The 72,089-nt window shown below is 36.6% G+C and overlaps 3 protein-coding genes across 3 annotated transcripts; 1 reads left to right on the top strand and 2 right to left on the bottom strand.

Annotated features, from left to right (window-relative positions):
- Positions 1-14,982: 14,982 nt before the first annotated feature.
- Positions 14,983-17,220, top strand: LOC107773045 (patatin-like protein 7). The gene is made up of 2 exons (XM_016592493.2): positions 14,983-16,176; positions 16,526-17,220. The coding sequence occupies exons 1-2, from the start codon at positions 15,253-15,255 to the stop codon at positions 16,898-16,900; spliced, it is 1,299 nt and encodes a 432-aa protein (XP_016447979.1). The 5' UTR covers positions 14,983-15,252; the 3' UTR covers positions 16,901-17,220.
- Positions 17,221-20,452: 3,232 nt separating this feature from the next.
- On the bottom strand, positions 20,453-25,384 carry LOC107773046 (PHD finger protein ING2). Its single transcript, XM_016592494.2, has 7 exons — positions 25,193-25,384; positions 25,004-25,075; positions 23,688-23,881; positions 22,481-22,544; positions 21,757-22,013; positions 21,584-21,622; positions 20,453-20,861 (listed from the first exon to the last, which is right to left on the bottom strand). The coding sequence occupies exons 1-7, from the start codon at positions 25,236-25,238 to the stop codon at positions 20,757-20,759; spliced, it is 777 nt and encodes a 258-aa protein (XP_016447980.1). The 5' UTR covers positions 25,239-25,384; the 3' UTR covers positions 20,453-20,756.
- A 39,590-nt stretch (positions 25,385-64,974) lies between these two features.
- Positions 64,975-68,082, bottom strand: LOC107773047 (glucan endo-1,3-beta-glucosidase 8). Its single transcript, XM_016592496.2, has 2 exons — positions 67,342-68,082; positions 64,975-66,192 (listed from the first exon to the last, which is right to left on the bottom strand). The coding sequence occupies exons 1-2, from the start codon at positions 67,680-67,682 to the stop codon at positions 65,091-65,093; spliced, it is 1,443 nt and encodes a 480-aa protein (XP_016447982.2). The 5' UTR covers positions 67,683-68,082; the 3' UTR covers positions 64,975-65,090.
- Positions 68,083-72,089: the final 4,007 nt, after the last annotated feature.

Here is a 72,089-nt window from a genome sequence, read left to right as displayed (position 1 = left end):
GGACAAAAGCCACCGATTTTTCTCATTACAAAAGAAGAAGAATGGCTTCTCTTGGACCCTAGGATGTCAATAGGCTTTAGAAGAACTCAAACAATATCTATCAAGTCCTCCTTTGTTGCACACTCCGAAGGCGAACGAGCAGTTATACCTCTGCTTGGAAGTCTCCAAAGTCGCGGTAAGGGGTCTTCTGTTCCGGAAAGAAGAAGGTAGGCAATTTCCTATTATTATGTTAGTAGAACCTTAGGTGATGCCGAAACAAGGTATACACACTTAGAAAATTAGCTCAAAATTAGCGCTCGCATTATTAAGCGCATCTAGGAAATTAAAACCGTACTTTCAATGTCACCCCATATGTGTCGTGACCTCGTACCCGCTAAGGAATGTTATGCATAAATCCGAGCTCTTGGGTCGACTAGCAAAATGGGTTGTAGAATTTAGCGGGTACGATATTGAGTACAAACCCGAACTGCTATAAAGTATTAGATTTTGGTAGACTTTGTGGCCGACTTTACGCCGGCCTTGATCCCCGAGGTCGAGAAAGAATTATTGCTTTCCTAGGGGACTAGCTCGGGGGTCTGGACCCTATTCCTGGACGTTGCTTCTAACGTGAAAGGGTCCGGGTTGGGAATCGTATTAAAACCACCTACGAGTAGAGCCGTCAAAATAGACTTGGCCCGTGAGGTCAACCCAACCTATACCGCTAATTGGGTAGGGCTGGGTTGACATTTTTTAGCCTATTTAAAACTGAGGCTTATAAGCCCGACCCAAGTCAGCTCGCGGGCACTTGAGGCTTGATCGAGGCTGGGCCTGGGCCGGCCCGTGGGCCAAAAATTAATTAAATTCAAATTTAAATATTTTAAAAAAGTAAAAACTAAAAAATTATTAACTATAATCCTCATTTTCCAACCTTGGATTGCTCATTTACCCTACCATATCAACTAGAATTCATATTTTTGATATGCATATAGTATGACGAGATTAATTTTTCTTTTGCTTAATTAACAACTAGGAAAGTTTTAAGTGGCCAATGATTTTTTTTTTAAAGAAAATATTATTTTAACTGGCCAGTGATCAATTTGGTTACTTTATTATATTATTAATTATTAAATTTCTCTTCAGCATAGAAAAAACTCAAGTTTTAATACCCAAAGAAAATTGACAACACTAGCAATTTCATGAATTTTAAAATTTTTATGGATTATAATGACGAAATCAACAAATAAAGTTAAACCTAAATTAAAAAATCTTAACGTATAAACTTATTGAAGCAATTCCTGAACCTAAGGAAAGTGAAAGAAACTAAAAAAATATTTATGTAACATTAACAAAAGAAGAGCTAGTGATATAGAGAATTTACATTTCAATTACGAGATTCTTTTTCAAATATCAAGATTATTGTACACTCTAAATAAACATAAGTCGTTCATATGATTAAGATATTATGTCACGAAAAAATATCTAAAGATTCGAAGAAATATTTTTTTCAAAAAATATTAAAGGGTCGGCCTGCCCGTGGCCCTCTTAGGGCTGGGCTGGCCTGGCCATTTTAAGGCCCATATAGATGGAGGGTCGGGCCGCCCTAGCACATCATATTTAAAAGCCCATAAGTCTAGGGCTAGGTTGGGCTGGGCTAACATATTTTGACAGCTCTACCTACGAGTAATATAATAAGGCAGTCTGTTAGAACTATGAAATTGACTAACAACGAAGCCAAATATGAGGATATGATTGTAGGTCTAGAACAGGCTAAGAGCATGGGGACTGAGATGATCGAAGCCAAGTACAACTCCCTCCTCGTTGTTAACCAAGTTAATGGGACATTTGAAGTAAAAGAAGACCGGATGCAAAGATACTTGGATAAGTTGCAAGTGACATTACATTATTTCAAGGAATGGATACGACATCATGTACCCTGAGATCAAAATAACAAGGCAGACATGTTGGCTAATCTAGGGTCGTCAGTCGACTCCGATGAATTCAATTCCGGAGCGGTGGTGTAATTGATGAACTCGATGATAAGGGAAGGTCACGCCGAGGTAAACTCAACAAGCTTGACTTGGGATTGGAGAAACAAATACATAGACTACCTTCAGAAAGGGAAATTTCCATCAGATCCCAAAAAATCGAGGGCCCTACGAGCTAAGGTTTCCAGGTTTAGCTTGGTTGGAGGAAAACTATACCGAAGATCGTTCTTCGGACTGTTAGCAAGGTACTTGGGTCCTGGGGAGACCGACTACGTGATGAGAGGACGTCCACGAGGGTACTTGTGGAAACCATTCAAGAGCAGAATCCTTGGTTTGAAAATTTATCAGGGTCAGTTATTACTGGAACGAGATGGAAAAGGATGTGAAAGACTTTGTTCAAAAGTGTAACGAATGTCAGAGGCACGCCCCAATGATCTACCAACCGGGGGAGATGCTTCACCCGGTCCTTTACTCTTGGCCGTTTATGAAATAGGGAACGAACACTGTGGGTCCCTTGCCATGGGCACCTAGCAAAGCCTAGTACATCTTACTTATGATCGACTACTTCTCCATGTGGGTCGAAGAACAAGCGTTCGAGATCGTTAGGGAAAAAGAGGTTATCGACTTCATCTGAGATCATATAATATGCTTGTTTGGGCACCAGCCAAGATCACGTGTGACAATGGGAGACAATTCATCGACTACAAGATTAATAAGTTTTTTGAAAATCAAAAGATCAAAAAGAATTTATCAACACCTTACCACCCAAGTGGGAACGGTCAACCAGAGTCAACAAACAAAACTATACTGCAGAACCTGAAGAACAGATTGACCGACTCAAAACAAAAATGGAAAGAAATTTTGCTTGAGGTCCTATGGGCGTATCGAACAACTTCGATATCAAGAACCGGTGAAACACCATTCTCTCTAGTCTACGATGTAGAAGCTTTGATTCCGGTAGAGATAGAAAAATCGAGCCTAAGGTTCCAATATGCTACAGAGATATCAAATGATGAGGCCATGGCCACGAGCTTACATTTAGCAGATGAAAGGTGAGAAGCCACCCTAGCCCAGTTAGCGGCCCAAAAGCAATGATTGGGAAGATACTAAAATCGAAGGGCAAACCTTGACACTTCCAAGACGGGTACTTGGTACTGAGGAAAGTTACACTGCATACCAAGAATCCGAATGATGGGAAACAAGGCCCAAACTGGAAAGGACCGTACAGAGTCACCGGTATAACCGCAAAAGGGTCATACCAGCTCGAGTCCGGAAATGGGGTACGACTACCCAACAATTAGAATGTGTCACACTTGAAAGCACTACTACTGCAAAGGTATGAACACAAACTTATTTATGGTTTATTATGCTTTGAACTAATCCATGAAGGTACTCAGTCGAAGTCAAATCTAAGGATTAGGTCTAAAGCATGTGTTGCACTCTTTTTCCCTTGGACCGATTTTTTCCCAAAGTGAGTTTTACAGCAAGGTTTTTAGCGAGACAATAGTAAGCGTGCTACCCTAGTTTTCAAGACCACTCTAAGATTGGGGACTACGTATCATCCGTATCAGATCAATAGTATTCGACCCCTAAAAAATCCAGTCTTGAATAATCGGGCCATCGCACCCTAATTCAAGAATCAAAGTTCTAAGTTCGGAAATTTAGAAGGCATTTTTATTCGATATTAAAATCCAAGGCTTGAATATTAGGATAAATTGTAAGGGTAAAATGAACGGTATCCGCATAGCTCATTCTCACCATGGTAGATAACTTTTGTACTGTCGATTATTTACACAACATTCAAAGTAATAACAGAAATTTTCCTTCTATGTTTCATCGATTCATATTTGTACAAGCAATATTATCATAAAGTTACTTAGAATGAACATTGGGTTCAAAACCCTTAAGCCTACTGGCCTCCCCGAACCGAGGACTGCTACCGACAATAAGATCAGGAAATTCGGCCTAATAAATCTCGGAGGCACCAAGTCTACTAGGCAGGGCCCAAACATGAAAGGTTGCGTCCAAACCTGGTCAAGTTACTCGGTCTCGAATTACGGCCATGAAAAGATCCACCTTCGGCAAAGAATAATTGTGTCCGATTAAAACATTCAAATATTTTAACAAAGACTTCATTTTTTATCGGTTCCTCCGAAGTCAAAGCAACTCATAGTTATTACTTAATCCAGGCCTTATTCGGGCTTTGGGGGAACGAACAGTTGAAGCGAAGTCAAATTCTAGCTAAGGCATCGATGGCATATTATGAAATCCAAAACATAAGTTATAAGTCTTAAATATAAGCAAGTACAGAAAAGTAAAGGACACAATGTGTAGCCGAAGAGAAATTTTTTGTATATATTTACCAAAGATATTTACAGAGGCGCTATTAAACGGCCCCAAAATACAAAATATTTAGCTACAAGAAAAAACAAAAATAAACTAAGGCATTTCCTGCCTAGTCCTCGTCAGATCCCGACTCGCTGCCCGAACCATAAGGCTGGTACCTCGCTCTGGCCTCAACTTCGAGCCTCTTCACCTCCTCGATCTCGGACACCAGGTTAACTCCCCGAGCTTGGATCTCCTCAAGAGTCTCTCTTCGAGATAGTCACTTCATATATTCGGCCTTTGTTTTTACACGGGCCTCGGCTATCTCCATACTATTTTTGTACTAGGCCAACATGTCCTGAACTTCAGAGGCCTCATTCAAAGCCGCCTCCAATTTGGACTTCAGTGCGGTGTATTCTTGGCCAAGGGCATCCCATTCTACAATGTTCGAGTTGAGTTGTGCACAGAGCTCCTCATTTTGCTAAGACCATTTGTCAGTTTTTCTCTTACCACCCGGAGTTGTACTTTGGTCGATTCCATGTCCTCTTTGATGGCATCCTGCTCCGAGACCAGGAGATCCATTTTTTCCCTCAACTTATCAGCTAAGGCTTTGACCTCATCCATCTCATCCCTAAGCTGGTCGATCAAGGTTATCTCCTCTTGGACCTGCGAGGTTGCGGAGTTAGCATCTGCAGTAGCCTCTCGTTATTGATCTCAAATATTCTTACTTTTTCAATCCGAAGGGTGTGTTCCAATTTTGTCTTCGAGGCCTCATTTTTGGGATTTTCCAGCCCGTCTTGGAGTACGAAGTGATCCCTAAGGACTTCATCTTTTTGCTCACAAAGATCTTTGTACATGTTCTTTTACCGGACCTTCTCCTTGAGCTCGAACTCGAGGTGACTCACCTCTATTCGAGATTGGTGGAAGCTCTCATGATGAAGTACCGAGGCCTGAGGCATAAATAAGAAAAATCATTAAAATTTGCTAAGGTAAATGAACTCTTTAAAGTTATAAGGGGAAGAAAGTATACCCTGTTCAACGTCTGTTGTGCCTCGTTAAAGAGGCTTGGCCTGTCTACCTCGTTCATCTTCACTTGGTCCTTTTTAGTTACCAAGGAACGGAGATTACTGGCCACATCAACTAATTCGAATAGCATCCTAGTATCCGTTGGTACTATAAACATGATCATCTTCTTTCGCTCAGGGTCCACACCCGGGGCGAGGAATTGCTTTTCGATAAATTGAGGGCCTTGTCTGCGGTCTGTGATGCCTCAGTCAGTTCTTTTGTAAAGGCCCGAGCCTTACCTAAAAGAGGCTCCATGTGAGACGATGACTCTGGAATGTCAATAACGTCGGTGGTCTCTTTCGAAATCGGAGTAGCTTCTTAAGGAGCAGTGGCCACATGTTCCTCATCGGGCTTCCGAGCTTAGTAGGATTCAACCTTACGATCACCCCTCTCCAGGGCTGTAAGATCTTGTGCGGCATCGATTGGATCGTCGACAACAAACTCTATGTCATCATCCTCGGGGTAGTTTCTGAGCCGATAGAGAGATTCAGGGTCCGGGACCCTGGTAGGAGTACTTTTCTTGGTACTCTTTCTGACCCTGACTACAATCCTCTTCTTCTTGGCCTCGCTAGGAGCGTCCGAGAAGTCAGGGAACCTATTTTTCTTTCTTGTTTTCTCCTCCTTCTTCACAGCAACTTCGGTTGTATGTTGTACCCAAACGGAGGGCTTTTCATACGGGGATCAGGCCACGACCTCGGTAATTTTCTGAAGTCTGGTGGTCTTGGGCAAAATTGCAAAAAGAAAGGACTTAGTCAAAATGACGATGAAATGAAAATGACCTAGAAGGAAATTCAACTAGGAGAAAAAGGACACTCACCATGGAACCAAGCCTTCTATTTGCCTTTGAAAAGCTTGTGCCACTCACGCTCTAAATAGGTGAGTTGTTTGCAGATACCCTCGAACCACTCCCTAAACTGAGGGACTATATTGGGGACTCGAGCGACAACTGTATATCAGACAAAATGAGTATTGAAAAAAGATGGATAAATTCAAAGGAGTAAATTAAAAGAAAACAAACTTACGTTTTGAGTTCCACTTTTCGAGGAATGACAAGAACTTAGAGGGAATAAGGTCTTTGGTCTTTACTCGAACAAACCTCCCTTGCCAACCTCTGTCCCTATCCTCGTCAATGTAGGAGAAGAGAGCCTTCTTTGCCCGTCGGACAAGCTTATTAACCCCCTTGAGAAGATTCGGGGGATGCAGTAGAGCAGGTGGTCGATCGTGAACTGAGGCTCCTCCATATTGTTGGCAAAGTGACATGGAAGGGTCACAATCCTCCAAAAGGATGGGTGGATCTACTCGAGGCAGATCTTGTGCCTCTTACAAAAGTCAAGAGTCACTGTGTCCATCAGAGCGAGCGTAAAGGGGCGTATAAGCATTTAAGTATACCTCCATGTGCATAGTGATATCCTCATCAGGACCGGGAATGACTACGTCTTTGCCTTCCCATTTGCAATCCTCCCAGACCACTTGGAGTGTTTCCTTGGTGTTGGAGCAGATATACCTCAACGCCTCCTCACCTCGATCTCCTTGTTTGGAGGCTTTTTTACCTTAAAAACGTTATCTGCAGAGCAGCCTCCAGCGATAAACTCTTTAAGAAGAGGTTCTGGGGATGCTACCGGAATGGTCGTCTCGGTATCTGCGGTCAGGGTAGATGTTAAAGGAGTAGTGTTTTGAGGCACCAATTTTGAGGTTTCTGCCATCTTGATATGGGAATATGAGGTTTGAAGGCTGGTATGAAGGTTTGAAGATTGATAAGAAGATTTAAATATTTAGTTTGAAGATTTAAACGCAAAGTATGAAGATTTGAAGACAAAATATAAAGAAATGAAGATGTGAAGAACAATTTTTGAAGATTTGAGAGATTGATGAATAAGTAAAAAATTCGAGGGTAACTCAATATGATTCAAAATCGGAAAGTAAAAAAGTGAAAAAAGGAAACCGAAGGTTTTATAGGAACGAAGTAATGAATGTGTGACGTTTCGCATTCGGTGCCTACTGAGGATAGTCAATCAGCGGCTGACACGTGTACGAAGTCAGAACGACGCGGCTGATGGGACGTTCCAGTGACTTGCCAACTCATTTGTGGCGTATGGAGGAAGGAACCGAGGTCAATTAATTACTTCTCGCCATTTTCTATAAATATACTCTCCGAAAAGTGAGAGGACTATTTGTATATGGGTAAAATCGGGGATAAAGATACCCCCGATTTTCCGATGAAGAAACGAGAAGACAGCACAATCCGAGTAGTCTCGGGTGAAGTCGAGGGCTCCCGTAGATCAGAGCCCGGGGAGGACGAATGATGCGCCAATAATCGGATATGGCCAAACATGGGAAGAATCAAGTTCGAGCAAAGTGAAGAACCGAGGCTAAAGGAAAGATGGTTAGAAAGGACAAATGAGGGGCCGAAATATCAGCTCTCAACCGGATATTACGGGACAAATCTCGCCCGATATCAATTGCGTATCATGATTTACTATAAGAGACTACCCTACTATATAAAAGGGAGAACCTTTTTATTTTTCAACCACGGTTGGCACGCATATCAAAGCAATAATGTTTATTTTTGTTCTCTAGTTAATGTTCAAAGTGTTCTTCAGCTGCTTATTTATTTAGTTGCAACCGAGCTCCACCTCGAGGAATAAGCTTGATCAGAACCAGTTTGAGCGTTCAATTTAAAATTAGGCTTAATTGTTCCATCACGCTTGGTTTGGTCATTTTGTTTCTCTTTAATTTAATTATTTGTTGTTTTTAGATCATTCATGTTAAATTAAATGACGTATCCTTTAAATCGCGTACAAATTCAATTGTTACTCGGGTAAACAACAATATTTTAAAATAATTAAATTTTAAATCTTTATTGACATGATTATAGCCATATAAATGTCATGATATATTTAAGAGAAAATACATAAGTTACCCATCAAACTTGTCCGGAAAAATCATTTACACCTTAACTTTACGGGCGACCTTTGTCCTCCTTATTTTTGTTTGAGGTGAATTTAATACCACCCTAAATGGTGACATGGCAAAGACAGTAGTTTTACTCTCCAAAACTCGCGTGTAAGAGGGAAAGGATTAAAAATAGACATATATTTTTTTACTGTCTGCGTCCATTTTTCTTTTAATTCTTCTTTTCTTATTTTTTTCTCTCTCTACCCTTTCTTCTTCCTGTCACCATTTCCCTTTTCCCATCCAAGATACTACTCCATTTTCCGCCATTGTATCTGCCTCCATCCCCTCTACTTTTTTCTTTTTTTTCTTCTTTTTCTCTTATACTTTTTCTTTACCCGAGTAGAAATACTCTCCACCACCTTTCAGCAATAGCAATGCCATGTGTACTTTCCACACCCATATATATAAGTAGAGCATAGATACATACAACAACAACAACAACAACATCCCAGTATAATCCCACAAGTGGGGTCTGGGGAGGGTAATATGTACGCAGACCTTACCTCTACCCCGAGGGGTAGAGAGACTGTTTCCAGGAGACCCTCGACTCAACGCAGCGATAAGAGACGATATATTAGTACTATCAATAGACTCATAATAAAATAACATAAAATAACATAAAATAAAAATACCAGCAATATAAGAAATATAGGAAGTACGAAAAAGATGGAAGACATAATAATATCCAGCAGATAAAGCCCTGCATCAGTAGCTGACCAGTGGCATCCTAAGACTAACTCCTAACTGGCTAGTCTCATTCTAGTGCGCTGTAGAAATACTCACAACTTCCCCCTAGCCTACAACCTTGATGCTCGACCTCCACAATTCCCTGTCAAGTGTCATGTCTTCAGTAATCCTAAGTCGCGTCATGTCCTGCCTGATCACCTCTCCCCAATACTTCTTATGTCTCCCTTTACCTTTCCTCGTACCCACCACAGCCAGTCGTTCACACCTCCTCACCGGTGTCTCAGTGCTCCTCCTCTGAATGTACCCGAACCATCTGAGTCTTACTTCCCGCATCTTGTCCTCCATGGGGGCCACGCCCACCTTCTCTCGAATATCTTCATTCCTAATCTTATCCATCCTTGTATGCCCGCACATCCACCTTAACATCCTCATCTCTGCTACTTTCATCTTCTGGATGTGTTCTTTACCGGCCAACATTCAGTCTTGTATTTATGATTTATTTCTTGTAATATTTCGTTGAAAAAAATGAATAAATAGTGTAATCTGGCCTCTTTAAAATATTGTTGTGGTTTTTTTCTTAAAGGAGTAATAGTGCAGATAATGAAATCAGATGATACAGATTAGTTTACTTAGCGTCAAATTAAGAGCTTGAGATTTTTTGTAAAATATTTCCCACAAAAGGGTCTTTTGAAAGAGGGAAGAACATAGAATGGCCTACGGATCAATAGCTCGCCTTGACGCCATCGATAAGTTACAATTTATTGAAATTTGAAAGTGTTTTTCTGTTTGGATATAAATTTTGCCGAAGCTTGAGAGATTTTAACTGGCTGAAAAGTTTGGGATTTGTTGGCTTCATTTTTTCGACGAGGAATTTTCCCCTACTTTTTAAAGCTGAAACTGTTGGATCTTCCATGGTGGTGTAGGCGGTGATGAAGATGACACGGAAAAAAAGAGTTCAAGAAAAAGTAACGAAATAAGTGGGGAAAAAATAAAGCAACTTTTGACACATGGCGCGCGTATACTACACATCCCACCACAAAACTATGTGTTACCAATGAGGTATTAAATTCACCCCAAACAAGAATAGGGGGGACATAGGTCGTCCGTAAAGTTAAGGTGTGTAAATGATTTTTCCGAACAAGTTTGATGAGAAACTTATTTATTTTCTCTATATTTAATATCATAAGCTTTAGATTTTTTTTATTCCTTAAACTTTGTATCCAAGAAAACACCTTCATGTAAAATAAAACTAATTGAATATACTGTTTCATGTTTTCGAAAAAGATTATTTTTTTCCATCAACTAAAAAAATCAATAAAAATGATTATAATTTGCAGTTTCCAAATACGAATCTAGTGGCTTCACCATTGCTTAACTTCCAAATCCCCAATTATTTTCTATAATAAAAAATAATATTTAAAAAAAATAGAGAAGAAAACCAAATAGTCGTGGTCCGACAGCAGTATGTGGGTGACATATTTTTTTATGTACGATATTGGCCATTTTATTCTCTTTTTTGTTCAGTCAACTGATTCGTGTATCGAGTTTTTAATTTTTTATTCAAGAAAAGGGAAAGAATAATAGTTTAAAAATATTTCTGTTCTGTAATATGGCTGGTTGATATAGTAGGTCTCTGAGCTTATCAGTGCCTAATTTGGCGGTGTCCCCGTTTGGGACAACATAAAATATCGTCTTTGATATGCTCTCAAATCCTTTACAATTAGTAAATGTCGATTTTGGAATTTTATGTTTTTGGCTGATTTCAAGTGTGAGTGAATCGTCGGTGATAACTGAAGCTACCACACCAAGCGCTACTTATGCATTTCATTACATTCACGTAGCATATCGTCAATTAAGTTTTTTTTTTTTTTTTTTTGTATATTTTTAATATATGTTCGAACCCGCGATATTTAAATAGAAATAGAAGAATTATATCTACCCCGTAACAATCATTGCTATATTTAGTCTGACCAGGACATGCTGCAGATCCATGCTCTTCCAAGTTTTATTTGCTTGCTCACTATAGAGCAATATATAAAAGTTCAAAGTATATATTTAAGGACGGTAAGTTTTTAATGAGAAAATGGTTTAGCATAATATGTCTTTCTAAAAAATTGAGCAACTTTGACGTTAGTTAGATTTTTGGTTTAATTTTATCGCGCCGTTAGAAAAGAGTTTCACTTTTGTTCTTGATGAGTTCTAATGGAGCTTCAATATAAGAATAATTTAAATTATACTAGTCAAAGTTGAGTGTACACTTTTTCTCCTTCTCCGAAGAATTTGGACAAGCCAAGTCCACCAATTTACGCTGGAGCTCCGTTAAAGATAAATAATAATATGAGACAATTTACGAATGACAAAGTATTATAGACCAAATATATATATTTAATAGAGGATAAAATCGAGCAATTTCAAATAACACACAAACAAAAATTTTCCAACTACCGATTGAGAGAAAAAGTATCTCATCAATTATTGGGTTAAAACGGATCAAAGACACTTTTAATACGGTATTACATTGGGCCAAGTCTGCGCAGCTTTTCCCAAAAGGTCTCATACTCTTAACAAAGTTGTACAGTCCATGTAGGTTTTTATTCCCACACAACCAACACAGATATCTATAGTTTTGTTGCATGCATAAACTTAGAAAAAATTGTATATTGAACCCCTACCCCTGATCTTCCTCTAATTAAGCAGTGTTCTAAAAGACATATGAATCATTGGGGAACACTTGTACAGTTGATTACTAATGTTTTTCTTTATAAATCATTGTATAAGGTGAGGTTATGTTGAGGCTTCATGATTCTTAATTCACTCCATTGACCACTAGATTACACTATCTCTATTATCATTCTTTTTCTCCGTCAACATTTTAAGAATCTTCCCCGTTTGGTATGATGTTACTTGAGGAAAATATGACGAAGTGAAATCGATATCACAAGAATTTCTAAAGGAAAGGAAGAAAAAATTAAAATCTGTTAGAAGTACAATTTATAGAGATCATAAATGACAAACAAATATATATTTGGGGCTCACAAAATAATAATCAAGCATTAGTTGATTTTCAAGAAGATAAAATGTCACAATTCTCCAGCTTGCTTATTTAGTTATGGAGTACTAGTATATTTGGACGGTCGCCTGGGCAGTACTTAGTAAATGACAGTTGGAGGTCCCTCTGCACGTACCAATTTAATTAGTTACAATATATCTACTGGACCATCTATATATTAAGCTACATTTTTGGCAGCAAAATATCATAAGAATATTATGGATCGGAAGGAGTAAAATTAGTGAAATATTCTGGAAGTATATAGTCATTAATTGCTGGGGGTCCTAGGTCATTTATATTCGTGGGGAGGTGTACATTATTGTTGGAAAAATATCAAAACATTTAATGAACTAAGCTCGAATCTTGACTGATTTAACTTTACCTTAGCTAGACTAGCTGTACAATAAAATGACAGTAAACCAAATGTAGTAGTCCTACTAATCGACAAAATATACAAGAGCAGTAATAGACATATTGAAATAGATTCACATGAACCGTACAACTAAGAACCACGCAATTCTTTTATTATTACTTGTAAAATATTTGAGTTTGACAAGCTAAAGAATAAAATAAAAGTACTTCAACAGTTTACATATATTCACGACCCACAACATCTTTATAAGTCCCTACCTCTGGATTTTGCATTGACTAGTATAGTTTTTCACCCTTCTTTTTATTTACTTTTACTTGTAGTAAAATTTTCAATGTAAACATTACGAGTCCTGTTAACATCTTGAATCATTTCAGTTCTCATGATTACAATTAATTACTATGTTTTAATCTTTGACCGACAGGCACGTAAAATTACTACATCTTCCGTCTCAATTTATGTGACGGTATTTAAATTTTGAGAATCAAACGAATTGTTCTTAACTGTAATTTTTTCATAAGTCTTTTAGATATTTTAAATTATTAATTATTGTGACTTATAACATTTTTATATAATTTTTAAAAAGATTGATTTTATTTCGAAAAAACTAAAAAAATTCATGTCAAATACACGATCAAAGTTAAGAAATTTGCATCTCGAAAACGGAAAAACATCAGAAAAATGGGACAGAGGGAGTACTTCTTTTTACTTATTTATGACAAAAACAATAGTAGAAGGAGCATTATTTTTGTTAAATGTAAATTTTTGAAAACCGTAAATTTTATTTCATAAAAATTATTAATAAATAATTACACCAAAAAGTAGTAGTGTTGACCAATATAATATCAATTCCACTTTTCTTTTTAGAATGGAAGGAATAGTACTACTTGTTATCAAAAGGAAAAGTGTAATGCTTTATTCCACTATCATTTGCCGCCAACCAGTTCTATATATTTGTGTTGTCTAAAACGAGTACTCAGAGTAACCATGAAAAAGCCGCATACCAACTTGTCATTTGTATTTTAGCAAAAAAAAATAAAAGATTAAACTTGTCATTTGTAGAGTAGTTTAGTTAAACAAGTTCACTTCACCGGGCAGACGAAGAAATATACAATTTTTAAAAGTTGTGATTAAAGATATTGCTGTTGAAAAAAAAAATTGGACTTGAATATGGGGCATACACTACAAACACATATTCCGGGGACTACATTTTCAACGTAACACTATCAAACTATTTGCTCTTTGAGAAATCTATCATTTACCAAAATATATTGATGATAATTGAATCAAATAGTGATGAATAATTTAAGTACTCAATTAAAAATCGATTATTTTTAACATGAAATAAATTCTTTTACATAGCAAAAGAAAACTACCAATCAAACTAGAATGTAAAGGCAAAAAATTAGATTATTATAATAGCAAATAACTAGACTAAAAATACAAACGACTAATTGTACCATAAAATTTTAGAAACTTTATATAAAAATATACATATATATATAGGTGTAAATAATAATTTAAATAGCTACTTCTGTAGTCGGTTTGGTTCGATTTTTTCGGTTATTTTTTTTATTTAAACCAAAACCAAACCAAACCTAAAAAGTATTAATTTTTTTGGTCGGTTTGGTTCAATTTTTCGATTTTTTATGAACACCCCTAATTGGAGCACATGTGTATGAACTTCCAGCATATTATGCTGGACCACTATATTATACTGGAACTCTAGTATATTATGTTGGAAGTTCACATACAAAAAAATTCAAACTCCAGTATATTATATTAGAATATTTTCCGAATTTTGAACAATATTTTCGTTCAATTTTATTTTTACATGAAAATCGGCTAAATTTCAATTAATTTTGAAACGACCGTTTATAAATCTGGCTGGATATTACTTTTTTATTTGCGGTTAGATTTCCTCGCTAGCCACTCAACGAGGTACACCTTTTGTCTTTCTATATACGCAATCGTACGGTAATTTTGAGTGATAGAATTGTCCGCTAGACGTTGTCATTTTGAAAAACGGTAAAAGGGATAAAAATCTAGCCTTACATCATTTCGACATGACTAATCTTTACATATTTTGTACCCATGATGTAGAGATATTTTTTTATTTTAAGATGCTAATCATTACCATTACATTCTTATAATAATAAAAATCGTAGTTTCATTTTAGGCAAAGGATACATTTAAAGAAACTTGAAAAACAAAAGAGGAATGCCAATGGATGAATGACCTAAAGAGGTTAATAATTAAAGGACATTATTTTCAAATTTGTGATGTTGTAATTCAAATTGTTCTATGTTGATCACTACTCTATCTTTGTAGGATTAAACCTTTTCTAATTCTTCATTTCACAAAAGTTAAGCAAAGAAAGTTTGAAAATTTGAATTCAAGTCTAGAAAAAGTTGCAACCCAAACAAAACGTTAATGGTCCATACTTATATTAGTTTAAAGTAATGGAATCTAAAGACTTTCTTTAATCTTAAAACATTTAGCCGCCAATTTCCTTTTTCGCCTCTCTTCTCTTTCAAACTAACCCTCCCTTTCCATTTTAATCTCCTATACTCGATAGCCTCAAGGAATGTTCTTCGATACTCATAACTACCCCCCCCCCCCCAATCCCATCCGAACCCCCCAACCCCACTCTACCCCACACACCCCCACGCTTACAATTCTCAACATCTCTCTCTATATATACACTTGTATATCAACTCTATAACTCATTCTTCTCTTCTAAAACCATTTTCTTTGCTCATATATTACAACAAAACAAAGAAAGTTCATTGGTTTATATCAAAGAAAGGATTTTGTAGCACTCCGATTACAGAAAAATGGCAGCTGCATCAGTTAATGCCACAATTTCAATGCTGGACTCCAACATGGAAACAGATAAGCTCACGTACGAAATTTTTTCCATTCTTGAAAACAAATTCCTCTTTGGCTACGAGGATACAAAAACTTTAGACAAAAATTCATCAGCTCCTTTCGCCGGAAACAAGAATGCCGGCACCGGAAAAGTCAGAATTTTGACAATTGATGCTGGTGGGTCCACTGATGGTGTCCTTGCCGGTAAATCTTTGACCCATTTGGAAGCTACCCTTCGACAGAAATCGGGAAAACCAAATGCTCATATTGCTGATTTTTTCGATGTTGTCGCTGGCTCCGGCGCCGGCGGTGTACTCGCCGGTCTTTTGTTCACACGTGGGAATGATGGGGTTCCTATCTTTACTGCAAAGGAAGCTCTTGATTTCGTTGTCGAGAATGGTCGGAAAATTTCCCGGAGTTTGAAGACAGGAGTTTTCCGGCGAGTTTCCCGACCGGCGAAGGTGTTTAAGAAAGTATTCGGGGATTTAACGTTAAAAGATACGATGAAAGCGGTTTTAATCCCATGTTACGATCTTACAACTGGGGCGCCATTTGTTTTTTCGCGCGCTGATGCGTTGGAAATGGACGGTTGTGATTTCACGATGGCGGATGTATGTGGGGCCACCATGGCTGATCGTGCGGTGGATATAAAGTCTGTTGATTGTAGGACGAAGATCACAGCCGTGGGTGGTGGAATTGCGATGACTAATCCAACGGCTGCAGCTATTACACATGTCCTCAATAACAAGCAAGAGTTCCCATTTGCTAATGGAGTTGAAGATTTATTAGTAGTTTCTTTGGGAAATGGAGATTCAGATTCCGGCACCGGAAATGTGATGGCATCGCCGGCGGCGTTCGTTAAGATTGCCGGAGATGGAACTGCCGACATGGTATGTTTTCTTGGTTCATGCAAATTATTTTTAGTATTTTAATCAATGGAAAGATTAGTAATAATTGCTATCTTTAAAATACTTCTTAATTAGAATAGTAGGTACTTTGGAATTAATGAGATTTATTGATTAAAAAAAAAACCCTTTCTTTTGGCATGGGACCTCCTCACATTATTTAGTGGCATTTAGAGAAAAGTAGTACAAATTAAATGTTTCAACAAGGTCACCTAACTTTTTATTATAAAATTAGTAACTTTAGTTTTGCAATCTTTTTTATAATAAATTTTGTCTTGACTTGATATTCCATATATGGACGAAGGTTAATAATTTTTTATGCTAAAAAATGCAGGTAGACCAAGCTGTATCAATGGCATTTGGAGAAACTAGGAAAAATAACTATGTACGAATTCAAGGAAATGGAATTATTGGGAGGAGAAATCAAATGATTAAATCGGAAAACATAAAGAAAGGGGAAAGAATGAGGAAAATTGTGGTAATTGCAGAGGAAATGTTAGGGCAAAAAAATGTGGAATGTGTTTTATTTCAAGGGAAGAAGTTGGTTGAAAATTCAAATTTGGACAAGTTGAAGATAGTTGCAAGTGAATTAATCAAAGAGCAAGAAAGGAGAAAAAACAGCATATTACCCCCTGTGATGTTGAAACATGCACCATCATCTCCTAGAACATCTTCAGCAACAACTCTTTCATCCAATTCTTCATGTTAATTAACTCGATGGTGAAATAGTTGACAAACAATTGAGATAGAGTCACGTGTGTGTGCGTAAACTAGTTCAAATATCAAAGGACCAGCAATTACTAGGATAGGCAATTGTGAGCTTTTGAGGTTAGTCAAATCGAGTTATATCAATGTCTTGAATATGAGTGTGAAGCCACTCGTGATGAACTTAGGACATCCGAGTTTGAGCTGAGGCTAGAATAGCCCAACAATTTTTATTTTTTTTCCAGTTCTTGGGTTGATTTGTAGTTGAATTGTATATTTAGGAATGAATCTTGATGAATATTTATATGTATATGATTTCAGTAATATGAATGGATTGCTCATAAGAGGGGCTTGCTAGATCAAATTCTTTCGTTTAGGGATATCAATGAGAAGGGTTAACAATATTGTTGCTACAATTAAACTATATATGACCAAACTAGAACCATATACCATAATTCATACGAGATAATTGTGTATGACACTTGTATTTTTATAACCGTGGTGTTCGAGCCAGTTCATGTGTAATTTAATTGATCTTGTAGGTTAATTCTATCACACCAATAGCTCTATCCGCAGATAATTGTGTATGACACTTGCTAACTTTTACTCAGGGGTGGATCTATATGGGAGGGATGGGTTCGTGAATCCATTCTCCTCTTCCCTAGACTATGTACATCACTTGTATTTTCTTATTTTGTTCTTAAATAAGCACGTGTGAACTTATGCTCAAGTGATCACTTTGGCTCTGGTGGTCAATGAGTGATACACCGCCTTAAGTTGTTCTTTAAAAAGAAAACTTTCACTAAAATATTTCATAAAATGTGATATTGTGATACCCCATTTTTTTCTTTCGAAGATTATCATCGATAATAGTAGGTTGTAAGTGTTCGTTGAGAAAAAAAAATTGTCAAGAAATGAAGAACCAAAAAATAATAATAAAATTAATCTTAAACTCCTATTATAATAAAAAACTAATAATGCAAATCACATCTCTACATAGAAATAGAAGTATATAAAAAGATCTACATAATAGGATGAGTGAAGAATTTTGAAATACTTTTTAGCTTGCTATATATGATGTAAGATTTTTAAAACGGTAAGTAATGATGCTATTATTGATAGTTTTTAAAGTATAAAAACTCGTCTGAGGATATACATAATGCTAATAATATTAACTAGAGTTTTCTCGTCAACTTTGACCATCGTAAAAAAATTATATTGTCAAATCATATATTTATTTAAAGATAATGATGCACACATGCCGTTAAAATCCAGGATAATTATTACACTTCATTAGAAAGTAATTTAATTAAGACATCTTTGGAGCATAAGATGTTGAAAGAGGCATTGAGTATGTCCAGTAATAAATTTGTAGCGTGATACTTGGATAATTATTAACCTTAATTATGTCTTACTATCAAAAAGTTTAATTCAATGGCATGACCCTTTGACATAATCCTTCGAAGCTACCCACCTTTGTCTCACGTTTCTAGGTGGGAAAAAGTTAACCAAACACGGTCTTTACCTGATTTAATGGAAGTTATTATTGACATGCTCGCATCCAAGATATTGTGTAATAAGATCATGAGGTTTTAGGTTAAAATTTAATGGAGAGAAACAATATTTGGTGATTTGTATCTAACTGAAATTTGCGCTGGTGAAAGGTTACAAATATCTCATGAAATTTGATTAATCCAAATGTATGCAAGTTGATCCGAATACCACGATCATAAAAGAGGTTAGAGAGTGTAGACACAAGACAATTGTATGTGTGGACAGAAGATTACAAATGGCAGATTTGTGAAAAAGAAGATGAAATTGACAGTGGAGAGAGGGGAAGAGAAAGATATTACGAGTCGGAGTCGCTTTAATATTTAAAGATGATCTCTGTCTCCACATGTCCGGTTTAAGTTTCTCTGTCGGTGTAAAGTTAAACTTATTACAATCACTTGCTGAATTGGATAGACAAAAAGGAAAAATGACATTGTATAGCCGCTGTAAAAATAATAGTCGAAAATATATATAAAATTTATATATTTTTGTAGATATATACATTTTGTACGTTATATACAAAAAGTATACACTTTTTTGGCTACCAGATGTAATTATTTTCTGGCACGGGCTAGGCTAAAAGTGATAATACCCACAATAGATGTGATATTTCATATTTGGACAGTTTATAAATACGATCACTGACAGTGTACATATATTTTTATAATATTACGTCTTAAGTTGACCTACAACAATAAATAACTTTTTATGATATGATTAACTGAAGAATATAGGACAATAGCTAGTTAAATTGTGTAAAAATTATAACATAACTTAGAAACTGTAAAATCTTGTATTTGATATTTGTGTGGCTACGTTTTGGGGTCTGGCTGTGACCACAATACAAAGACAGGGTAGAGAGAGTAGGACAATGAGCATACTCCAAATTAGCCCCTACACCACGCGGTGATCACTTAGCAAAAAGAATACATTTTCACATAAAATATACTAGCATATATTTATTTTGGGACCTATGAGAAGGAAATGACAATGGTGGTCTCAACTTTTCAAAAATAACTCGTGTTTTGTTTTTCTGTTATATTGCTTCGTCACGAATCAATGAAGCATTGAATTTGAAAATTGGCCACCATTTTTATAGGGATCCCTTTTGGCACTCCAAAGCTGACGCCCAACACCCACTTCTTGAGTCCGCGTGGGTGTGACTAACTCATTTTTATTGGTCATAGGTTGGTCCAAGAAAAATAGTCGGCTTTCTTAATCAAGGTTAGACCCATCAATTGTACCATACATATATGGTGTGGCTTTCACAAAATGTTCATAAAGATCACATTTTATTAATGAGTTTGAGTTATATACACCGATAATATAAATAAATTTTATGCTACTAGTATGGTTTCCACCTGCTATAACATGCTATTTTTCACGTTTGCAGACTACAAATTCATGTTTGCTATAATAAAAATTACATGTAATTGACTTCTAAGTGACTTGATAGTATGAAATTTTTTTTCAGACTGATGATGTATATTAGTTAAACTCTTTGTTGATATATGCAATTAAGCTGTCATATATGTCTCTGTCTTTCATAAGGCATTGGAAAGTCCCACTTCTTACTAGCAGCGACAGATGTAGAACTTCAACTGCGAGTGCATTTGAAACCACTAATTTCGACTTGAATTATATATATGTAAACATTGATATTTATTTATACAAGATTTGCATTCATTACTGTGAATGCGAAATCCAGCAAGCACAAGTAAAAACTTGATTGACTCTGTATTTCTGCCTTCAGTATTTGAATCTGTATGAAATGGATCAAAAGAGAGCAAAACTTATCCCGACAAATGTACTCCATGCAATAAACCATGGCAATTCCTATATTTAAGATGAAAATACATATTATTTGCCATTACTAAGCGATAACACTCGTGTAAATAGCATGTGCCATGCTATCACTCGTGTAAATAGCATGTGCCATGCTATCGCTGTCCTGTTTGCTACTCCAAAAAGAAATGAAAAGGCATTCACAAACAAATAGCAACACTTGGAGTTCATCATGCAGCGTTGAGAAATTTTGGTTCCTCTGGTAGATACATGTACAAAACAATCTCATCCCTTGACTGTAAAACCAGGGATCATGAGATACAAGCAAACACACGATGCACTTATCCGACCACCCTTTCTTCTGTCTCTCCCTTATGCACATATCTAAGGCACCAAATTTGACCATTAAAAGAATAGGTACATTTCTTTATGAAAACAGACACTAGGAGAGCATAACCTATCAAAGATCCCTTCAAAAATTAATGTGGAAGGAATTACAGCGCACATAAAAGGTGTACTTGTAATCAATGTGGTAATTGTCTGCAGGTCGGACAGTACCACTTCCCTTTAAATCTTGTCTCCGGTGTGAGCCCAACACATGAGTAGTGAAACCATTCACCTCCTTGGCACTGTCAAGAAACCCCCAAACTCAGATCAATAATGGGAAGGTAATTGTTACAGCAAGAAGAAGTGACTCATCCGATAACATGAACACGAACACGAATACTCGCATTATGCAGTACCAGTGTTAAAATTATGAATTTAGTAAGATTCTGCATTTGTACAGGGATCTACTTCAAATGTAAGGTTCTGCAATTGTATACTATGTAATAACTTCCTATATAATGCAAGTATTTGAAGCCCACCATATGTATATCATGTAGTACATTATCAATGCTCATGAAAAGGCTTTTGAAGAACGTCTAATGGGTAATACTCCAGGCTATAGTAGGCTAGAATTTGGATAAACATGATACGGAACTAAGCCAATCCACGGCAGATTCTGTAGAAGCCAAAATATGAATAAGACTTGAGGTGTAAGACTTATCTTGCCATGAAACCACACAATCTCTTAATTTTCATAAGATAATCTTTTTTCTACCATCTGCTCTACTTGCCTTCAAATCATTTCACCAATAATACTTGTCACGAGCTAATAGACATGCTTATTATTTTCTAAAATGAGCCGATATGCATTAAAATATACAAGGCAATTAACTCACGTTGGGTTCTAGCAAATAGCAACAAATTCACCATATTCCCTAATGACAGAGGTGTATAGAGAAGATAAATGAAATGGTGCGATCAAGTGAAGGTCACAAACAATAACCATTGCAGAAAGGGGACCTACATTTTCATTGTCGCAAGCAATCATATCTCCAAAGGATACCTGAAGAATCAACAACTTCAGAAATTAGCAAAACATTTGTCCACAATAATACAATGAATGATAATTGTAGATCTATAATTGAACATCAGCTACTTGAGCACATAAAAGCAAATTCAGCTATCAGAAATTGAGACCTGATGGCACACACAGTAGGTGGGTTCATTTGGATCAATGGGTTGTTCAACATCAACAGGAGAAGCAAAATCTTTCTTATGACTGCCAGGAGGAGGCATAAGATCGTAATCTCTGTCACGTTCTCGGTCCCAATCCCAGTCCCTGTACTCAAGCCTCTTTGATTGAGGTGTTACATACGGTCCTTTGCGCTTCTCAGTCTTAAGAACCAAAGGTAATGGAGGAAGGATAGGAGGTTCATCGGCAGGTAGCTTTCCCTCTGCAGAAGTCCAAAAGTCAAAAGACGAACTACAGAAAAAAAAGGAAGAGGGAAGTTGAGCCTTGCGTTCAACTGTTTAGAAAAGATATAATGAACCTTGTATTGCTACGAAAATCAAAATTCTAAGGGGCAATCACTACCTAAAAATCCCAGTGCCCAGTGTAGAAAATATCAAACATTATATTTACTATGTTTAGCAGCACGGAAGGTAAATCCACGGTGCTCTCTGAGGAACCCAAGAAAACTTTTGCTCAAATGAAGAGTGCTTTATTACAACACAAATCAAATATTGATGACATGCATAGAACAAATCTTGATGAAACCCACAGAGGAAATTTTGATGTGTCTCCTAAGTTTGCTGTAATAAAGCACTTTTCGCATCAAATGTTGATGAAACCCAAAGATCACTTCCAAGAGAATATTGGAGCACATGCTAAGACTTGAGAGCTCGGAAACATTTACTGCACCTTGCTTAAGATCTTCAGCAAAGTTGGTAAGATCTTCATCTAAGCGCTTGATGTGGCTATCTATCTGAAGAAGAAACCAGAATAAGTTAGGAGCAGTCTTACTATCAGAAAGAAAGAATTATAAGTAAACAAATGATCAAATTATTCAACTACTAAGTTTGGCAACGAAAACTGAAACAGATGCAAGTACAATCATAACAAATTTCACAATGACAAGGTACTGTGACAGCAAGAGGCTATTATTAGTTTCAAGAGAAGTTGATCTTTAATTATGCCAAAGAAAGAGGAAAACTAATCTGACAATTAGTCCACTTCTAACAAAATTAATTTTGTCTTTAGATTAATGTTCAAGGAAAAAGATAATTACAACAACAACAAACCCAATTTGATCCCGGCAGGTGGGGTCTGGGGAGGGTAGTCTGTACGCAGACCTTACCCCTACCTAATACAGGTAGAGAGGATGTTTCCAATAGACCCTCAGCTCAGGAAGGGCATGAAGAAGAAGAGGAAAGCAAGGAACAAGGAAAAAGATAATTGCCATACAAATTGCCTATACCTGAGAAAAGTTAATAAGAATAACCTGCAAAAGATTTAGTAATTTGGCAAGCAAGAGAGGAATCTGTTGTGCAATTATGAGTTATTATGGCCAGTTGAAATTGTTCTTATATTATGCTTTCACATTATATCTTGAGCAACCTTTTTATTTTTCCTTACTGCTTAATTCATTTATTAATTTCCTATTTCTTTCTGCAATACTTCATATCGAAGATGCAAATTAATTTTATTTCCTAGTCTAACACAGTGGATTCTTCATCCTTAAGTCTTGGTCCCTCTTAATAAACTTCACCATTGGCTTCGATAACAGATAACAAAATATGTCAAAGATAAACCACAAGGAATTTGCCCAAAAAGCATTTTTCAGTGAAAGGGAGATTGGCATCAACGACATGTTACACTCAAATGAAAACAATCATAGCTAAAATGATATGGAAGACATAACCTTCAATTAACCACTATGAAGAACAAAAAGAGAAAAGCATTCAATTATTCTTGCCGGCAAGAAGATTAATCACAGAAAGCAGAAAGAAAGAATGCAATAGTTACAAGAATCACGAGTGCAGCAAAAGGTCAAGTTCCATAACTGGGACAAGAAAACTTTGAGGAATACAACACGTCAGTGAGAAGCCGAATACAATAAGAAGCTTACAATATCGTGGGCTTGTCGAGCAAGTAAAACCTTCTCAGTGCAAAGGCTTAAGGCATTGTCCTGGTTTGCTTCAATCTCCTTCCTCAACTTCTCAAAAGCCTCATCATCATCATAATTGTATTTCCTTGATCCCTGATTCTGAGAAGCTAATCCTAGGCAGTAATTGGTCTGCTGCCTTGTCTGATTTATTATTCCTTCATTTTCCATTTCATATTACAGATTGTACACCCATTACATTACTAAACTTAGAAACTTAAAAAAAAGTGCAATTAAGAAAGCAGAAAGTAAATCCATTAATTACATTTTTTTTCTGGGACTCTTTCTTTTTTTGTCTGTCCCGGAAAGATCATCACACTCATATTTAGAAAATATTTAATTTTTACAATCCAATTTTGCCCTTCCTTGAGATGCTCATCAGAACTAGCATGACTTGTTGTAAGCCTCATTGGAACCAGAAAAGAAAGAAAAAGACTAGCTTCCTACAAAACGTACTTTTAGCATTTTATGCATATTTAGCTGTCAAAATTTTCCTTTTTCTTTTTTAGATAAACTCAACTCACAGTCAAACTTCGCCGAACAAATTGGCGACAATCGAAGTATTCCTATGTTCTGGTTTATCTTATACATTGATAGCTTTATATATTGGGTAACAAGCAATTACAAGCAGTGTTGTTAAAAGCTCACTGAAGCCCTGAAGGTCAGGTTGTACGTTGCGCCTCACTTAATTGGCACTTTGGTCTAGGCGTTAAGGCTTCACCGAGAGGGTTCGTTCTTTAAGGACACACCATGATATATATGGTTTTTAAGTATTGCTTTTCCATTCTTTTGTGCAAATAAATATTGTTTCTGTTCCTAGTTACGTTTTTTTTTTTCTTCTTCATTGGAGCTTTCCTTCGCTAAAGCCCACCATTTAATTGAGCTATGCACTTAAAGCTCCAACAACCTTTGCCCTGTCTTGTGCTTTCCTCTTTTGACTACTCTGATTAGAAGTAAATGTCTATAATTACAAGTTGACAACCAAGAAATAAAGGGGGATCTTTACACAAATAGCTGTCCGGATTCACCGTTTAGTTTCCTAGCCGATATATGTAGATTATACACTGATTATACATGTTTATACACATATTACACATGAATTATACATATATCATACATCCATAGGCTATTTTAAGTTAAAGCAGTTTAGTGAGCGACTATTTAGTTTAATTTTTCAACAAAAAAAATCAACTGACCTGCTATAACAGATTAAATATAATGATTGCTTTTTTTTTTTACACTGTGAGTATATATAAGTTAATTTCTTAGAAAGGGAATACCTTGAGAACGCTCATCGAGTTCTCTAATGGTGTTAAGAAGCCGCTGAAGCTCAGCAGGCAATGTGCTTGAATCTGTTTTTTAACACAAATTTTTCTTAATTAGTGACGTAAAATTCAAGCCTTTCAACTTTAAATTGAACCAAAAGTAAAGCAGAAAAAAAAAGGATTAATTCGAAATCGGAAACATACATTCCAAGTAATCATCGACGAAAACTCCGGTTCTGGCGATCGCCATTTGTCGTCGGGATGAATTTGATTTTACGATATTAGGGTTTTGAGGAGGGAAGGGAAATTAGGAATTAGGTTTAACGACGTTGTTTATTCGAAAATGTTCTTCTCCGCACCTATTTCCCAATTTTTCCTTTTTTCTTTTTTCGAGGGAAATATGAAAAAAACAGTATATTTAGCCTGCGGGGCTGAGGATTCAGTCAATAACTCTTAAAAATTTTAAGGTTTGACAAAGAGGTAATCCTCTCATCCTAATCTTGTATGTTATACTCCACATGCATAGTAGAATACATTTATCAAGAAAAATTTATATTTAAATTTCGATTCATGAAATTTTGAAAATTAAATTTTGAAATTGGATAGTTTGTTGGCAGAGAAGACAAATAGTGTTGAATTTGGTTAGAACAATATCGTTTTGAGTTTCTAATGGAACGACTTGATTTCATTACACGTTTAACGGATGAATTGAAGCTAAAGCTTAAGAATTGACCTTCGATCGGTAAAATATGAATTTTTGCTAAACTTGTGAAGTTGGACCTAAGTGTTATATACTTGGTTGGCTTAGTTGGAATTGTTGTGACGCATTATTCATTCATACGAGCTCATATATGTAGATTGTGATCATTGGCGTCATTGGAACATTTTGTCATTTTTAGAGCGTCGTAATATTATTTTGGAGCTTGGACTTGAGATAAGTTTATTAATTTTATTCTTTTCGGGAAATTTTCTCTTAAAGCATGATTTGAATCAGAGGCGGATCCAGGATTTGAGGCTTATAGGTTCCTACCGTAATTTTAGATTAATATGCAATAATAATTGGGTTCACAGTTAGATATTTACAAATATTTAGTGAATTTCTTAATATAAATACAGTGTCTATGCAAAAGTTACTGGGTTCCCGAAAACCCGTCTTGTAAGCTCTAGATCCGCCCCTGATTTGAGTCTACATGTGAGTTATTTGTTGATATACGTTTGTGCTTGTGGGGATAACTAAGTAAGGATATGACCATGTATTTTAAGTTGTGTTGCATATGAAGTTTCATATTATTCATTAAAAAATTTATTTTCAAACTTGTTGGAAGATGACACTTGAGACAAAAGTTATAAGTTTTATTAAAAACTTATGTTCTTAGTAAAGGAATAAAATATTTGAGTTCTATTGTTGTAATTTTTATAAAATGTGAAGTGTTACATTTTTTTTCGAAACCTTTACATATTGAAATAGCACTTGTTAAATATTTAAGGATTGAAATCTGATTTTGTTAAACACTTTTAACGTGAAAGGATTTCATTTGATTTTTGTTCAAATGGTTGGATCAGTTATTAATGTTGCAATTTGATAAAAGGCTCAAATGAGACTACTAAGCTATGAAATGAGAATTCTACCACACTCGAGGACATCAAGTCTCGCTGCTCCATTAACCCAAGTCTGAGTATTCATAGACCGATTGTCTTTCCTCCGTCGGAATTAAATGTTGAACCTTTAAGCCACGAACTGAGAAAGCCTCCTTTCAAGTCATTCAATGCCGCAATCTATAAGCATCCTACCATTACACTAATATTGTGCAATAGCAACCCACGAATCATCACAACAATCAGTGCCCAACCTTAAACCATAGGCAATACTGATACTGAGCTGAAACAACAGAATATCCTTCAGCAAGGAGACGACAGTGACTTGCTCGAATGCGCAGGGAGAAACATCCTGCCCACGTTTGTAGTACCACTACAACTCCTTGATGCCCAGTTGATACGAGCATTGAACATCGTATAAGAATGAGAAGGAAGGATATAAAGGCATAAGCCTCAAAGGAATCAAATTGCATGATGATGAATCAAGAATGGAAGTGCTCCTAAGAGCCCTATAGCCTCTCGAAGATAAGCACAGACGTCTCCGTACCGATCCGCAAGATTCTACTAGACTTGCTCATGACTCGTGAGACCCAAATGAACCTAATGCTCTGATACCAAGCTGTCATGACCAAAATTCACCAAAGGTCGTGATGCCGCCTAACACCACTGTCAGGCAAGCTAAAAGTGAATGATTAACTTAATTACTCATTTTAGTACTTTTGAAATCGTAATTTTCATCATAAAAAGATTAAGAAGTAAAATTTACAGGGTAAATGGTGATATTTTCACAACTACAATACTGAACAACCCGTAAGCACCCACAAAATACGGTGTCACAAATGCATGAGCATCAACTAGGAAATATAATAAAATACAACATCTGTCTGGAATACAAATTAGACATGAGAACATAAATAACTCTGATGGAGACTCTGCATGCTGCGGATCGTAACATGAAATGCAGCTTATTGTAAGTCCCCGCAACATTCAGGCCTCTACACCCAAAAGACCACCGGACATATATGTACATGCACAAAAAAATGTGCAGCAAGTGTAGTATGAGTACATAAATCAAAGCGTACCTAGTAAGTATCAAGCCTAACCCCAGAGAAGTAGTGACGAGGGATCGACATCGACACTTACTAGTGGTCCAATAATATCAGGTATAGTAAAAAAGTAAATAAATATAAGGCAGAGTAAATAAAAGAAATAAACAAGTATAAATACGTGGTGCAACTCTCCTCTCCACAATAGACTCAAGCTCTCATTTAGCAAATTGCTCCTCAACCGGAGCATATATACATATATATAATGTACCTCACCAAATAGGCTGTTGTAATTCAAATCAGGAAAAAAACTCACAGATACACTAGCTTCTTGCCAAATATTACGCACGATTCCATGAGAATATTTTATAGAAATGTCGAGGCATACGGCCCGATCCTATCATAACTTATGCATTGCCGAGGGTCGAACACAAACCATAGATACATCTATTATATTTCCGAGGCGAACAACCCGCTTCCATGAGAGTGTGGTACATAATCCTGCCGAGACGAACAGCCCGATCCCATTAGAATAAGAAGCTTAAACGGGTCCTTGACCCCCACTCACGAATAAACGTGTGAGTTATAATAATTTTTAAGGAAAACCTTTCGATGAAAACGCATAGCGCGTAAGAAATCCGTAAGAGGACACAATTATTCCTTGGCAAATCATGAAACTCGTGAAATCTCTATAATAGCAAGTCTAGTCTCAAGTAATAATGTGAAGTAAAAGAATTTAATAGACAAAAGATAACTCAAATAGTACAATTATAACATGGCGTGAACCTTACTTTACCCGGACAATAACATGAATGTAGCTACTTACAGACTCTCATCACCTCGTGCGTATGTAGCCCCCGCAACAGGTAGCACATATCAATTACAACACCTATGGGTACTTTTCCCCTCACAGAGTTAGACAGGAGACTTACAGATAACAACACGATAGGGGTCTAGGAACTACTAAGGAAAATCAAGAAACGTGCGGATGCTAAAAGAAAATAAAGAAACGAAAAAGGCGGAAATTAAAGATAGATCGAATTCAAGAAAGAATTTCTTGAATTCAAGAAGTCTATTTTTGAAAGTTGATCCTAACAACAACAATTAGCTAATGAATAACTAATCGCCTTTGGTAGAGGTTAAAAACAAGAGATAGATTGTGAAAACCGACCCTTTAGAATAACAAGAACAACAATAAACCTAAAATTATCACCTTTCTTGAATACCTAGAAGTGATCTAAGATTTCGAAGAATTCATCTTACCACCTTAAGTTGAGTCTTGAAGGTTGAAGAATAAATCCAAGAGTAGCCACACCCAAGAGTGCAAGAAAATTCTCACAATTTTTATTGATAATAATCTGAATAATCTAAGTCTAAAAACAAAGAATACACCCCTTTATATAGATAGGGGTCACGAAATTCTACCAAAAAAATAAGTAAATAAAGTCCTAAACTACTTTGGATAACAAGTCCAACTACCTTAGGAAAAGAAAAATACTAAGAAGCAAAAATCAAGTCATTCTTGGAAAGTAATTCCAAAAAACTTAGAAAAAGGAAAAAATAATCTTAACTAAGTAGGAAAGCAATAAATATAGTCCCATAATATATGGAAATAAGTCCCAAACCAATCTTGGATAGAATCTTGAAAATCTTGAAGGAAATTTGCAAGCAACTTGGCACCAACTTGAACTCAACATCTAGCACGACTATTGTACCATTCTTGGACATCAAATAAGTCCTTTTTATGCTATAAAAACGTGGCTTTATGTAGGACTTCACGGGCTGCAAGTTTGGACACATTTTAGGTGTTAAAGTGGTCCAACAGTGGCTTGATTTAGACCTTCTTCAGAGGATATTTCTTTGGATCTAATCCACCTCTTATTGGACATGAATTTGGGACATAAAATAATTATAACACCTAAATAACTCATATCCTTTATCCTTAAGTTCTTTCTCTCAACTAACAACTTCTTTGATCGTTCCTGAAGTCCAATGACCTTGTTTTATAACTTTTTAGTCTGAGCTCTTGTTAAAGGCCCTCTTTGAGATTTCAAAGCTTCATCCTTGTCCTTGAATGAATTTGAGATTCCTAGGATGCTATCATTCCCCTCTTCTTGAAGAAAATTCGTCCTTGAATTTCGACCTCGCAAGAAAACGAAGAGAGGCACTAGAAAATGAAATCCACTTATCTGAAAAAATGGTAAGAATAAAACAAGATAGTGACCATGTGTCCACTTAACCCAATTAAGCCTAATAGGTGTAAATACTCCATTATAAAGCATATGGACATCATTATCCCAATAAAATTTATGCCTATTAAATTTGTCCCGTAAAAACCTCTCTTAAGGTAGTCAAAAGATGTGCATAACAATAAAATTACAAAAAATTGATCATGCATCTATTTAAAATAAGTATCTCTACCACATTTATCAAATAAGATACTTTTATGATATAGCCAAGTGTCAATTAAAAATCTCATGGATTCTTCTACATATAATCTAATCAAAGAAGCACATAAATTCTCAAGAAGGTTAGAAGAACCCAAAATTTCCAAAATAAAAGTATCAATACATTCAAGCTCATGATTATAACTTTCTCCAATAATATTCGCAACATCAATGGATTTTAAACAATTTCTCAAACTATCACAGAAAGAGTCATAGATAGGTTGATGAAAGAATACTTGATCACAAGCGTCATAATAATCATGCATATCCTCTTTACTAGTAGCAAACACTTTTACAAGCTCACAATCAACATGACTTAAAGAATGACTCCCCATCACACAACAAAAATCATGTTCTAGCAATTTATCACATGAAAGTTCACTAGACACTTGAATAAGAGAAGAAAAAATATTTAAATCATCACAAACCTCTTCTCATATATTTTTGTAACACCCCCGAAAAAAAATTTGAAGTACTTAAGTGCTATTAAAAAAGTTGACATGTGCTAATTATATTATTTTGTCTGCGAACAAGGACTATTAATATGATGGATATCAATTGGATATGATAATAAGTGTACGAGGCATATTATAAGTGATTTGGGGTCTAAGGAGAGGCCTAAGTCCAAGCCAAGTTGAAAATTTTCATTATAGACTAAAATTCTAAATGAGCATGCACAAGATCACATTTTGGACGAGAATATCTACATATATATAAGGTTTTATGTGATGAACAACCTATCAAATTAAAGTTCTTTGAGTCTAGTTTCTAACGCTTCAAACCGTTCATCATTTGGACATTTGTACAAAAAGTTATGATTGATTTACTGAATGCGGGTAATGCTGTGTTCTCGGGAAAGGTAAATCGTTGTTACCAAATGCGATTTATAAGTCGTATTCGACACCTGCGACTTACTTGGACAGATTACAAAACGCGAGTTTCAGCCATTTTTAACACATTTGGAGCTATGGAGCTCGGATTGAAGCGATTTTTGAGGCGATTTTCACCATATGGATTGGGATAAGTGATTCTAACTCGATTTTGGTTAAAATACATGAATCTATTGTTGTTTTTATCATGAAATTAGTAAATTGGGTTAAAAATGGTAGAAATTCTCTATACCTTAGATTTAAGATTTGGAGGTCGATTTGTTGTTGGAATTTAGTAATTTTGGTATGGTTGGACTCATGGTTGAATGAGCGTTCATATTTTGTAACTTTCGTCGGATTCCGAGACGTGGGCCCCATAGGCAATTTTTGGGTTAATTTCGGATTTTGTTGGAAAATTACTATTTTCATATGGAATCAATTCCTATAATATGTATTGAATGAATCGAGTTAATTGTGACTAGATTCGGGACGTTTAGAGGCCGATTTGAGCGGCAAAGGCATTGCGGAGTAGGATTTTGCTCGGATTGAGGTAAGTAACGGTTATAAATCTGGTCCTGAGAGTATGAAACCCCGGACATTATGTCGTATGACTATTTTAGAGGTGACGCACATGCTAGGTGACGGGCGTGTGGGCGTGCATCGTAGGGATTGTGACTTGGTCCGTCCCGCGAGACTATGGAATCAATTGGCCTACTATTTAATACATGTTCCCTCTGTTTTCATAGAAATTGATTGTACTTCATGTTAGAAATCATGTTTAGGCCTTATGTGATCATTGTTGAGACCTGAGAGGTCGTGTACTTGCTGAATTAGCTGCTAAATTACTATTTGTACTCAGTCATAGCTTTTTTTGCTTATTATGCCTTTTTCTCTTACTATTTATTGTTGATACATGATATTACTTCTATTTGGGTTGTTTATATGATTTCTGAGAGTCCGAGAGACTGGAGAGATTGATGACTGAGTAAGGCCGAGGGCCTAGTTGTGAGATATTGATACTATAGCACGTGAGTTGTTCGTTCAGCACGTGAGTTGCCCGTACGGATCCAGATATTGATACTATAGCACGTGAGTTGCCCGTGCGGATCCAGACATTGATACTATAGCACGTGAGTTGTCTGTGCAGCATGTGAGTTATGCGTGCGGATTCAGATATTGATACTATAGCACGTGAGTTGTCCGTGCGGATCCAAATATTATATTATAGCACGTGAGTTGTCCGTGCAGCACGTGAGTTGTCCGTGCAGATTATAGCGCTTGGGATGAAGGAGCCCCTCTAGGAGTCTACACACCTCCAATGAGCGCAGGTATATGATAGCACGTGAGTTGTCCGTTCAGTTTATAGCGGTTGGGCTGAAGGAGCCCCTCCGGAGTTTGTACACCCCCAGTGAGCTCAGGTACCTATTGAGAATGATTATTGAGGGCTGAGAGCCGAGTGATTGAGTTGTTGCCTTGAGAGGCCATATTTGTTTTCAGTTAATTGCTACACTTGGTTGCTATTTGTCCTTGTCGTACATATTTCTGGAATATTTGATATTCGGTTTATTTGAGTACGCACTGATGAGACTTAAACTATTAAATTGAAAGTATGACTACTCTTATTTGAAAGTTATTGAGATAACTCTATTGTATAGCTTGTCACTACTTCTCAGTTCCTTATTTATTTATATTACTTACTGAGTTGGTATACTCACGTTACCCCATGTACCTCGTGTACAGATCTAGACACTTCTGGTCACGGCGGTTGCTGATTTAGGAGTCAGACTCAGGAGACTATTGAGGTAGCTGCATGGTGTTCGCTGACCTTGACTCTCCTTTCCTTTCATGTTGTACTATTCTATATTTTCAGACAATGTTTTATCAGTCGGATGTTATTATCATTTAGATTCTCATGCACTCAGTGACACCGGATTTTGGGGATAGATTGTTTAGTACTTTTGGAGTTATATTCTGTTCTAAAAGGTTTTCTTTAATATTAAATGTTTCCGCCTTTATTTAAAAGTTCTACTATGTTGAGATGTTGAGTTGAGGCTTGCCTTGTACCACGATAGGCGCCATCACGACGGGTGAGATTTTGGGTCGTGACAAGTTGGTATCAGAGCACTAGGTTACATAGGTCTCACGAGTCATGAGCAGGTTTAGTAGAGTCTTGTGGATCGGTATGGAGACGTCTGTACTTATCTTCGAGAGGCTGCAGAACCCTTTAGGAAATTCCATGTTCTTGAATTTTTATCGTGCAACATTGATTCAGCTTGAAATGTAACTCTTTGAATTCCTTCCACGCATTCCTATGTGCGTATGAGCGCTCGGTATCAGCTGTGCATTGATGGCTTGTGATTCCCTGATCAAGGGGCGAGATGTGATTTCTGTGTGTGATGTTGGGCCAGTTTGGAGGCCTTGAGGCTAGGTTTTGTTTGTGGCTTGAGTACTGATATTTCGATTGTGTGAGCACGTGCATTTGGGACTTATATGTCCGTTTGTATCCTTACTGGTGGGATTTGTGACTGGATGATAAGGGGTGAGTATGATTTGATTGCGAGATATGTTCATCTAATTTGGATGTGACGAGAAGGATCTTTTCATGTTGTCTAATTGGGAGTGAAGTAGATTTCACTTTGTGATACGAGTTCAAACTCAGAAAGATTAAGTGATGGTGTAGTAGTTGTGGCTGTGAAAGGTTATGGAGAGATGTCAGTTTGAAGATAAGCATGTGGGTTATCACCTATGGGGTAAACTACGTATGTGCGATCATTATAATGTTGTGTGGAGAATTTTATTTACTACCAGTACGGTAGATGCATTGAGATTTGAATTTGAATTAGTCAAGAGAGTTCACCTGACCGTCACGAGAATGAAGGCGAGCTTAGTAGACGAATTGAGATACCATATAAATTGTGTTGCATGAATTGGGAAGAATTTGACTGAATCTCACTATAGTATTATGGGGGAGTCTTCTATCGATAAATTAATTACATGGTTATGTATTATGTTGGTTTCAGTTTGAGGCATACTTGTGAATTGGTTGTGATTTGAGGAGATTGGGGTCGAAGATGACTCGAGTAAGAAATTTCTAGATACGAGGTATGTTATACTTTATGAAGATATGATAATCATGGAATGAGTAAGTTGTTATTTTGAAGAATGTAATACACATGAAGTATGAACTTGATTGATGATGTTAATACATGGTTACTTCTTTAGGTGTTTTGTGTTAATATGATATGTGTCTTTTGGCCATTTAGGCGGTACAATTTAAATTGAGCAGAGTAGATGACTCTTGAGAGAGTTCTAATGGATTCAAAAATGTATATGTAGCAATTGAAATTTTTTCGAATTTGTGTTCCATTATAATCAATTATTTACATTGAGATGGTATCGAAACTTGCGGTACTTCTATATGACTACGGATTCTGTATTCCAGTACAAGGGAGGTAAAAGAATGATTTTAAATTCACATAAGTTACTTTCAGAATGGGCGTTTTGGTTGTGGTACTTACGAGGATGTGTAAGAAGAATACAGTGGCTTATGGACCTTAGGGCCGTGTGGCTTTATGTTGGGATCTCTGGTAGCGAGCTTTGGGTAATGATCATGGTTTACTTATGATGTGGTGAGGCCCTATAGAGGTTTTGGTGGCAATATTCCTTGGTTTTGCAACCTACGTGACTTGGTCGAGTTAGAGGAATTCAGTTCCGACCGCTTGGTTATGTCCCAATAAATTTCAAGGTGTTCTTGATGGTTTCTGCCATGGTTTGATCCAGATATTTTCTACCGGTATGAGGGACATATCATGTATTGTGACTTCCTCCTGGATGGGAGCAAATGGAAGGTTTCTAATTGACTGGTGTGTAATTTGCATGTTGTGAGCACGTGATTTTTGCCCTATACGAATTACTCTCACAAATTCAAAACAAAACAATTTTTCCCATTGTTTGCAATTTTGTGGATTTTTGTGGTATTTTCTGCATTTGTTTGTGCATGTTATTTTATTTAATAAATGAAAAATACAAAAATATGTTGCATTTGCATTTTCGATTTAATTTCACATTTTTAGATTAATTATCAAATTAGTTGTTTTATAAAATGTGGAAAAATCACAAAAAAATATAACTTATTTTGCACTTTTTAATTTTAGTTTTGAATTTTGGTAGTTTTTCCTTTAATTTGATTTTTTAACTAATTGTGGTAATTGTTAGTTAGTTAATTAATTAAATATGGTAGGATTAATTTGATTTAGGAATTAGTTTAGGTTTTATTTTTATTTTTATTTTCTTTTTTTTAAAAAAGAGAGTAAAAAAGAATATTGAAATAATTAAAAAGAAAAGAAGTGGGAGATCAGATTTTTGGGCTATTTCATCCTCAGGCCCAATTCAGAAACCCGTCCAAACCCAACCAAAGCCAGCCCAAACCGTCTCCTACCCGGTCCAGCCCCACCCCAACCCAAAACTGCGCCGTTTTGGCAGCCTCTGATCTGAGCCGTTGATTGTTTCTAATCCAACGGATGGGAACTGGGTTCCCTCTAATATTTATATGTCTGAATCACTCTCCCCCCTCCCTTTCATCCTCTCTCTCACCTCGTCCCTTCAGAGAATCCCCAAGAACCCTAGACGCCGCCCCCACTCTCCTACCGCTTTAGGCTGGCGGCGCCACCTCCAAACACCACCAAAATTACACCCCAAGACCACCACGACTCCCTCGTTCCAAATCCATGATTGTTTTCCCTCGAATCTTTTCCAGACCCGTCGAATCTGGGTTCGAAGGTGAACCCTAAAAATCCCAAATCGAGAAATGTTGAAATTTCTGGTCTAATTTGATTTTATTCGTGTGTTCTTGTTAAGAACACACGATTGACATCAAACTTAGCCAGAATTTGGATGATTTGAAGGCTCATTATGATTCTTTGACTATCCTGGAGTTTTCATGGTACTTTTTCTTCTCCTTTGGTTCTTCGTTCTGCCTTCTGATCCTTTCTCTTCCTCCTGATTCATTCTTTTAGTTTTTTAGTTTTTCCAGAATTGTTTATGCATGTTAGTCCTGCACCTTTTCTTTAATCAATGTGTTTAGGCCGTTAATTAACCTAGTTTTACTAATTTAGTTAATTCTAGGTAGTAAGTCATTTTAGGCTAACTTTTTAATTGTTGAAACATTTCAACATATGTGCTACAATTTGTTAATTAGATAAGGGCCTAGTTTGAGGCTAATTGGTTCTCTGAATTCGATTTTAGTTTTGGGTCAGTTCCAACTCATCTTGGTTCTGAACCATTGGATCAAAGTTGACCCATGATCCGTTTTGATTTTAGGGGTTAATTTCATGGGTTATAGGGGTAATTTGGGGTAATTAGGCAGGGGAATCTCTTTGTAACTAACTAGGAAGATTCCATGAAGCAGGGTGGGGGGCTGTGTTGATAGTTTGATAATTACCTTAGGGGTAGTTAAGCAAAAAGGAAAATTAGCTAAGAATTTCTGAGTTAAAAAAAATAAAATTGGAAAGGGACTAAGGGGTAAAAACTAATTCCTGAATGCTGCCATATTCCCTTGCCTATAAAGACACCTTTTCTTGTCTTTCAAGACAGGACTTGAGAGATAAAAATTCTGAAAAATACCAACGGCTGAAAATCTAAAAATTGTTCTATTGATTTCTCTACTTTGAGTTTTGAAGTTTTCAATCACTAAAATATTTTCTGATTCTCTCCGAGATTGAAATGGTTTATATTTGGATTTCTGAAAGTTTTGGGTTGAATTCTATTAGGTGGTTACTGTTCCATTGGTTTCATAAGCTGATTTCACTGCTGATTGTTGATTGTTAAGTCTGGGTTAGCTTTTGGTTGTTGTTGTTCAAGGTTGATTCCTCATTTTCTGTTTGTTTGGCTTTCCAGGTATTTCCTTGGCCTTTTTAAGTGACATATGGAGTTCAAATCTGAAAACATGTAACCAAAGTGGAAGATCTAAGAATGAATCTCAACTTTATTGAATATCAGTCCCTGTTCAAATAGAGTTTGTCCCTGTCTTTGTGATAATTTAAGCTCTTTCATGGGTTGTCCATTCCACTGTGTTGATACTCTTATGTTTCATCTTCAAAAGTATGTTTTAGGCTTCTAGTTCATCATGTAGTTCTGTAATTAAGTCGAAGGATTTTGTATTTGAACATTTAAAAGATGTGAATGCTTCTGTAGTGTAGGCTTAAATCAGTTAGGGCATATCATGATGGTTTGGTTTAAATTAGTTTAAGTTAATGTTTGAATTCCAATTCATGATTAGTATGTAGCTTGATTACATTGCTTTAAGTTTGTTTTTGCTTTTTTTAGGATTTGGTTCTAAGTTTGCATAGTTTTGGGGGTTGTAATTCAAATAGGAAATCTCATGTTCGATGTTCATTGCATATTTAAGTTGGTTATGTATTGAGTGTGGTACGAGAATGACTAATTAGTAGGTTCGAATCCCAGGTGTCTATTTTCTGTAAAAATATTTCAAAAGGATATACAACATGTCATTGGGGTTGAAAATTCAAAATCTTGCATTTACCTTATTATAATGTGCTGATTCATCGTTAGAGCTTTAATCAGGCTCCATTGATTCATTTGTGCCGGGTGTGAGGCAGGGATTCGATCCTTGGTTCGTGGGTTTGGGGGTATCTACCCACTCGTGAAATTTGGGCTTAACTTGGGCCTATATTCTGGGTTCACTTGGAGACAAGATAATGGTCTATTTGGGCCCTATGCGGTTTTGCTTTAAGCAAATTCACCGCTGGCCATCATGAGCCCAGATTGTTTTCGAATAATTGGATTTCCTTATACGCTGATCCCTTAAATTGTTAGTGTCAACACTCGCTGAAGTAAGCTTTATTTTTTTACGAATTCCCTATGGTTCTAGTCAATTAGCTAATCACTTTAATTAATAGAGGTGTGTTGTATTAGGCAACATAAATAGTTTATGACCCTCCATGATTTAGTTTGAATTCCTTTTAAAATTGGAATTGAAGCATGCCATGCCAAACAAAATCTCAAATGTGTGGCCCTCATTTAATTATTTCTTTTAGAATCCTTAGAACTCGAGCCTTGCCATAGCAAATTCCCATGGACCTCGCGAAGTTGCAAATGCGCAGTTGCTTTAGGCGCGTCATTTTAATAATCTACCTTCCTAAACTCGGGTGCGCATTTATGTGACCCAAATCCAAATCTCAATGTTAGATAAGATGTGTTGCGTACTGCGGGTGCATTTATGTGACGCGGTTCGAAATATATTTTAAATAACATTGCAATCTTCCTAAAAAATGAATAAAAACGGTTTTAAAAGTAAAAATGCACATAGGTTCAAAAGTATTTAAAATCAAATAATAGGCCAATTATAATAGTTGAGCGACCGTGCTAGAACCACGGAATTCGGGAATGCCTAGCACCTTCTCCCGGGTTAACATAATTCCTTACCCGGATTTCTGTGTTCACAGACTGTAATACAGAGTCAATCTTTTTCTCGATTCGAAATTTAAACTGGTGTCTTGGGACACCATAAATTATCCCAAGTGGCGACTCTGAATTTTTAATAAAATGATCCCGTTTCGATTGTCACTTTAAGTTGGAAAAAACTCCCTTATACCCCCCTTGTCGGGGTGTAGTAAAAAGGAGGTGTGACAGCTCTGGCGACTCTACTGGGGACAAGAACCCAAAACTTCTGGTTCATGGTTCAGAATTCGAGCTTATATGAATTGTTATAGTTGGCTTTATTAATTATCTGATTTTGTTACATGTTTGGGTCTAATGTGCTAAATGTTGCTTTTACCGCTTTAATATTCTGTGAACTGTATATAAACTGCTACGAAACCCTTCTTCTCTATGAGTTTTCTAAATCATGGAGGAGTGTGCACTTTAGTGTGACTTCTCTTCAGTTAGAGTCATATCCCAAATTTTAGAATGAGGTTCAGACAAGTTGCAAAGCCGGTGAAGCTTCTGTATTCCTGATACGTTGCCCCCCTCGACTCAAGTTGTCCGCTCGGGTAAGCCAGGTCTAGAACAATAAACTCAGGTTTTAAATCTAGTATAACAAGACCTCATGCCGGATCCCTAGTAGGAACGTTTGCTTGCATCACGTACATTTGACTTTGAGTCTACATTTGACTTTGGAGACTCAACACAAGGGTTGGGTCTGTCTAGGACAGGTGTACCAAAAAATGAAAAGACCATCCTGATGCATCTTACTTGCTACTTGTGCATTTATTTGATTTAGATTTGCATGTTGTCCGGCTTTTGAATAATGGGAGAAAGTTGGAAAAAAGAGAATAGCAATGTGAGGGTTAAGTGAGTTAAATCACCTGTTTTGGAAAAACCAATGTCCAAATGGTACTGAAACTCTGCCGAATTTTTTTTGAGAAAAATGAAAAAAAAAAAAAGGTTTTGTTTTGAAAAATAGTTGGTTTTATTTTATTTGCCCGAACTACGCCAGTTTGATTCTCACCGGATGTGGGACACGTAGGCAACCCCCATCGGGTCCAACTTCCTTTTTTGCAAAAATAGCCCAAAAGGCATCAAAATTTTCTTACTTTGTTAGAAATAAGTAAGGTGAAGCCATTCTTGTTGAAAATAGCCGAATGTCCTCAAAAGGACACCGGAAGGCTATTTTTGCAAGAACAGTCACCTTTCATTTTGGCCGGTTAGCAAGCACAACCTTAAAATCTTTCCCCGGAAGTGCTGAAAGGCCGTATTTGCAAAATCGGGTTTTATTTTGAAATGAAAATTTGAAAAGAAAAGAGAGAAAAACAGTGTTAACTTTGTTTTTGAGTCAAATGAGTCTTGATTTTGCTTAATCACCCTAATAAATGTGCAGAATGAGCACAAGTCAAAGCCAATAACGGTCATGAACAAGATCCCTTTGGAGTTGCATATGTGGTGGGAGGATCTGGGTAAATCAGAGCAAGATAAGATCAATCTACATTTGGGAGGCCTCACTGGGTTGTTGAAGATAAAGCCTAGAGGAGACATCATAAAGGCGTTGGTTACGTTTTGCGACCCAGCTCACAACGTCTTGCATTTCTCAGATTTTGAACTCACACCCACCTTGCAAGAGATAGCAGGTTATATGGGAAGTACTGAAGGTTTGAGGCATAAGTATCTGATCGCTCCAAGAGCCGTTAACTCTCACAAATTCATGGATTTTCTAAAAATAAGCAAGGGAGTCCCGTACTCCGAGTTGGAGAATGGTTTTTCCATTCTACGTTTTATATATCAGAGGTACGGGCATATAGGAGGATTCAACAACCTAGAAAACGGGGTTTGTAGCAAAGGGAACCGAGCAAAATGGGATGAGCATAGGCGTTTCGCTTTCATGGTAGCTTTCTTGGGCCTCGTGGTGTTTCCCCGAAAATATAGGAATATCGATCTGCGGGTGGCTGGAGTCGTCAAAGTCTTGATTACCAATGCCAAGAGCACCCTTGCCCCTATGATAGTATCTGAGATATACCGAGCTCTCACAGTTTGTAAAGCTGGGGCAGATTTCTTCGAGGGATGCAATTTGCTACTGCAAATGTGGATGATCGAACACCTGTGTCACCGCCCTCAGTATATGAGTTATGGGTCCATAGAGAAATGTTGCATTGAAGATTTTGACACAAGGATTTCAGGGTTCAAGTTACCAGAAGGGTTTGGAGATTGGGTATCCCGCCTGCGCTCCATCATTGTAGGGCAAATAGAATGGACACTGGGTTGGCTTCCTGTTGAAGAAATTGTGTATATGACCGTCACTGGTCCTTACTTCCTCCTAATGGGTCTTCGAGGCATTCATCCTTACACTCCATACCGGGTGATGAGACAGTTCGGAAGGTGTTAGGTGATGCACCCAGATGAAGATCTTAGTGTTTATGCGGTCGAGGTTAGCTCCGACGGTCAATTTCATGAAGAAACAGTTCGTTCTATTTGGAATGAGTGCCAGTATTTGACAGCGAACACTCGAGTGCGTGACCTATCTAGAGGCGAGGTCTCACCCGCCTATCTTGCCTGGTATAGAAAGAAGAACACCACAAGGGCTGAACGTGAAAGACCAACCAAAAAGCCTCACATTCGGGAATTCGTTGAGGTGTCGCAAGAACAGTGGGCTTGGTTGGCCAAGGGAATGATTATAGGGCTACAATAGGAAAACTGGAAAAGCAAGTCAGGGATCTCCAATTCGAGAATAGTTTGCAAGCTGCGGCGTATGAGGGCGAAAAGAAAAAGCTAGCCAAAGAAAACGAGGCCCTTCGAGCCCATATTCGAGAAATGAAAATAGCAGCTAAAAACCCCACCAGAAGTGCAAAGGATGAAAAGCTTATAAAGAACCTCAGGCAGAAGGTGGATGAGTATGGTTTTGATTTGAACAAAGCAGAGGGTGAACTAAATAGGGCTCGAACAAAGTTGGCTAAAAATGCGGAGGAACGAGAGTGCTTGGTTAAACAGTTAAAAGAGAAATATGACAATGAGGTTGTGGGGTTGAAGAAAAGGGTCACTATTTCGGAGAACAAAATGATCAAGCAAGCAAAAGACTTTAAGGCAGAAAGAGAACATTGTTATGAAACAATGGCATAGTTAGAAAGAGATTTGCAACAACTTCAAGAACAGAATCATGTAGCTGAGCAAACTTTGGAAGCTAGGGCCCAGCAGATTGGGCGTTTGTTGCAAGAAAAGGGTGTCATAAGAGAAAGGGCCAGAAGGATCGTCGACTACATCACAATGAAATGTAGTAGGTGTGAGGACATGACTAGATCCATGTTCTTTGCCACTGTAATGACCTTTGTCCGCCAGATAATGGAGGATCTCTACCATCTTCAAGGGGATTTGGCGCGTAGGCCCGTGACGAGACCGCATGATGTACCGCGGGCCCCAGGAGCATTTGAGGCATTGATATATTCATGATTTTTACTCGAGTCTGTATTTACTTTCTGTTAGAGTCTGTTAGTCTATTTTCGAGTCTGTGTTTTCATCTTTTTGTTGGAGTCTCGTAGTTTCCCTTTCGAGTCTGTTAGTTTTATGTTTAAATTTGGTAGGATGAGTCGTTGTAACCAAAACTGTTTTATTTTACGAAAAAATTTGAAAATCCCAAAATATTTTATTCATTCCTAGAACTACGCTTGGTCTGATTCATGCAGGGTCATGATATGTAGGCAATCTCCATAGGATTCGATCATAACCAAAAGAAAAGAAAAAAAAAGAAGAGAAAAGAAGAAAAAAAAGAGAGGAAAAACAAGAGAAAAACAAGAAAAGAAAAGAGAGAAAAATAAGAAACCATGGGGAGGAAACAATGGCAAAACAAGAGAGAGAAATGAGAGGATAAAAACAAAAAGAAATCATGCATAGAAAGGCATGAGTTAAAAGAAAGGAGAAGAAGTTGCAAATGGAAATAAGGAAAAGCCGGGATGATGCAAACAACCGATCAAATGCATAATAGAAACGGTTAACTACTTAGGTGCATTCATTCCCCAAATGTGTGGTTGCCTATTTGTTAAGCTCTAATCACTAACAAGTTTGTTGTTGACAATTCAGCATAGAAAGGTGGTTGGTTTGTGGTTCCCGAAGTAGTAACTCCTCTCCGCAACATAAATTCAAAAGGCAATGGCGGACAACAACAAAATTAGGTTGGTTGATACTGGTGCCCGAAAGCAGTTGGTTGAACGGGACCCTGGTTTGGATGATGAGGTAAGGATGTTAAGACACCACATGACGGACATGTATCATGCTTGGATGACTGGGAAGGCACCACCCCCGCCACCTTCTAGCTTCCTAAATGCTACCCTTACCCAAACACCGGTCGCAGTGCCAGATGATCCCCCATACTCTCCAGATCCACCCGCTTATCATAGCTTTCCCAACCACCCTAGCAGCTCCATCACTCATCTTCCAATTATCTTTCCCGAAAATTGTCCTCCTGTCTTATCCACCATCCCCAACAATGAACACCCACTCAAAGCTCACAATGCCCAATATTACCCCTCAGAGGTTGCCCACAAGGTTCCCAACTCATACAAGCAGGGCCCGCGGAATGAGCCTCATGTTGAAAATGAAAAGTTTACAGGAAGAAAAGGGCGAGATGGGATACCCAGGAAGCTGAAAGGCATAGAACAGTCCTTAAAGAACAAGCAAGGAATGGGAGACCAGGGTAGCAAGTCTTACAAAGAATTGTCTATGTCCCCCGACGTTCGTCTGCCTGCGGGGTTTAAAGTGCCAAAGTTTAACTTGTATGATGGGTGTGGAGATCTGTAGCCCATTTGAGGGATTATTGTAGTGAAATGAGAAATGTTGGCGAGAAAGATGATTTGTTGATGGCGTATTTCAGTGAGAGCCTGACTGGGGCAGCTTTGGAATGGCATAATCGTCAAGATGTTGGTAAGTGGCCTACATTGGGTGACATGGCTCAAGATTTTGTTCGGTGCATTCAATACAGATCAAGTGTTACCCCAAACCGCTCCTCTCTATCTAAAATGGAAAAAAAGCCGGAGGAAATCTTTAGGGAGTTTGGGCTCAAATGGAGGGAGCAAGCTGCTCAAGTCATTACACCGATTGGTGAAAAACAAATGATTGAGCTTTTCCTACAAGCCCAAGGGCCCACCTACTTCAGTCATTTGATCCCGGCCTTGGGTAAGCCTTTCAATGATGTGTTAAAAATGGGGGAGATGATAGAAGAGGGAATCAAGTCAGGTAAAATCATGAGTTATTCGGCATTGAAAGATGCTACGAAAGACATTTAGAACATCCCAGTAAGTTTGGGTGGAAGAAAGAGAAACAGAAAAGATGATCCGATGGGCCTTCTTGCTCAACACTTCCAGTCCCGACATCGTCCTTGTGGATATCCTTGTGCACCAGATGACCCCCCCCCAATGCTACTTCTCCACAGAATTCCCAAAGTCTTACATCACTTTCCCAGTACCCAGCTCCACAAAATGCCTATCTACCCCCACGAGCCTACCGAAACCCCCTAGATCAGGTTTTCGGCCCAATCAAGCATTTAAGAATGAGAGGTTACAGAAGAAGAAAACCTTCACTCCATTAGGAGAGTCATATGCCAGTCTGTTCCAGAAGCTAAGGAAATTGGACAAGTTGAAGCCGACCCGGATAAAAATGCCAAACCCTCTTCTAAAGAAGTTTGATTTTTCTCAAAGGTGCGCATATTGCTCAGATGCCCCGGGTCATGACATAGAGAAGCGTTGGAATCTGAAGAATACGATTCAGAAGCTTATTGATGCAGGCGACATTGTCGTGCAAAATCCAGATGCAGCAGACACCAGCCAAAGTCCATCACCTGTGCACAATGAGACGCATATGGTGGGTATAATTTATTTGGAAAGAGAATGTGAGAATTCTTCTGGGAGCCTCGAAGGTCCATGTGCTACTAAGCTTTCAACGCTATCAGAGTTTGATCTTAAGAACGAGCCAGCAAAAGGAACCCAAAAGCAATTTGTTAAAAACAATGTGATGAAGACTTGTGAAGGTCCTAGTATTGTTGATGCAGAATTCAATGGCTAAGATACCGTGCTTGGTAATTGGAAAGACGCTCCATTTCTTGGTCGGGCGGAGAAGAGTTTTGGTAGTTTAGTTTGTTGTCATTTCTGTTGTCCGGGTTATTTCAGGGTTGTAATCCGGATATTGTCTTGTGACTCAAACACTTCTATCCTTTTATTTTGTCTAGTTCCTTTAGTCGTAGTATCTCGTTTCGTGTTATCTAGGTTTGTTTTAGGGTTGTACCCTAGTTTATTTTGCTTGTTTTGTTGTTCAAACCCTTTCACCGTCTATCTAATGCAATTCTCTGTTTTCTGCTATTTCTAGTCATTTTTTTAGTTCTCTTCTCCTTTTACAGTTCTTTTCATGATAGTTCTAGTGATATGACATGCACAGCATAATTCTCAGCCTGATCTTTAAAGTCAGCTTAGTCAGGAAGCAATGAAACAATTTTGAAGATGATGGGGACATTTGAGGGAAATAAGTAAAGGCATTGTGAGATCATTTCATGCCCAAATTATGTGAAACTGGGGCAGATAGAACATAAAGAAACCTTATTAAAATGCATCATGCCGCATCAAGTTGAAGCTAAAGGCAAGTTTGCCCAAATTGACAGAGGCCGTTCGTGGTTATGAGAGTGGGGGTGTTGTCCAAAGGTGCTTTGTAGTTAATAGATGCAGAAGACGAATGTGTGTATATGGTTATCAAATCTAGTACAATCAAAAGATGTTACAAATGTTTTCCTTAGTTTGTTTAATTGTGTAGTTTGCACTTGGCATGTTTTGGAGATTGGAATGACGAAGGCATTTTGTTCTGCTATCTAAACACTTTATCCTTCGTTACTCCTTTGAGCCTTATTTATTTTCTTTCATACTCCTCTTTCAGAATCAGTAGCAAAGATCAGAAACGCAAGCGTGAAAGATAAGTAAAGGAAAAAAAGAAAATAAAAAAAAAAGAAAAAGAGAGAAAAAGAAGAAGAAAAGGAAAAAGAGAAGAAAAAGAAAAAGAAAGAAAGAAAAACAACAAAACAACAACAAGAGAAAAAGAAGAAAGAAAAGAAAAGAGGAGAAAGAGGAAGAAAAGGAAAGAAAAATCACAACAACAAAGTAATTCCTATGACATGAACTACGTTCGACCTGATTCCTTTTAAGAATACGTAGGCAGTCTCACAGTTCGGTCCCATCAAAAATAAAAATCCAAAAGTCCTCAAGCAAGAAGCTGGGGCAGAAGTTGTGGTTCTTGTAAGAAATCCGATTCTTAAAGTTGTAATCTTAAACCCAAATGAGTTGCTTTGAGCCTTTTGATACCCTTTCTTTCTAACCCCATCCAAAAGCCCACGTTACGGTCCAAAGAAAGACCTTCCGATCAGTCTTCAAGAGAAACCAAGGAGAGCAAGTAGAGGTGAATCATATTAGGGGTAACACTCCAATCCAAACAAGGGAAATGAAATACGAGAGAGTCTTATTGATGAAAACCCTCACGGGCACCGCAAGGCGATGAAAGCCAAGAAAAATCAAAATGAGAGAGTCTTATGGGTGAAAACCTTCACGAGCACCTTGAGGTGACTATAAGTTGAGAGAAAGAACAAAATGAGAGAGGCTTGATGGTGAAAACCCTTCGGGAACTACAAGTTGAATAAGGATTGTGAGTCAAATTGGATAATTGAAGCATTGAAGCCCAGTTTCACGATTTAAGGATACAACAAGAGTTGAACATCAGACTTGCTTAATAGAATAGGCCTCAGGTGCATGTCATGGTCATTAGAGTTGGTATCCACATCTGATAGGTTTCTATTTTGTAGTTTTCTTGTTAGGAATCATCTCTTTCCATTATCCTTTACTCTGTTCCTTTTGTCTTGTTTACTTCCTCTTCCTGAGCCTGTGTGGTCAGAACAAGTGAGAAATGACTCCAAAATCTGCCACCAGCTTTCCAATTGCACAAAATGGGATCGGCTAGCACATCAAAGTGTCATAAGTCAGGAAAGAACAACGAGCGCACTGAGTTGGTAACAATCAACATGCTTTGGGAGTCGCGTGAAACACAAAGGTCCGGTACATATCATTTCATGAACAATGCACAGATGGAGGGTGTATGGTGAACGGATCAAAGGTATTTTCTGTGATAAGATTGACAAAAAGGGGTGGTAAACTAGCGACGAGCAAGATCTTCCAAGCAGAAATCAAAGTTATCATGGCAAGTGAGGTAGCAGTAGACCTCAAGGCCAGGGCCATAGGTTTAAGTCAAGAAAGAACAGCATACGCATGAGGGGGTGGCAAGTGTCGTGCTTCGAGATTTATGTGAGACACAAAGGTTTGGTAAATGTCAGTTCATGAGCAATGTGACAGATGGAGGATATTGGGTCTGAATGAAGAAGAGGTATTTTCCGTGATAAGGGTGACAGAGAAAGTGATTAGTCAATAAACAAGCAAGGTCTTCGAGTGGAAATCAAAGTGATCATGGGAAGTGAAGGAGCAATCGCCCTCAAAGTCAAGCCACAAACCAACCACCATATTTTTAAACTGACAAGATTTTTCTTTAATTGAAACAGGGGCAGAAAATTTTGTTTGTTTCGGAGAAACCCTCCGTAGGGAAAAGCAAGCACCAGACAGGTTTGACCGTAAATTTTCAGGACCCTCCTGGAAAATGGGACCTAGTTTAAAATTCAAAACAATCATGAATAGCAAAATCTAGCATAAATGTACCCCCAAAGGAATATAAATTGGTCTCAAAGTTTTCATTCTTGAGATAGGATTCAATTAGGAGTTGTCAGGACCCTCCCGAATAATGGGACTTAGCTTTAAGACTTCCATTGGATAACAAGATTTAGCGTAAGCTCTGTTGTAGGGTAGTGTAATTCAGCCGTAAAAATTGTCACTTTTGAGATAATACTTAATTTTTGATTTTCAGGACCCTCATGGATAATGGGGTATAGTTTAAGACCCTCTTAGATAACAAGATTTAGCGGAAGTCACACCTTTAGAAGCTATAACTTAGATTTAAAATTGTCGTTTAATTAAGAGTTGTCAGAATCCCCCCTGGATAATGGGACCTAGCTTTCAAAATCTTAATAATATTTGGTAACATGATTCAGTTTAACATTGACATATGTGCCCATCTACCAAACCGGGGCAAAAAATTTTCTTTGTTTTGTCTATTTTTGTTGAAATTAAGCACCCACTTGGAGAACAGGGAGAAGCAGTTCGAGTTCAGCAATCAAGCGCCCACCTGGAGAGCACGGGAATACAGTTCAAGTTCAGCAGTCAGGTGCCCACCTGGAGAGCACGGGAATACAATTCAAGTTCAGCAGTCAGGCGTCCACCTGGAGAGCACAGGAATACAATTCAAGTTCAGCAGTCAGGCACCCACCTGGAGAGCACGGGAATACAATTCAAGTTCAACAATCAGGTGCCCACCTGGAGAGCACGGGAATACAATTCAAGTTCAGCAGTCAGGCGCCCAGCTGGAGAGCACGGAAATACAGTTCAAGTTCAGCAGTCAAGCGTCTACCTGGAGAAAGGGAAAGCATCTCAGAGTACAATTTGAGTTCAGCAATCAGGCGTCCACCTAGAGAAAAAGGAAAACATCTCAGATTACAATTCAAGTCGGCAACAAAGGGACTTCACCGAGAGAATACAAGTCAACAAGGCAACAAGGATCACAAGATTAAGTTTGAAGATATAGATAGGGCTTTTGTAATTCATAGATCATAGTTTAGTCTAGCTTCTTTTTATTTTGTCATGGTGTAATAAGGGGTTCAGTAAGCAGTAGTAGCAACAGCAACAACAGTGAAATCACAGCTTCATGGTAGTCTCAACTACCAAAACTTCACGAACTACACTGACCTGATTCCTTTATAGACAAGGATATGTAGGCAACCTCAGAAGCAGGGTGCGGTCAAATCTTTCAAAAAGTGCTTCACACAGAGTATTCAAACGGGCAAAAATCACTCGTATATGCTCACTTTATCTTTGCACGAAAACTCTTCGTGTTTCCGAGCAAAGAGGGGCAACTGTGAGCACGTGATTTTTGCCCTATACGAATTACTCCCACAAATTCAAAACAAAATAATTTTTCCAATTGTTTGCAATTTTGTGGTATTTTTTGCATTTGTCTGTGCATGTTATTTTATTTAACTAATGAAAAATACAAAAATATGTTGCATTTGCACTTAGAATTTAATTTCACATTTTTAGATTAATTATCAAATTAGTTGTTTTATAAAATGTGGAAAAATCATAAAAAAAAATATAACTTATTTTGCACTTTTTAATTTTAGTTTTGAATTTTGGTAGTTTTTCCTTTAATTTGATTTTTTAATTAATTGTGGTAATTGTTAGATAGTTAATTAATTAAATATGGTAGGACTAATTTGATTTAGGAATTAGTTTAGGTTTTTTTTTATTTTTATTTTCTTTTTTTTAAAAAAGAGAGTAAAAAAGAATATTGAAATAATTAAAAAGAAAAGAAGTGGGAGATCAGATTTTTGGGCTATTTCATCCTTAGGACCAATTCAGAAACCCGTCCAAACCCAACCAAAGCCAGCCCAAACCGTCTCCTACCCGGTCCAGCCCTACCCCAACCCAACACGACGCCATTTTGGTAGCCTCTGATCTGAGCCGTTGATTGTTTCTAATCAAACGGACGGGAACTGGGTTCCCTCTAATATTTATATGTCCGAATCACTCTCCCCCCTCCCTTTCATCGTCTCTCTCTCAGCCTCGTCCCTTCAGAGAATCCCCAAGAACCCTAGACGCTGCCCCCACTCTCCCACCACTTTAGGGTGGCCGCGCTACCTCCAAACACCACCAAAATTACACCCCAAGACCACCACGACTCCCTCGTTCCAAATCCATGATTGTTTTCCCTCGAATCTTCGCCAGACCCGTCGAATTTGGGTTCGAAGGTGAACCCTAAAAATCCCAAATCGAGAAATGTTGAAATTTCTGGTCTAATTTAATTTTATTCGTGTGTTCTTGTTAAGAACACACGATTGACATCAAACTTGGCCAGAATTTGGAAGATTTGAAGGCTCGTTATGATTCTTTGACTATCCTGGAGTTTTCATGGTACTTTTTTCTTCTCTTTTGGTTCTTCGTTCTGCCTTCTAATCCTTTCTCTTCCTCTCGATTCCTTCTTTTAGTTTTTTTTTAGTTTTTCTAGAATTGTTTATGCATGTTAGTCCTGCACCTTTTCTTTAATCAATGTGTTTAGGCCGTTAATTAACCTAGTTTTACTAATTTAGTTAATTCTAGGTAGTAAGTCATTTTAGGCTAACTTTTTAATTGTTGAAACATTTCAGCATATGTGCTACAATTTGTTAATTAGATAAGGGCCTAGTTTGAGGCTAATTGGTTCTCTGAATTTGATTTTAGTTTTGGGTCAGTTCCAACTCATCTTGGTTCTGAACCATTGGGTCAAAGTTGACCCGTGATCCGTTCTGGTTTCAGGGGTTAATTTCATGGGTTATAGGGGCAATTTGGGGTAATTAGGCAGGGGAATCTCTTTGTAACTAACTAGGAAGCTTCCATGAAGCAGGGTGAGGGACTGTGTTGATAGTTTGATAATTACCTTAGGGGTAGTTAAGCAAAAAGGAAAATTAGCTAAGGATTTCTGAGTTAAAAAAAAAAAATTGGAAAGGGACTAAGGGATAAAAGCTAATTCCTGAATGCTGCCATATTCCCTTGCCTGTAAAGGCACCTTTTCTTGCCTTTCAAGGCAGGACTTGAGAGATAAAAATTCTGAAAAATACCAACGGTTGAAAATCTAAAAATTATTCCATTGATTTCTCTGCTTTGAGTTTTAAAGTTTTCAATCACTGAAACATTTTCTGATTCTCTCCGAGATTAAAATGGTTTAAATTTGGATTTCTGAAAGTTTTGGGTTGAATTCTATTGGGTGGTTACTGTTCCATTGGTTTCACAAGCTGATTTCACTGCTGATTGTTGATTGTTAAGTCTGGGTTAGCTTCTGGTTGTTGTTGTTCAAGGTTGATTCCTCATTTTCTGTTTGTTTGGCTTTCCAGGTATTTCCTTGGCTTCTTTAAATGACATATGGAGTTCAAATCTGAAAACATGTAACCAAAGTGGAAGATCTGAGAATGAATCTCAACTTTATTGAATATCAGTCCCTGTTCAAATAGAGTTTGTCCCTGTCTTTGTGATAATTTAAGCTCTTCATGGGTTGTCCATTCCACTGTGTTGATACTCTTATGTTTCATCTTCAAAAGTATGTTTTAGGCTTCTAGTTCATCATGTGGTTCTGTAATTAAGTCGAAGAACTTTGTATTTGAACATTTAAAGGATGTGAATGCTTCTGTAGTGTAGGCTTAAATCAGTTAGGGCATATCATGATGGTTTGGTTTAAATTCGTTTAAGTTAATGTTTGAATTCCAGTTCATGATTAATATGTAGCTTGATTACATTGCTTTAAGTTTTTTTTGTTTTTTTTTTTAGGATTTGGTTCTAAGTTTGCATAGTTTTGGGGGTTGTAATTCAAACAGGAAATCACATGTTCGATGTTCATTGCATATTTAAGTTGGTTATGTACTGAGTATGGTACGAGAATGACTAATTCGTAGGTTCGAATCCCAGATGTCTATTTTTAGTAAAAATGTTTCAAAAGGATATACAACATGTTATTGGGGTTGAAATTTCAAAATCTTGCATTTACCTTATTATAATGTGTTGACTCATCGTTAGAGCTTTATTCAGGCTCCATTGATTCATTTGTGCTGGGTGTGAGGCAAGGATTCGATCCTTGATTCATGGGTTTGGGGGTATCTACCCACCCGTGAAATTTGGGCTTAACTTGGGCCCATATTCTGGGTTCACTTGGAGACAGGATAATGGTCTATTTGGGCCCTATGCGGTTCTGCTTTAAGCAAATTCGCCGCTGGCCATCATGAGCCCAGATTATTTTCGAATAATTGGCTTTCCTTATACGCTGATCCCTTTAAATGTTAGTGTGAACACCCGTTGAAGTAAGCTTTGTTTTTGTACGAATTCCCTATGCTTCTTGTCAATTAGCTAATCACTTTAATTAATGGAGGTGTGCTGTATTAGGCAACATAAATAGTTTATAGCACTTCATGATTTAGTTTGAATTCCCTTTAAAATTGGAATTGAGGCGTGCCATGCCAAACAAAATCTCAAATGCGTGGCCCTCGTTTAATTATTTCTTTTAGAATCCTTAGAACTCGAGGCATGCCATTTAGCAAATTCCCATGGACCTCGCGAAGTTACAAACGCGTAGTTGCTTTAGGCGCGTCATTTTAATAATCTACCTTCCTAAACTCGGGTGTGCATTTATGTGACCCAAATCCAAATCTCAATGTTATATAAGATGTGTTGCGGACTACGGATGCATTTATGTGACGCGGTTCGAAATATATTTTAAATAACGTTGCATTCTTCCTAAAAATGAATAAAAGTGGTTTTAAAAGTAAAAATGCACATAGGTTCAAAAGTATTTAAAATCAAATAATAGGCCAATTATAACAGTTGAGCGACCGTGCTAGAACCACGGAATCCGGGAATGCCTAGCACCTTCTCCCGAGTTAACAGAATTCCTTACCCGGATTTCTGGTTCGCAGACTGTAATATAGAGTCAATCTTTTCCTCGATTCGGGATTTAAACCGGTGACTTGGGACACCATAAATTATCCCAAGTGGCAACTCTGAATTTTTAATAAAATGATCCCGTTTCGATTGTCACTTTAAGTTGGAAAAAACTCCCTTATACCCCCCTTGTCGGGGTGTAGTAAAAAGGAGGTGTGACACATGTAACCCAGAATTTATAATGAGATTCTTGTGCTTGTTACATGAGGGCATGATGGACGTGGTATGTTGTGCGGGATTTAGATTTTCATGTACAAGGTGGCAGTTCATTCTTGAAGGGAATGTCACGAATTCTGGATATGATAGTCAGTTTCAGATATTTAGATGAATTTTATAACTGCTCGGTAATCCCTAAGAGGGGTGCGCATTTCAAAAAGGCGCATTATGTTTTGACTATCGGATGTTCATTGGTATAACGGCACTCACCTGGTTTGATCGACTACTAATATTCAGATTTTATTATGTAGCACGGAAGAACTATGGAAATATTTCTCGTGGGATGATCATGCTTGAGGGATGTGTTAGTCATTTGAGTCCTAAGGTTGTGATCAGTTACGGTGAATTATGTGATCTATGAATTTGGAGACTGGGAGTTCTCAAAATTATACTATTTCGGGATTGTGTCATATTTGAGGTGAGTATTTTATTTAAACTCAATAGGGGCACTAGTTGCACTAATTGATTGTGATAACTACGCGCTACGAGTGCACATATATGTGAGGTTTGAACCCATGTACGAGCACCGGGGAAACTATTCATGCGCATGAAAATGTTTGGGCTATAACAAGCTTAGAATTGACAATTAAGCTTTAAGCTATGGTGTTTCTCATCTGTAACATTGCGTGAGCTATTTTGGTTATGTTTGCGGCTGCATAGGGGTTAAAATCCCTGAACAAACTTGATAAATGCCTCAGTGATGAATTTTTTTCGATTTGAGCTATGATAACATACTTGGTACATGCTTACACTTTAGTATGTCACTTATACCAGTCCAGGAACATGAAAGTCTTATCTTACTCGGCATGAAAATGTATACCTGTTTGAATGCTCCCATATAAATGTTTGAACTGGAGGTCTGAGACTATACCAGGCAGATTATATTATTGGCACGTGAGTTGTCCGTGCGTATTTTATTGTTAGCACATGAGTTGTCCGTGCATATATATGTATTGATGTGATTGGCATGTGAGTTGTCTGTGCAGGTGCTATTGTTAGCACGTGAGTTCTGTGGAAATTGCGATTCCCCGATCAATTATATGATTAATGGTTTTCTTCCTATTCGTGCTATGATATTTCCAAATCAGGGCAATTTAAGAAAATTGGGCGCATGAACATATAGATGGCCTTCTCACAGAATTTGATGAGTTGGATTTAAATAATGTTCTATGTCGAAAAGGGCAGGATTACATCGGAATAGCTAGAATAGTTGTGTTTGGTGATATAAGGTCATTAGACCTAGAATGAGTACTATGGAATGTGATTACGGTAGATTTGGGAGAATAATATCGGGAGTGCACGAAGATTTTGGAACGAGACTTTATGGAAAATGGAGTTTCATACTAGTACTTGGTTGGTTTTGAGCAGTTACTGTGATCGGAAATGGTGTTGCGAGTATGCGAGTTGCGTAGTATATTGTGTAATTATATTTGGGGTCATGGTTAAAGCTTAATACAACTTGCTCTAATTCATACAACGTGTTGACGTGAAATTCGGTTCTTTAAAAGAAATTTTTGGAAGTTGGAAGTTTGATTCCAAGGTTTATGGGCTAAGGCCAAATTAGCAATTTTTAGTTATGTGGTGTCCTCAGGTCTATATGGTATAGGATGATGTGGGATTACCCTCGGATATGAAGGTGTGATAGGTGAACTATATTTGAAGGTTCAAACATATCAACGAAGAAGCATTACCCCGTGATCAAATATATGAGATATGAGATTTTATCATCATTTTTGTACCAGAACTCTTAGAGTAATTGTTGGAGGTCAACAAAGGTTTAGTTCAGATGTTCGGCCTAGAGATTTAGAGTTGAAGAAAGTGAATGGGTTATTCTCAATATTTTCTCCATGAGGATGTTATATGAATTTCTAATACGGGTAAAGTATGTGTAGTTACACCGGGTCTTATGAAATTCCGAAGGGAATATGCCAAACTATGAGTATGATGTCTCCCTATTATTTTTCTCTATGTATTTTGTGTTTTCATGTATTTTTGTCTAAGAAGGTAGTTGAAAATCCTTTGTGTATCATTCCGTTGGGAAACTACTAAAGGTAAAGTTAATGGGTAATTGGCTTATGAGGGGAATCTATTTGTCATACTAGTTAGATAAGTCTGGGAGTTGAGATCGCTTCTGTAAATGTATTATGACGAAATCTATGAGTCGAGGAGCCCACTTTGAAGGTCGAAAACGTTAAGGAAAGAAAATGTTATTACTTGGTTGAATAGTCCAATAATGGTAGATCGAAAGGTATTTTCTATGTGTTACGATTCAAATAGGTGCAACTCGTGTCCATGTATCAATTTTGATAATATAATGTATGTAATATTAAGATTAGTGTTGTTGATAAACATTGTGAAGCTTTGTCGAGTTGTGGATGTGTTGTTAGGATGGTTTTGGTGATTCCCTAACAGGTGGATAAGCCCAATTACAAAGGAGACTCTGCCGAAATTTTTGAAAAATTTGGGACTTGGTAAAAATTTGGGAGCTGGAGGTGTATGGAAAAAAAGGTTAAATTATGTTATGTGTTTGGGAGAGGACTCTGCTTCTCATTCGAGGACGAATGATCCTAAGTGGGGGAGAATGTAACACCCAAAAAAAATTGAAGTACTTAAGCGCTATGACGAAAGTTGACATGCGCTAATTATATTATTTTGTCTGCGAACGAGGACTATTAATATGATGGATATCAATTGGATATGATAATAAGTGTAACAATCATATTATAAGTGATTTGGGGTCTAAGGAGAGGCCTAAGTCCAAGCCAAGTTGAAAATTTTCATTATAGACTAAAATTCTAAATGAGCACGCACAAGATCACACTTTGGACGAGCATATCTACATATATATATATATATATATATATATATATATATATATATAAAGGTCTTTGAGTCTAGTTTCTAACTCTTCAAACCGTTCATCATTTGGACATTTGTACAAAAAGTTATTATTGATTTACTGAAGGCGGGTAATGCTGTGTTCTGGGGAAGAGGCAAATCGTTGTTACCAAATGCGATTTATAAGTCGTATTCGACACCTGCGACTTACCTGGACAGATTACAAAACGCGAGTTTCAGCCATTTTTAACATATTTGGAGCTATGGAGCTCGGATTGAAGCGATTTCTTAGGCAATTTTTACCATATGGATCGGGGTAAGTGATTCTAACTCGATTTTGGTTAAAATACATGAATCTATTGTTGTTTCTATCATGAAATTAGTAAATTGGGTTGAAAATGGTAGAAATTCTCTATACCTTAGATTTAAGATTTGGAGGTCGATTTGTTGTTCGAATTTAGTAATTTTGGTATGGTTGGAATCCTGGTTGAATGGGCGTTCATATTTTGTAACTTTCGTCAGATTCCGAGACGTGGGCCCCACGAGCGATTTTTGGGTTAATTTCAGATTTTGTTGGAAAATTAGTATTTTCATATGGAATTAATTTCTATAATATGTATTGAATAAATCGAGTTAATTGTGACTAGATTCGGGATGTTTGGAAGCCGATTTGAACGGCAAAGGCATTGCGGAGTAGGATTTTGCTCGGATTGAGGTAAGTAATGGTTATAAATCTAGTGCTAAGGGTATGAAACCCCGGACATTGTGTTGTATGACTATTTTGGAGGTGACACACATGCTAGGTGACGGGCATGTGGGCGTGCACCGTAGGGATTGTGACTTGGTCCGTCCCGCGAGACTGTGGAATCAATTGGCCTATTGTTTAATACATGTTCCCTCTGTTTTCATAGAAATTGATTGTACTTCATGTTAGAAATCATTTTTAGGCCTTATGTGATCACTGTTGAGACCTGAGAGGTCGTGTACTTGCTGAATTAGCTGCTACATTACTATTTGTACTCAGTAATAGCTTTTCTTGCTTATTATGCCTTTGTCTCTTACTATTTATTGTTGATACATGATATTACTTCTGTTTGGGCTATTTATATGATTTATGAGAGTCCGAGAGACTGGAGAGATTGATGACTGAGTAAGGTCGAGGGCCTAGTTGTGAGATATTGATACTACAGCACGTGAGTTGTCTGTGCAACACGTGAGTTGCCCGTATGGATCCAGATATTGATACTATAGCACCTGAGTTGTCCGTGCAACACGTGATTTGCCCGTGTGGATCCAGACATTGATACTATAGCACGTGAGTTGTCCATGTAGCACGTGAGTTGTCCGTGCGGATTCAGATATTGATACTATAGCACGTGAGTTGTCCGTGTAGCACGTGAGTTGTCCGTGTGGATCTAGATAATATATTATATCATGTGAGTTGTCCGTGCAGAACGTGAGTTGTCCGTGCAGATTATAGCGTTTGGGCTGAAGGAGCCCCTTCAGGAGTCTGCACACCCCCAGTGAGCGCAGGTATATGATAGAACGTGAGTTATTCGTTCAGCACGTGAGTTGTCCGTGCAGTTTATAGCGCTTGGGCTGAAGGAGCCCCTCCAGAGTCTGTACACCCCCAGTGAGCGCAGGTACCTATTGAGTATTATTATTGAGGGTTGAGAGCCGAGTGATTGAGCTGTTTAGATGAGCTGAGTGACTGTTGCCTTGAGAGGCCATATTTGTTTTCAGTTAATTGCTACACCTGGTTGCTATTTGTCCCTTTCGTACATATTTTTAGAATATTTGATATCCGGTTTATTTGAGTATGCATTGATGAGACTTAAACTGTTAAATTGAAAGTATGACTACTCTTATTTGAAAGTTATTGAGATAACTCTATTTTATAGCTCGTCACTACGTCTTAGTTCCTTATTTATTTCTGTTACTTACTGAGTTGGTATACTCACGTTACCCCATGTATCTCGTGTACAGATCTAGACACTTCTGGTCACGGCGGTTGCTGATTGAGGAGTCAGACTCAGAAGACTATTGAGGTAGCTGCATGGCATTCGCTGACCTTGACTCTCCTTTCCTTTCATGTTGTATTGTTCTATATTTCCAGATAGTGTTTTATCAGTCGGATGTTGTTATCATTTAGATTCTCATGCACTCAGTGACACCGGGTTTTTGGGATGGATTGTTTAGTACTTTTGGAGTTATATTCTGTTCTAAAAGGTTTTATTTAATATTAAATGCTTCCGCCTTTATTTAAAAGTTCTACTGTGTTGAGATATTGAGTTGAGGCTTGCCTTGTACCACGATAGGCGCCATCACAATGGGTGAGATTTTGGGTCGTGACAATTTCATGCCTCTTTCCACCAAGTTGGAATACATAATCATTTATGTCATACTCAATTTCTAAAGGAAGCAAATTACTCTTGTACTTGAACTTAGATATAACAGTTAATAACTTGATATGCATCAAAATATTATCATCCACAAAAATAATAAAGTCACCAACATAAGAAAAAAAAGTATAGTTCATTACCTCTAAAAATACCTTAGGTGTTCTAGAAAGCCCAAGAAATCGAATAAACTAATTATACATACTATACTTGGACTTATTTACCAATGGAACATCATCACCTTGTATTCTTTTATGCAGTGACTCCAACTTAGCAATGTCTTTAGGGAACTCCATATCATAAACCTGTAAATAAGGATCAACACAGTCAAAAGGTTCAACAATAAAGAAATTAACCAAGCTTTTATCTTCCACCATCCAACAAGAATAGATTTCGCCAAATTCATGTTGGAATCCAATTGGATCCTTTTCCACCATCTCTTGTGCCTCACCTATCCCTTTAGAAGGTTTTTCAATACGTGGCTGCACAAAAATACAAGAACTAAAACAAGAAAGAGTTAATAGGTTAGGAAACAAAGAACATGTTTTCTTACTTACTCTCTCTTTGGCTTTTATCTCAAGACTAACTCTTTCCTCACACTTAGCCTCTTTTCTCTCACTAAAGTTTCTTCTTTTTCTTCACTCAAACCCTCTTGTTTTTCTCTCTCTACCTCATTGACTTTTTTTTTATCTCATTGCCTTCTCTCCTTTCTTTTCCTCCAAGCTCACTCTTTTTCTCACTTGGCATCTTATTCTCTTCACTCAACACAGCCTCTCCTTTTTCCTCTCTTGGGATGTCGACATGCACTCCCTTACTCCTCTCATTCTTTTCTCTCTCGTATTTTTCCATATTCTCTTTAATGGTCTTTTCATCTTCACAAATTTGTGAGGGAGTCAAAGGTCCAAGAATGAGTTTCTTCCCGTTAGCCTCAAAAGAGTATCTATTTTTTTTTATTGTTATTTGAAGGTATTCTGTAAACATACCACGGTTTTCCCAACAAGATATGATAATTATTCATGGGAATCACATCACACCAGATTACATCCTCATACCTTCCAATAGAGAATAGTAATAACACTCTTTTATCTACCTTTACTCCTCTCAACATGTAGGGTTCAATATGTTCAACACAATGCAAGTTCGATTTTTCAACCATATAAGTGCTAATTGAGTTATAGCCAAACTCTTTGTCAATTCTAAGGGCACAAATTGCGGACATCACTTTAGCTCTTGTTTGAAAAATAACTTTACCATTGTCTTCCTTCTATTCGGTATACTGTTAGTTCGACTTTTCAAGTTGTTGAGTCATAGCTCACCTCCTTTCACAATAACTACCTGTTTGAGACATCTTGAACGAAGATTAGAAGAATTATGTCTCTCTCAAATTTGGCTTTTTCCTTCTAATATTCTCACCTCTCTTGCCTTTTTCCACTCAATGCAACTCTTGATTGTTAACATTTACATTTATTAATAAACCTTACTAGTCACAACCCTTAGTGATAAGTATATGGAGTTAGAAAAAGAAAGAAAAGTGAATGACCAAACCTAGGAAGAATATGAATTGGTTAGTAGAAAAAAAGGAAAGAATTTTAGGAAACACAAAACCCATAAGAATAAGGAAAGAAGTTTCCTTAATCTTCAAGAACAAAGATCCCCTCTTCTTGTTTCCTTTCTTGACTTGAAAACCAAATAATACTTGAATTCTAATAATAATAATGAGCAATAACACTTTTTGGGTTGATTTTTGTTTTTTTTGTTGCTCAAGAGCCTCCCAAGATTATCAAGATTGAAATCTTGATTAGCCTACGCTCTGATACCACTTGATAACAACACGATAGGGGTCTAGGAACTACTAAAGAAAATCAAGAAACGTGCGGAAATTAAAAGAAAATAAAGAAATGAAAAAGGCAGAAATTAAAGATAGATTGAATTCAAGAAAGAGTTTTACCTATGCATCCCGACTAAGGTCTCACAAACGTGCACTTCCTTTATACATCCAACCGCTTCACTAATGTGAATAGGTTATACAGAAGGGTAGGTTGGTTATATACTCTTATGCGCCTTCCTTCTTCGAACCTTTTGGTATGTATTGCCCCCTAACTATAGATCAGATCCATCAGACAAGAAACTCAATTCTGCACTGTTGTTGAGTCGTCGGACTTATCCACCAAGGGATTCGTGGAATTTCTGTGGATTGCGTTGGGGGAAATCTACCAAAGCTAGGCAGATAGATAGACTCCTTTCCCGCTGCTAAGGGAGAGCAAGAAAGAAAAAAAATGATTGTTTTTTAACCAGCGCCCTCTTTTGGGTATGCAGGTACTAAGAGTCCTCTCACTACCAACCAACAGACATCATCTGGCTGGGTCTTGCCGGTATCAACAACGAGAAAGTTTCTTGAATTCAAGAAGTCTATTCTTGAAAGTTAATCCTAACAACAACAATTAGCTAACAAAGAATTTATTGACTTTGGTAGAGGTTAAAAATAAGAGATAGATTGTGAAACCCGACCCTTTAGAATAACAAGAACAACAATAAGCCTAAACGTATCACCTTTCTTGAATACCTAGAAGTAATCTAAGATTTCGAAAAATTCATCTTACCACCTTAAGTTGAGTCGTGAAGGTTGAAGAATAAGTCCAAGAGTAGCCACACACAAGAGAGCAAAAAAAATCTCACAATTTTTATTGATATTATATAGAGAGGGTCACGAAATTCTACCAAAAAAATAAGTAAATAAAGTCCTAAACTACTTTGGACAACAAGTCCAACTACCTTAGGAAAAGAAAAATAGTAGGAAGCAAAAACCAAGTCATTCTTGGAAAGTAATTCCAAAAATCTTAGAAAAAGGAAAAAATAACTTTAACTAACTAGGAAAGCAATAAATATAGTCCCATAATATATGAAAATAAGTCCCAAACCAATCTTGGTTAGAATCTTGAAAATATTGAAAATCTGAAGGAAATTTGCAAGCAACTTGGCACCAACTTGAACTCAACATCAGCACGACTATTGTACCATTCTTGGACATCAAATAAATCCTTTTTATGCTATAAAAACGTGGCTTTATGTAGGACTGTATGAGCTGCAAGTTTGGACACATTTTAGGTGGTAAATTGGTCCAACAGTGACCCGATTTGGACCTTCTTTAGAGGATGTTTCTTTGGATCTAATCCACCTCTTATTGGACATGAATTTGGGCCATAAAATAATTATAACACCTAAATAACTCATATCCTTTATCCTTAAGCTCTTCCTCCCAACTAACAACTTTTTTGATCGTTCCTAAAGTCCAATGACCTTGTTTTGCAGCTTTTTAGCTTGAGATCTTGTTAAAAACCCTCTTTGAGATTCCAAAGCTTCATCCTTGTCCTTGAATGAATTTGAGCTTCCTAGGATGCTATCACTTACCTCGCTCTGAAGTTCCATAACCGTCTTCAGCGCCATTCTAGCACTTCAAACCGATGCTCGTCACTTCAGAACTCGTCAATCGATGTGCAAACCCATAAATATATACTCTAATATTCATAACAAATCGATTTAAACAATTTTCCAACTTCACTCGAAAAGTCGATAAAGCAACCTCGGGCCCACGTGCCCGGATTCCGATTTTCTTTGAAGATAACCATTACCCGTAACATTACGAATTCAAATATATAATTTATTCTCAATTCCATGATCAAAATCCAAAATACTATTTTCTAGGTTTTTCTTTAAAATCCCAAATTTCTACAAATTTCCATGTTTAAATCCATACATATACCATGTATTTAACTTGAAGTAGGGATAACTTACCTTGTTATTGATGATGAAAACCTCTACTTGAAGCTCTCCAAGAATCGTTCCAAACCAAGAGAGAATGAAAGCAATGAGCCAAATCCCGTCTTAAAATAACCCACTGCCCAACCCGGCCTTCGCACCTACGAAATAGTAGCCGCTTCTGCGGCTCCGCAGGTGCGGCCAAAAATTTTGCTCCTGCAGAAATGTCCTAGCTGCTCGCTTTCGCTTCTATGCCTTCCCTTCTGCTTCCGCGATCACGTAGGTGCGGAAATCATCTTCACACCTACGACCTCAGTCCAGCCCTGCCCATGCCACTTTTGCGGTCCACTACCTCGCTTCTACGGGGTCGCTTCTGCGATGAAGCTTCCGTAGAAGCGGTTGCACCAACAGCAGAAATTTCTTCAGCTTTTCCTTTAGTCAGAAATTTGATCTACTAACCTTCCGAAATCCACTCGAGGCCCTCGGGACCTTAACCAATTATACCAACGCGTCCCAAAACACATTACGAACTTAGTCGAGCCTTTAAAACACATCAAACAACGCTAAAACCACGAATCGTACCCTAATCTGAGCTTAATGAACTTTAGAACTTCAAACTTCTACATTCGACGCCGAAACCTATCAAATCAAGTTCGATTGACCTCAAATTTTGCACACAAGTTATAATTGACATCACGGACCTGCTCCCACTTCTGGAATCGAAATCCGACCCCGATATCAAAAAGTACACTACCGGTCAAACTTCCAAAAACCTTCAACTTCCAACTTTCGCCAAACGACCCCAAAATGACCTACAGACCTCCAAATCTACATCCGGACGCGCTCCTAAGACCAGAATCACTTAACATAGCTATTTATAGGTTCAGAACCCCAAACAAATATTGATAACATTAAAATACACTTCAACTCAAATTTATGAAATCCTTCCAAAAAGCCGACTTTCCACAATAGGTACCGAAACGCTCCCAGGTCATCCAAAACCCGATCAGGATATACGTCCAAGTCCAAAATAATCATACAGATATATTGGAACTTTCAAATTCCGATTTCGAGATCGCTTACTCAAAAGTCAAACCTTAGTCAACTCTTCCAACTTAAAGCTTTCGAAATGAGAATTTCATTCCAAATCAACTCCAAACTTCCCGAAATTCAATTTCCACCACGCGTACAAGTCATAATACCATAAGTGAAGCTACTCAAGGCCTCAAACCACCGAACGACGCACTAGAACTCAAAATGACCAGTCGGATGGCTACAAAGTCGGCTTGCATAGTACTACAGAAAGTCGCCCGGACAAGTAGGGATTCAATAATTGTTGCTAGGTTGATCACCTAGTGATTATTCTTTTGTTGGTGTCTTATAGTGCTACCCGTGAAAGGTAAAAGATGATTTCTTATGTTTAGGTCTAAGGAGCCAAAAGTGATTTCAATGATTTAATGAAATTGAAATGGATTTATACGATTTTTATTGAAATTGTGTATTGATATAAATGTTTTAAATGTTTATATCATGGTTCATATTCCACTCGTCATTTTATTTAAAATGATAAAGAACATGATTGATATAAATATTTATCACTTTATATCAAGTGTTGGATGCATTATTTTTGTAATGCAATGTCTCAGGAACTCGAGTTGTGAGAGTCTACGACACTTCCCACTGTAATGGACGATGTACTCAACCCTCGCGGGCCCTCTTCAGGGCCTTGTCTACTTTATGCATTTTAGAATGAGGTGCGGTACGTGCTGAGCATACAAGGCTAGAATGACTCTCTTCCCGAGGTATATGATGAGACATCACTTCTATTCGGTGATAGCTATCATGTTATTTCCTACTTTCTTTTAAATAAAAAATTATCAAAAGTTTTTATTTTATTCTCGTGTCATAAAGATTTCATAGACAATTGTTAGTCTTTTGAGATTGTAAATAACGGTTATTCATATAGCATGTATGGAAGAAATATTCTTATCTTTTTGACTTTTAATTATTGAAAAAGGTTTTAAAGATTGTGTTTAATTGACGATTTTAATCATTTAAAAATAATTCTATCTGAAAAAGGCTTCCACATGAATTTATTAGATATATAAATGTGTATTCTTGAACGGGTTGGTCCCTTTGAGTCGGGTAGTATATCGGGTGCCAGTCACATAATTTTGAAGCGTGATAGTAGGTTTAAATTCTCTTCTTTTATCTGCATCTGTAAAAAGAGGATTATATTTTCTAATAAATCCATTTGTTAAAGTATAGTCATCTTCTCTTTTAAATGCATTTCATGCATCACACTAGCTGCATAACATAACACTTGTAAATGGGAGGAATCCTTCCCTCACTTAGTATAGGATAGGATAATTGTACTGGGTTGAAACAGCATATTAATACATAATAATTGGGCTCGTCTACTTCTCGTATAGGTAGGGAGATGACTCCTTCCTCTTTATGCAGTTTCTTTTGTTTAAAATAAAATCCCACTCAGAAACCGAGTTAGAAACTTAAGTGGTTCCGAATGATGAAAGTTGGCTGTAATTTCACCTCATTAATTAAAGTACAGAAATAAGGAACCATAATTTTAGCGTTTTTGGGAAGTCATTTGGAAGTATTTGGCCTTCTTGAGTGCATAATATTTTGTTAACTTTTTCACTTACTAATTCTGAGCTTTTCTATTACAAGAGAAATTATATAGACTGGAATTCTACCAGCTTTTGCTTTCTATATCTCTATGATAATATTTATTTATAATACAAACGTTTTGACATGTAACTCTAACAACATTGTGAAATACTTAACATCTTTGTTTAAAATAAAAATGTATAATAGTAAACATTCTCAAACGCATATGTCTAAGTACAGTACAAAGTACATCCACTCACAAAACCAGGAATTTTGCTAAGGATATTCAATATTTAATATATATTTATAACAAATAATTTTTTATTTATATAAAGTATAATATTTTATATACGTGGTATAATTTTTCGATAAAAGATGTTCAACTGACTGCCCCACTGAGTACATCTTGAATAACTACTTAAGACCAAATTTGTCAGTCTGCTATTTGAAAATGGTAAAATAGCACGGTATTTCGGACTAATTATTCAAAAATAGCCAAAAGTTTACCAAGTCAATGAAAAATAGCCACTATTTTGCTGCAACAGAGATCGATCCGGCATAATATACTGGAGTTCGGTGCACCTGTGTATGAACTTCAGCATATTATGCTGGACAGGTATACTTGCTGGAATTCCAGTATATTATGCTGGAGTTCTAGTGTACTTATGCTGGAACTCCATCATATTTTGCTGGAGTTCCAGCATACCAGTATAATATGCTGGAGTTCAAGTATACTTATGCTGGGACTTCAACATAATATACTGTCGTATTTTTTTGGTTTTGAACAGTGTTTTCACTCAAATTTATCTTTACATGAAAAGTGGCTAAATTTCGATTACTTAAACTGAACTATCTTTGAACGACCAGTTGTAAATCTGGCTATTTTTGAATTTCTCCCTTGAAAATGTTCAGTCTTGCCCTACATTATACTATCGGGTCAAAAGTGGCATGAAAAAATCGTCAAAAGTTTTTTCAAATTGGACGGGCATTAGATGAGAAATGTATTTTGGACCCTTAGGTAACATTGGGGGACTTTTTGGTCCCAATAGTATAACGAAAAGCAACTTTGAGCTCACATTTCAATCACAAAAGAAGCTGAGAATTGGAACGAAAAAACACAAATCCTGTAAACTTTTATTGAAGGGTGAGATACCCAATAATATTCTTGAATACAATCTGTAATGCAAATAAATTTATCAAAAATAGCACATGCAAGTTTATCTACAGTAAAAGAAATGTGAAGCCACTTAGCAATACAACAATCCCAGGCAAAACCTTGGAAGAGACAGAGTAAATACCTGTCTGAATAATAAAATTACAAGTTCCTTGAGATATATTCTTGTCAGTGACCATTGCCAATCCTTGAAAATCACAACTCAAATCTAATTGATTCTGAACCTGGTAATACATATTAAATGCATATGATGCATTTCCATTAGCATCTAAATTATTGCAAGAAGAACCATATCCTAATGCTGTACAATCTGAGAATGTGCAAGCATAGTCAATGTTATTAGCAAGTATGCTCAAATTATTAGCATTTGGATTAAGCATGCACCATCTTTTAGGTAGATATTGCACATTTTTTGCAGCAACAAGATGCTTTTCGTGTCCCTGACCTGAAATGTCCATAGCAAACTTTGGCTGCCCATCGTATCGAAAAATTCCCCAGTGTCGCTCGAAATTACCAGGAGCAATACTTTTAGCATCCTCATCAATTAGTCCAAACAAGTAAACTTCAATGTATCCAGGTCTAAGGGGTGTTCCTTTGTTAGCTCCAAGCCTGGAAAACAGTCCTTTATAGAATCGATACGCGTTGTTTAAATTAGCATTCTTGTCACCATCTGTAGGCCAACCAACTTCTCCAACTAGAATGGTCGTATTGCCATAACCAACTGCTTTTAATGCTGAATAGAGGGTATCAAAGTTGGCATCAAAGACATTGGTGTACTCGACCCCATTATCGACAACAGGGTTGCTAGCACCATCAAAGAAAGCAAAGTCAAATGGGAAATGTTCATTGGCATAAAGACTTAGAAAGGGGTAAATGTTTACAGTAAAGGGTGCTTGGTTCTTGCTCATGAATTGAACAATCTGTGTCATTAGTTCAGCTATATCGGGCCGGAATCTACCAGCAGAAGGTACAGGATTAGACTCTGGTGAGAAATAGACATCAGCATTTAGTGGTACAGTTGCTTTTATGTAGTCCCCTACTCCTGCTTCATTTAGTGCATTTTGGATATTCTGTAGAGCTGGGAATGTTAAGTTCACAAAGGAGTTGTTGTAGGCTGTCAAAAAAGGCTCATTACCAACTGCCACATATCTGTAGACAGATTAAATGCATCATACAAAATTGAAATCGAGTTTAACTTATATAAACCAACAGCGTAAAGAATTTCACAATAACAGTGTACAAGTCATTTTGCCATGTTATTAATCCAGGCTTGCTATAATAGTTAGCTGTAATTGGCTTGTTTAATAATACTACACATATTGGCAACTCAAGACACGGCATTTATAATCAAATTCTAGAGCATTGAGAATTTACTTTTTGTTTAATACACATATCTTGCATTTACTTTTTCAAAGCTACGCAAGGAGGAACAACTACATATGGAAGTATCATAATACGAAAAGATAAAAAGGAAAAAATAAATTATATCATGTTCATATTATTTGACTTTTAAATTTTTTGTAAATTAGTGGTCTTAGTTATAAGAATATTTGTGTAGTACACTCAAGGGTACATTCTAGTGATCAATAAAATTAAGGAAGATTGAGGGTTCAGGTCCTACCAAAAAGAAAAAATATTAATTTTCCTTATCTACTCCCATGTCTCATATTATGTGTCTATGATTTTTTTGTACAAGCCCCTTCAGAAAAATTAATTAGGATGAGATTTTGACTACTTTACCCTTATTCACATCTTAATATTTTAATCATTCTTCATTGGTATTTGAATAAAGTTGTTCATAATTGAGGTGTTTGTAGTTTTCAAGGATAATTATTACTAAGGGTAAAAAAGTAAAAAAGAAAATGATTAATTTTATCTTGAATTTCTTAAACAACAAATACCCCATCCGTTCACTTTTACTTGACACGTTTTGACTTTTCACGCCCCTTAATAAATAATAAATGAAGTGCATAATTTATCATGATACCCATATTAATTGATACATATTTTATTGGATTTGAGAAAATGATTTGAAATGAGTAATAAATACTGCAGGTATAACAGGAAATTTTATATGAATAAAGTGTCAAGTAAAAATGAAAATCTATTTTTAGGATACATGCCAAGTAAGAGTGAACGGATGGAATTTTTTTAATAATCACGAAGACGGAGGGAGTAATACCTAAGCCTTGTATTAATGAAACAGACACTCGATAAAATAAGAAACGTGGATGCAAGTATTGGACAAATGAAGCAAAGAGCAATAATGGAAAGAAGAAATTAATACGTATATCTTACTTGATGTTGACACCTGATTTGATATTGTAGCGAGTGACATTGCGTCTAACCCAATCTTTAGCTCGATCATAATCAGTCATAGTAAGAAGTTGATCATTAGGAATGGCAACCATAACTTCAATATCAGTACCTGCTAGTGCGTTCATGGATGTTTTATCTGCATCAAAGAGTTTCACTTTCTTTATACCATTCTCCTTCAGCATTTGCACCACTATTTTTGGCTCCAATGGGTGGCTTGCCATTGTTCCCCAGTTTACTCCTAGGCCTTCAACACTTTTTTTATTATCACCCAAATATACCAGGAAATATAATACTACTACTAAAACACCAAGTCTCAACATGTTTCTCCAGACGAAAACAGGGCAATATTGTCAACAGATAATGAATTTGGCAGAATCTTGGATGACTTATTGTTGAAAAAAAATGGTTTCTTGAACAAAGAAATTAGCTAGTGGGGAGAAAAGAGAATCCAGAAAGAGAGAAGATATGATTTTTGACAAGAGACCTGATAAATAAAAATAGTACAAGAATGAAGAAAAGGGTGAATCAGTAAAAGAATTGTGGGAGGAATGTGAGTATAGAGAAAATAGACCGAGTCTGACTGAATGATGAGTTAAGTACTAAACGTGGGGGATAATTCTGATGAAAAATCTTGTAATTATGGTTAATATTTGTTATTGAAGCTAAGCCAGTGAAAAGAAAGAAGAATGGCTGAACGTATTATAAATGATTGATTAAAATATCAAGAGTAAGAGTCAAAGGGAGTAGTGTAGTGTAGTGTGATATTGATGGATGAAAGAGCAAACGAGTTTCAAGGCGCCCATATTGGATCACATCACTTAATTTCAACAGTTGATGCAATATCATGGGGACTTGCAAGTCGGTTGCCGACTCACCATATTTATTTTTCACATTATATTATATTATATTTAATTTCATTTATTATATATTTCGGCTATTTTACTTCAAGTGCCCCTTACGGAAATATTTCCAATACCAGGACGAAAATCATCAAGTAACAAGTGGTTTGCTTAACATTCTTTGTGTATCATATTTTTGGTGTGTCTTTCTATAAAAACTTTGGAATTATACTGAATTTGTTGTTAATATGTACAGTTTCACACATACTTGTACATACTGATTTTGAGCTTCTAGTGGTAGTTGTAAACGTTTTACACTATCGTGCGTGCTTTTGCTTCTCCTTCCTTTTAATTTCCCTTTGAATGATCTGTAATTTGAACCAATTTAATCTCTAGACGAGTGAAAGGGTAATTATTGTGCGAGGTAGAGGTGTATATAGATCGAGTTGGTTCGGATTTTATAATTACCAAACTAAATTAATTGTGTCAGATTATTAAATCTAAAGACCAAACCAAACCAATAAAATTCGGGTTTTTCACTCTCGGTTTTTCGGGGGTTTTCCGGTAAAATCTTCGTAAAAAAAACTTATAAATTATGCTCAAAATATTTCTTTAGTCCTAGTAAGATACAAATATATAAAGTATTTTTCAAGAAAATAATACAAAATATGAGATATGTCATGCCATTATCCTAAAATATTCAATAATAAAGACAATAAAATTATATAATATAAATATTGCCAATTAAAAAGCCATAATAAAAATAAACATAATCTAAGAGTACTAAGTCATGCTAAAATAAGTAAACTAATAAGGAAGTATTAAATGCATGACTAAACGCTAAAGAAAAAATAAAAATAGGTAATGCATTTTTATCTAAATTATTGCAAAACAAAAAATAGATATTCAATACAGTCCCGTTCATAGTATTGAATTAAATGTCTTTTATTAGCATTAGTATTGATTTAATTTTGGTTTGGGCTTTTGTTAGTACTATTTAATTTACTAATGTTAATGGTTATAAAACTTATTGGAACATTCAAAAGTTCTAAGTCCAACCTTGAAATAATACCTCAAAAAATAAAATTATGAAATCTTTTAAGAAATATTTATAAATTACATCACAATAAGTATATTTATATATAAAATATATCTAAAATTTTATATATGTAATGTCGGTTGGTTTGGTTTCGGTTTGACTTTCTTTAGTTAAAACCAAACCAAACCAATTATGGTCGGATTTTTTTTCCAATATCAAACCAAATCAAACCAACCCATAGTCGGATTTTTTTTCTCGATTTGACTCAGATTATCGGGTTGGTGCGGTTATCGATTTGCTTTGTACACCCCTAGTGCGAGGAAGGTTTTCTTAGCCTTCTATGTGTGAGGCAATGAATATGCACATAGAGCAAAATTTTGCTATTTTGTTGTTTTGTGCTACTCAACATTATTTTTCTGCTACAATGGACCCTCCAAAATTTATATTGGTGCGAATTGGAAAAAAAAAAGGGTGCAATTTTCTCATGGGGAGACAAATTGAAAAATTACACTACCGTTAATTTTGGTGTTCATAGAGAAATCTATGTTTTCCGTAGATGAGGGAGGAGTTGATTTCAAAAGTTTGATGTTTGGGAAACAAATATTTGTAGAGTAATTGCACATCGTGTTGCCAAGGAGCGGTAAAGGGGTTCAGTTGAAATCGGTTCATTGAAATATTATATTGTGTTATTGGTAAATAGTAGTTAAAGCAGAGAGAATGCGTATGTTTTTTTCCTAGAACAAGAATGTGTCGGTGTTATGTGCATTTTAATAGTGAAATTATAATATTAAAGTGTATTATTTCTTGTAAGGTAAGTGCCTACAAATTGAAAGTAATCATTATCTTTATTGTAACTCATGAAACCACTAATACTATAATCAACTACTAATTACCCTCTAAATGTTAAATACCAATAATGTTTTGCAATTTTATTATTTCACTAATTTATTATTTATTCTATGTAAGAAATTTTACACATATAAATATTGATATTTCTTCCTTGTGTTGGGTTTGAGAAAGTTGGTATAGTGAAAAATAGAGTTGAGAAAATCTAAATCTCCAACTTATTCTCTAGAACGAGAATATTATTTTGTTGAAGGAAGGTGTTCCGTTTGGTGGAGCTTTGGACTCAACAACTTATCCAGAGTTTGCTCGAGTCATACGACTTTGTCCGGCTGTTATATCATGTAGGAGACAAGTCAAGAGTGTTACTGCTGGACCGGTATAGATTCTACCATAGTGGGCTTGAATCTACTTAAAGAGAGCAAGATATTCGTGCATCAGCTTGAAATTTTTATTTATTTACTTTTGTTCATCTTATTTTCCAACTGTAATTACTTATAATTTCACCAACAATTTTTAGTAGATTCAATTTTTGTTACAGTTGAAAATAGTTGCGGATATTAAGGTAGGAGATCTCAATAGTCATAACGCTTCAACATTACTCTCTTTAAGAGATAGAAGGGTAACATATTTTTCTACTTGATTAACTCAAGCGGAGGAAATGTATAAACTTTTTACCTTATATTTTTCATGAATATGTGACATATTTTTTCATGAAAAATAAATTTTATAATTCTAGAAATAGTGGGAGTAAAAAAAATAAAACATTTGAATATTTTGATGAGTGAAAGTTAATTAAATCAAAGAGTGTGATAAGTGCATCTATCAAAAAAATTTAGAATAATTCACATGTTATTATTTGCCTTTATGTTAATAATTTATTAAATTTTTATGCTAATTAACATGAATGTTATTAAAAAAATTAAAAGCACATTTAACAACTAATTTGACATGAAAGATTTAGGTGAGACAAATTTTATTTTTAATGAAAATTACTAAAATATGTGATGTAATTTTCCTTGATCATTCAGAAATCTTGAAAAAATAGAATTTTGTTGATTGCAAGTATATTGTAACTCCTTTTGATTCAAGTGTTTGCTTTTTTATGTTCAAAGTGAAAATGATGTGATAAATCAAAAAGGTATACTAGCTTAATTAAAAATTTAAGATATATGACTGATTACTCTCGACATGATGTTGAGCATGCAGTAGGAATACATAACATGTTCACAAGCAAGCCACCTAGTGAATATTAGCATGCTATACGAGAGTTATGAGATAATTGGTACTAAAACTTAAGGCTTGTTTTATATATATATAAAAAATATATCTTGCTATATTCGAAGGTTTTTATGATGCAGATTGGAATACTTTATCTGGTGATTCCTATTCTATTATAAGTTATACTTTTACTTTGGGAGGTGGTGCTATTTATTGGAAATCAAAAAAGCAAACAATACTTGTTGACTCTATCATGGAGGCTATAGTAATTGCTTTAGCTTCAGCAAATTAGGAAACGAATTGGTTGAGAGATTTATTATTTCAAATTCCTTATTTTGAAAAATCAATTCCTCCTATTTTAGTTCATTGTGATATCACCGTTTCTATTAGTAGAGTACACAAATTAATTTATAATGGTAAATCCAGACCTATAAAGAGAAAAACAGTGTTGTGAGATCATATTTAGCAAGTGGTACCATTAGTATTGATTATGTTAAATCAAGTGATGATCTTACAGATCCATTGACTAAGGCCTTAGCAGGATAAAGGGTCTTGAGCACATCGAGGGGAATGAGACATAAGCCAATAAATTCATAAGTCATATATGAGAAAACTCAACCTTGGGACTACAGATCCTATAAGCAGGTTCAATGGAAAGAACAAATCATATGATAACTTGTTATGAAATGCACTATTATATTTATTTTATATTTTCTCCATATGGTATGAGCACATTTATCCTGTAACAATATGTGAGGTTGAGTTTTTATTAACTCTTATTGAAA

This window comes from Nicotiana tabacum, chromosome 5, assembly GCF_000715075.1.
Source record: "Nicotiana tabacum cultivar K326 chromosome 5, ASM71507v2, whole genome shotgun sequence".
Classification (NCBI taxonomy): Eukaryota; Viridiplantae; Streptophyta; class Magnoliopsida; order Solanales; family Solanaceae; genus Nicotiana; species Nicotiana tabacum.
Note: the sequence above shows the minus strand (reverse complement) of the source record. Positions and strands in the feature narration are given on the sequence as shown.

What these genes read in the sequence shown, in the direction of transcription:
- LOC107773045 (XM_016592493.2), top strand. Translation starts at nt 15,253, where the DNA reads ATGGCAGCTGCATCAGTTAATGCCACAATTTCAATGCTGGACTCCAAC. An exon ending in GAGATGGAACTGCCGACATG is followed by an intron (nt 16,177 to 16,525) that starts GTATGTTTTCTT and finishes TAAAAAATGCAG; the next exon opens with GTAGACCAAGCTGTATCAAT.
- LOC107773046 (XM_016592494.2), bottom strand. Translation starts at nt 25,238, where the DNA reads ATGGCGATCGCCAGAACCGGAGTTTTCGTCGATGATTACTTGGAAT. An exon ending in ACTCGATGAGCGTTCTCAAG is followed by an intron (nt 23,882 to 25,003) that starts GTATTCCCTTTC and finishes TGGAAAATGAAG; the next exon opens with GAATAATAAATCAGACAAGG. An exon ending in TTGCTTGCGACAATGAAAAT is followed by an intron (nt 20,862 to 21,583) that starts GTAGGTCCCCTT and finishes GTTTCTTGACAG; the next exon opens with TGCCAAGGAGGTGAATGGTT.
- LOC107773047 (XM_016592496.2), bottom strand. Translation starts at nt 67,682, where the DNA reads ATGTTGAGACTTGGTGTTTTAGTAGTAGTATTATATTTCCTGGTATAT. An exon ending in AAATCAGGTGTCAACATCAA is followed by an intron (nt 66,193 to 67,341) that starts GTAAGATATACG and finishes ATCTGTCTACAG; the next exon opens with ATATGTGGCAGTTGGTAATG.